We start from the raw sequence: 72,089 nt of genomic DNA, 5'->3' as shown, positions 1-72,089 counted from the left end.
TTGTGAGGGTTCGTGGTAAATGTGATTTATCGGTCTGGCAAACAGTAGCAATTGCTATTTTGGTGGGATGAAATTTGGCAGCTTCAGCTTCAGAGACCGCACAAGTGTCTTATCAGTCTTTCAAACACTCCACATAATGAACAGATCTAATGGTGACATCTCCAACTACGAGTACTTGATAGATAAGTTTTAATTTTTCATCAAAATAATATTTTTGGAAGATATTTCTTCAAATGTCATAATGTTTTCATATTTGTAGGCATTTTATTGGTATACTACTAAGCGAAAGTTCATGCAAAAACGAAGTTAGGGGCTCAATTCTATCTATACTATAATGTTTTTTTTGTCTAAATTTACGAGGCAATTTTCCTTTTGTTAGTCGTCTTTCTTATAAAGCGACTAATAATATATTATTGGTTTACATGTCTTTTATCGATAATAAGATGTTTCGATGGAATTACTCCATCCGTGTTTCTGCAATTCACCATTTCTTAGTGATTTAGTCATATTTTTTTTATAGAAAAATAATAGTTATCATCCATGCTCATCAGAAAACGTAAATTAGTAAAGATTACAGGGTTAATATCTTTTTGGACCCTGTGTTTTGACAAATTATTTTTTGGACCCTATGTTTTGTAAAATGGTTAAAATAGAACCCTAAACTCAATTTTGATGAAGAAAAAATTGAATATAACAACACAGTTTTTAAACAGAATGATTTTATTTTTGTTCTGAATTGTTAGTTTGGTAAATTATTTGTGATTTTAGTTGAGAAAACATTGACCAAAATCAGGTTTAGGGTTCTATTTTAACCATTTTACAAAACATAGGGTCCAAAAAGTAATTTGTCAAAACACAGGGTCCAAACAGGTATTGAGAAAAAACACAGGGTCCAAAAAGGTATAAACCCAATATTATATGTATATATATAATATCATAGTCACTACAAGGTAAGACATTTTTCCTGGCACATTTATGCGCCGGAAAATGTTATATTTTGCCAAGAAAAGTCTAAGCACATTTATCAGTGCGTTTTTGCATCGACAAAGACTGTCAGTAAAAGTTTGCCACTACTTGTTTTTTTCTCGGCGAAAAAATTATGAGCACCACGTGTTAACTTGCCAGGAAAAATGCACTCCGTCGGTATAAAATTCGACGCCTGATAATGTAAAAAGGACTTCTTTCTGTGCTTTTTGGTGTTAGTAATTCGTTATACTTTTCTCGAGGCATTTTTTTTTTGGGAAAGTTTCATTTTTTCCGGTGTATTTAGGCAGCAACAAAAGTGGACATTTTTCGGTGAAAAAACATGTCGGGAAAGGTCAGTTACATTTTTGTGGAAGTAACTTTTCTTAGTGCAAGAAAACGCGTCGGGAATGGTTGAGATATTTACCAGTGCTTTTTTTGCGCTTGGAAAATTCCATTTTAATGAAAACAAAGAATATTTTCCTAGCGAAAAATTGTTGGTATTAAATATGATAAATCAAGATACGTAGTGGAATGGATCTTTTAAAAATTTATTAATACCAGCCATGATCATACATAGATAGATATATTAAATCACACGTAAATAGATTATATATTACCTCTTGTAGCCTATCAAGAGTCCACAAATCTTTTTGTATAAATCAACGATCTTTCTATCCTTATTCTGAAAACTCACAGCTTGATCTTCCAGACCAATCCTCAAACACATAAAGACGTGTGTGGACACGTATGATTCAAAATGTTGATTTAGAACTCTCTAGATGTACTCAACACATGAGATCTAGAGAGGTTTGGGAAGAGAGAGACTATAGAAATTTCTAGAATTTCATGTTTAAGAAATTCTATTGTTTCTTTTCTTGAGAGAGTCTGATAGTAAAAAACAACTTAAAACTTCTTCTGAAAGTATAGCTTCTTTCAGGTTTATAAAGATAATTAAATAATTAAATTAATCTTTATTTTATTTAAATTAAAACAGATCAGTTACTACTTATTTAATTATTTAATTATTTAATTTAAATAGTATTTAAAAAGAATAATTAAATAAACAAATAAGTTTGAAATTCAAAATTCAAATCCCAGGGATATTTCTATCTTGAGTAGCGCCACTCACACTCAATGTACAGTGAATGTGTCGTGAACCACATTAGGGTTTTCCCTAAATTTCTCATTTGTTTGTTTAATTAATATTTAAGATAATATATTTATCCCAAAATAAATATAAGTTAATTGAAAATTAACTTTATCTTAAAATATCTGTAACGCCCTAGATAACCAAGACCGTTACACTATGTGTTTAGAATAGTGCAAGACTTATTGTAATGCCCCAAATTTCCTAATAAGGTTTATGACCTTGATTAGGAGGATGGGAGGGCCATAATTGATTTATTGTGTTATTAAATGATTATATGCATGTTTAGGTGTATTAAATATGCATGTGAATCCATTATTGAGTAATTGGGTGATTTTCATATTTTGGCAATTTTGGGCATATTTGGCACATATGTGATATGTGTGCGGTGCTTTATTATTATTTGGTTATGCTAAGGTTACTCAGCACAAGACGATCCTAGGAGGTAAGCTAGTGGAAAATTCACAACGGGATTTATTCTTGACTCGGAGTGAGTCAAGGGGTATTTAGAGCATTACTGGGTTATTGGGTAATATGAATGAATATTTGGCGATAAATTGGGAGTTAGTAAGATCAGGGAGAAATTCTGGAGGTTTTGACTATTTTGTCCCCGGGGGTGTTTTCGGGACCCCGAGTGTTAGGATTTAGTTGAGACTACTTAAGCTTGAAGTAACCTTTTAAAAGAATAAAAAGAACGTTCTGTACGTTCTCTCTCCCTCTAAGTTTCCTTTTCGTCTCCCGATCGTATTTTCGAAGGTAACTTGAGTTCTAGGACTCGGATTCAAGCAAGGATCGAGGCATAGCGATCTTAGGAAAGATTAGAAGCGTATTAGCCGGAGGATTTAGTTGGAAACAACTCAATTGGAGGTAATACAAGTTTTAAGTTCTTAAAAGTTTTTAAGCTTGAATTGGACTTTGTGTTTTGATGAGTTTTTGGGTGATTTGAGGCTTGGGTTTTGTTGGTTTTGGACCATGGGGATGTTTGGGAACTTTGATTTTTGATTTTTGAGTTTGGAGATGTTTGGTTATGTTTTTGGGAGGTTTTAAAAGGTTGAAAACGGGGAAAAATGGTTGGTTCGAGGTAGGGCCGCAGCCCTGTTCTTGGGCGCCGCGGCCCAGGCTTGAAGAAGCAGGTGGAGGTTCTGTTTTGCCTAAGGGCCGCGGTGCTTGCCGGGAGGGCCGCGACGCTTGGTGATGTTTATGGCCAAATTGATGTTTTGAGCATGGGAACTTAACTCTAAGGGCCTGGGATCGATCCTACTACCTAGTTGAGTGGGATTTGTTGTCCCGAAGGCTTGGGTTGGGTTTGGAAGTATTTATTTACCCATTTTGATGAGGTTTTATATCATGGTTGTGAATAGGTTATCACTAGGGGCTTGGAATCAGGGTCGTGCTTGTGGCTCATTTATTGGTAACCTGTGCTTGGACCAAAGGTAAGAAAACTGCACCCTGTGTATATGTGACATGCATGGTTATTATTGATGCATGTTGGATTATTAAAGGTGGCATGCATGATTATTGTTGAGGCATGTCAAGTGGTTAAATATGATGTATATGATGCACGAGAAACATGTGATTAGGACATGCTTTGTATACTGAGTATGCTATTGTTCAGAGCTTGAGCCTCTGTGTTTATGCATGATCCTAATTGTGCTAGTAATTATTGAGTAAGCATGCTGAATGCCCTTTATTTGGATATTTGACATATGATACATGTTGGTGGCATGGCTTACTTGTGTATGGAATTGACTTATTAGTCAGAATCGGCAATGGTGTTAGATCCATCTGTGAAGCTGTGATTTACTAGTCAAGTTCACAAAGGGTTGAACACTGGTCGTGTTTTACTGACCTAAGAGTCAGAAATGGCATAGCGTCATGAACGCCGAGCCAAATGAAGATTAGATCTAATCGATATCAGCGTTGAATGACTCATATGGGGTATTAATGCTGGACCGACCTGAAGGTCGATGAAAATTATAAGCGCCTGCCTAGTCTAAGACTAGTTACTAGAGCTAGGGCCTAAGGCCTAAGTGACTACTTGTCACATGGCTAGGAGGGTATGGGACCTCCGAGATGGACTTATTAGTCATCTAATCGAGATGGACTTATCAGTCATCTAATCGAGATAGACTTATCAGTCATCTAATCGAGATGGATTTATCAGTCATCTGACCGAGATGGACTTATCAGTCATCTGGCCGGGATAGACTTATCAATCATCTGACCGAGATGGACTTATCAGTCATTTATCTTTTATCCAGGGCTATCAGCCCAATATGGTTATAGGAACCACTAGTGTTAAATCACTTATCTGATTGAGACTGAATTGATAGTCGTCCATTCAGGAGGGCAGGATTATTTATCCTGGATACCCATTGCTACGTGGTTTTTCTTGCCTGCTTGGCTAGGGCTATATCTGCTAGGCGTGTGCCTTATGATTTGATGGCATGTTATTACTGTTCTTGAACATATTGAGTTTTCTTGCTGGGCTTCGGCTCACGGGTGCTATGTGGTGCAGGTAAAGGCAAAAGAAAGATGGACCATCCTTGAGTTGGAGAGCTTAGGTGGCGATGTGTACATATGCAGCTGCTCGACCACTATGGCCGAGGTTTGAAGGAGAACTAGGGTTTAACCCTGTTTTGCCGCTTAGATCGGCCTGTTGTAAATATTCTCTTGTAATAGACCTTTAAATTATATTTTTGGGATCCCAATGTATATAATATACGTTCTAATGAAACGTTATATCTTAACCAAAATTTTTAATCCCTAATCGCTAATCATACTTAGTTACACGATTTTGGCCAAATGACTCGATTAGCGAGTTTAGCACTGTTTACAAGGCACACCGTAACGGTCCCTGGAGTTAGGGCGTTACACTTACTAATCAAGTCGTTTAAATATAAATGTGTTTCTAAAGTCAAGTGACAGGTTATGGTTAAAATATTTTGATCGTAAAATGGTTGATTTTCATTAAAATAAGAGTTTGGTACATGGGATCCCAAAAATAAGATTTACATGGAACATACAACCCTCAAAAGTTAATACAACAGTAGCTAGTCTAAATGGCAAAATAGAAGTTTGAGCTCTAGTCCCTGTAATTCCCTTGGTCGTGGTGGTCGAGCAGCTGCCGATGTACACTCCGGCCCCAAAGCTCTCAAACTCGTGGTTGGTCCAGCTTCCCCTTGCCTTTACCTGCACCACGTAGCACCCGTGAGCCAGGGCTTAGCAAGAAAACTTTAATCAACAAGCATAGATAATAACAGAAAGTGCATAGTAAACTTTAGATCAACTAGTTCAACCAACAACATGGTACAAGCAGTAAGTCAGGCAACAGTAAGCATATACTAGCAAACATATAATTCAATATTTAATACAAATATTTAGGTGTCGGCGCCCTTAGGCCGAGCCCTCTGGTTATTTAGTTGGTCCCGACTCGCTTAGGCTGAGCTGCGTTCAGTACCCTTAACATCAGTCCCGGCTCCCTTAGGTCGTACTTTCACACATAACAGATATATAGGTTACATAACACATATGTTCATTTACAGGTAATCTCAGTCCCATTCAAAACTTGGGTGTAGTTTTCTTACCTTGAGTCTTAAGCGGAGGAAGTGAAGTGGTCCCGAGCATGATCCTCAATCCTGAGCCTTAACGGTAACCCTAGTCACAAGCGACAAGGTATAACTATCAAAATCTAATTCAATTAAATACTTTGGAAACAAATACTAGCCTCCGGGACCTCGAATTATACTAAATCGGGTAGTAGAATTCGTCCCGAGCGCTTAGGTTTTAATCCCTGAGCCCAACCTTGGCTATAGCTGCCAAGGCGGGCCGCGACCTGGCCCTAAGGGTCACGACGCGCCTCAAGTCAAAGGCACCAGCCTTTTGCTCCAGGGGGAGGTGGGCCGCGACTTGCCCTTTAGGGTCGCGGCACACCCACAAGTCAGCAAGCCCCCATGGCCTTCTGGGCATGCGGGTCGCGGTGCCCATGAACTGGGTCGCGCCGCGCCCCCGTGAACCCAAAAATCCCTGGGTTTTCTGCATATTTCCCCAAATCACAGCCCTAGAATTCGACCCCAAACATGTACTCAAGCCGAACTAGATACAGAACTTCCAATATTACCTCATAAACAATACACAAACAACCTATAACACTAGTTCAATCTCCCTTAAATCCCAACTTTAGAAACCAACCCAAGCACCCCTAAACAAATCCAAACCTAACCAGAATTTAGCAATTAGAATCTAAAGTTTTACCTCAGTTGATAGCTTAACTCCTCAACAATTCCTTGATTGTTCCTAGTTTAGTTTCCCCTAGATTTCCAGCTCAATTTCCAGATTTTCCCTTCATAAATCCCTTCAGCTTCAAGGCACAAGAGAGGGAGAGAGAGTGAATGTGTAAGAGAGTTGGGGAGTGTTCTGATGTGTTCTAGCCTAAGTCTGATTCTTCCTAACTATATCTCTTTAACTAAAATGACCAAAATGCCACTTATACTAACCCAGCATCATAATTGCCCTTAAGGGCAAAATGGTCATTAACCTCAATTCCTGCTAATTCCTCGAGTCATCCTAAAAATTCCCAATTAATCCCATCATGCCCAACTAACTACCAAATACTCACTCGTTACTTGATAAATCCCAAATATATGTTAAGTTTCCCAAAATACCCCTAGGCTCATCCTGAGCTGGGTATTAAACCCCGATGTGACTGTTTCACTAACCCACCCACTAAGATCGCCTCGATTTGAATACTGCAAATATATCCACATAATAATGTGGTCTCAACCATTTAACACATATAATCGCATTTATGCCCTCAACGAGCCAAAATTACAAATATGCCCTTATAAACAAGAGCGAGCCCACACACATTTATAATACTCATAAACATGCATATAAATATATTAATATTATCATGTAAACCATGCATGCCACATAGCCATACATTTAATAAATAAATCACACATATATTCAATTATGCCCTCCCGACAAGCTAATCAAGGCACTAAACCCTAATAACATTTTTGGGACGTTACAATATCAGTTTTAAATAAATAAATAAATATCTTATAATAAGATAATTATTAATCTCTCTATATATTAATCCAATCATGATTAATATTTATTTTAACATATAGTTTTTCAAAATAAAAACTATACAGTTAAATAATTAATTAATTCACAATTAATCAATTGCACATAATTATCATGTAATTATTTCCTTGCCCCAGAAAATTAATTCCTTTGCAATTTAGTCATTCTCTCTACAAATCTTCCTTATGACATCCTTGCCCTTGACAGTGTAGGACAAATGTGATCTGAGGACCATAGACCTATGATACGAAGCTATAATAAACTAGATTATTAATTAAACTCTTTAATATAATATTCTTATTTATTAATTCTATGATTACTCCACTATAACTATGGAATTTCACTCTAAGTATTTATAGAATTATATTTACACAGTTTTCTCTTGTAGTCCATTGATATAATCAATAAATGTAGTTCCATCCTCCATTTATTGGTTCATTAATTAGAACTGGTCAAAATTACCGTTTCACCCTTCTAATTACCTCTTGAGCCTTAAGTACCATTAATTCACTAGTGAATAATTAATATATAATCAAATTATAGATCTGAGCTCAATAACTATTAAGTTCCATAATTAACCCTTAAGGGAACCAATATTCGATTTGTTAAGAATGTATGGATTCCATTATTATAAATCATGGTCCCAACCATTCATGATATCGAATCTCCAAAACAAAATTCATTAGCCTCATTATACTAAGAAACATTAACGAGTGAATCAAAAGATCTAATAAACACAAATAGGAGTTCATGAATACTCAGGATTTAGATTGATCTACAAATGATTATCTATTATGATAAGATTTAAATCTTTATGTCAAACAGTAAGTTTATAAAGTTAATTAATTCTCATCGGTCCTATCATATATAATTTCTATTATATACAACACATTTACTAAGATGTCTTTCCACATCAGTAATCCGAATCTAAATCACTTGCATCTTGTATGCTTAGTAAATTACACTAGTAACCATTCATTAAAGATTCATTATTTTAATATGTTACTGACTATTTTATTCATTATGTATGATCTTAATTCTCTCGTACTAATACAAGATCATATTCTCATAAATGAATATGTAACTTTCTTGATATTATTATAATTCAAACAATAATTATAATATTCAAATATAAAAAATAAAACTTTTATTTAAATCAATAAAAATGTATTTACATGCTTTTAGGGTATTAATCCTAACAAAAATGCATCGACAAAAGTCTTTGCATTTTTTATTTTTTATATTTAAATTCTATAATAAATTATTTAATATTTAAAACTCAAATTAAAAGAAAATGTAAAATTAATAATAAAGCTAATTAATTATATAAGATATAAACATTACATTGTTTTAAATTTTCATTCAAATATAATTAGCTAATACAACTGTTGACTCGATTTTTAGACAACTCAATTAATTAGAAGTGAGAATTTTTGTGCATGAACCCAAAAAAAAAAACACTGAGTAATAAATGTAAAAAAACATAACTGTAACGCCCTACTACCCAGGGATCCGTTACACTGTGTGTTTTAAATAATGCTAAACTCGCTAAACGAGTCATTTGGCCATAATCGTGTAACTAAATGTGATTAACAATTTATGGTTAAAATTTTTGCTCAAAGATACAAACGCTTCACTAAAACGTTTATTGTATACATGGGATCCCAAAATACATTTAAAATGTTAATTACAATAAAATAGTTAAACCTACAGACCTAACCCTCGACCGTGGTGGTCGAGCAGCCTCATATGTACACATCGTCACCTAAGCTCTCCAAATCAAGGATGATCCAACTTTATTTTACCTTTACCTGCATCACATAGCACCCGTGATCCGAGGTTCAGCAAGAAAAATTAAACATGCTCATAAGCAGTAAATAACATGTCACTAAATCATAATAAGCATGCTGTAGAGTCCAAGAACTTTACATAGCTAGTTAGATAGTAGTAGTAATAGTAATAGCTAGTAGTAGTTGTAGTATGTTTATTACTGTGGATTTTGGTTTAAGCCGGGACTTAGTTGGAAACTCCTAGCAATAGTTATGGATTTTATAAGTTTAACCTATAGTTTAAGAATATTAATTATAACATAAGGTTTGATTAATATTGCTTGTTATTAATATGACAATTATTATAACCTAAGGTTTAGATAGAGCCAATAAGACTTGTCATGAGCATGGTTATTCCTAAGGTTTAGATAGAGCCAATAGGATTATGACATTTGTCATATGCATGATTTTTAAGGAATTATTATTTTAATGATAAAATAAGGGAAATATAAGACTTAGTCTTCACCAAAATCTGTTAGGAGCATGACATTTGTCACAATTTTATTTATTTGTGGATTAGGTTGTATTTAGATAATTAAATAGATTTTTCGTAACTTTAGGGTACTGTAACTTCCGAACTATTTTTGACCCAGTTATGTTATGAATTTCGAAAAATAGTATTTCTAGAAAGTTGTAGATAATTGAATTAGCTTTCTAACAGTATAAAGAGATTCTAAATCGGATCCTACCGCTCCAGATATGTTGATTTTACTGCAGATGAGTTTAGAGTTACGAGATTTAGGGAGTTAGAAGTTAGGATTCTATTTGTTTTTATTATTTTTGTTTTAAAAAAGTTTTGACTCCTTAAATCTCTCTCTGAACAATTTGACCAAGTCCTAAGCCTTTGGCTGAAGGATATTCAAATATTTTCAATTAAATTCATTATTTTTATTCAAAGCCAAAAAGAAGATTTTTATTCCTATAACTCTATAAATAGGACCTAGCACCAAGCCTTTTCATTCATTCTTCAAGCATTGATCAGAGCCTTCTAGGTGCTAGTGAGACTATAGAGTGATAAACACTTGGGTTGGGGTTATAAGATTTGTCATTCTAAGCTTATTAGACACTTGGGAAGTAAGGTTCATAGAGTGTATGTCAGTTTCGAGGTGTAGTTCGGTCATAGCAATTTCAAAGGTATTCCTATTCTTAGTTCCTTTTCTCAATTGTTTCATTAGTTCTTATAATTTTTCTCTACTCAAATCCTAACTCAATATTCTTTATTATTGATTAGGCATCTAAGTTCTTCGAACTTGAGAATTCTTGTTGGTAAGTATCTTCTCGATGGTTTAGTTCATTCCTCTTCATCTCTTTCTTTTAGAAAACTCACCTCTCTATTAATGGTTTTTAGGAGTGTTCCAAAATCCTGACCTTGTTCTCATTATCCTGGTATTTTGGTAAGGAAAATAGGATAGTTTTATATGCTTATATGTTATGATAAGTTATGCTATAGTATGTTATGTTATGCTTTCTTATGTTCCATGGTTATGATTGACCCTACCTTAGATATTAGACAGGGGACGTAGATGGGTTATCATAAACCTACCATGTGATCTAACCTACCTTAGATATTAGAAAGGGGACGTAGATGGTTTATCACATGTTTTAATGACCATTAATAGTATAGTCTTATATAATGTACGTCTTTATAGATATATGTTATATGTTTATAGCTTATAGTTATGTGTATGATTATGTTTCATGCTTGTAGTAGATTTTTCTTGCTAGGCATTAGGCTCATTCCTTTATGTTTATATGTGTAGGAAAATAGTTATGGCGGCGGAAAGATTCTTGGCAGCTTGGGGATGTGTATTGAGGCAGGATGAAATCGGTGGATTGTGCGTTCGATTTGAGGATGAAGTTTTTAAGACTTTTAGTTATGATTTCTATGAATTATTTTTCCGCACTTAATTTTGTAACCAATTTATTTAAGTTATGTTTTGTTTTCAAAACAATGAGATCCCATATCCTAAATGAATTTTTATGTATTTAACCTTTACTTTACAGTTTTAAAATAAAGTTATGGTTATTTCATATGTGAGTTTTCTTAAGATTAGTATAGTAGTCATTAATGGTCAAAAGTCTAGAATAGTTGGGTCGTTACACATGCCTAGCAGTATTAACCCTACCCATGCATGCAAACAAGTATAAATAAATGATTAGGGAATCACTCTGGCTCGACACCCTAGGACATGAGACTAATAAGTCACCCTGGGCCTTGTGCCCTGTCCTTTGTATAACCAGCTTTCTAGCTGATCTAGCGTACTCGGCGCTAGGTTGTCTTCGATCAATAGATCGGTCAAGCGTATGATGCGCTTCAGGTTAGGCTAGATCCTATGGACCAATACTTAGCGCGCTATTGCCCTGATTGACTAATAAGTCAATGCCTTACGACCAACATTCAGTGTGTTATTGCTGTCCTTGACTAATAAGTCAGTGCCTTTCGACCAACACTCACCATGCTAATGCCGTCCTTGACTAATAAGTCAATGTTAGGATATGTGACTATTAAGTCACCTCAGATCTCTTAGCCATATCCTCTGTATAAGCGTATTTGGCACTGACCAACGTTTCACGTGCTAAGGTCGTTCTTGACTAATAAGCCAATGCTAGGATATGTGACTATTAAGTCACCTCAGGTCTCTTAGCCATATCCTTTGTATAAGCGTACCTGGCGCTGACCAACACTCCACGTGATAAGGCTGTTCTTGACTAATAAGCCAATGCTAGGATATGTGACTATTAAGTCACCTCATGTCTTTTAGCCATATCCTTTGTATAAGCGTACATGACGCTTCTGGTTTGCCTAACCACAACGATCAGCGCTCAGTGCTATTGCCGCTCTTGACTAATAAGTCAATGTTTTTCGACCAGTGCTTAACACTATTGCCGATCTTGACTGATAAGTCAATGCTAGGATATGGGACTAATAAGTCACCCTAAGCCCCATTTCCCTATCCTCTGTATAACCATCTTTGGAGTTGTATAAGCGTGCCTGACACTGAGTTTTCCTCGACCAATGAGTCAGTCAAGCATATGATGTGATCATGGTTAAGCATTTTTATAACGACTAGCACTTAGTGCGCTATTTCCGTCTTTGACTAATAAGTCAAGCCTTTCTCGATATGATAATGCAAACAAGCATATAACATATGTCAAATATCCAGATACAAAGCATTTAGCATGCTTAATCAACGATCACAAGCATAATCATAATCATGCACATTTACAGAGACTCAAGCTCTGATCAATTCCATATTCCACATTCGGGCCATGCCATAATCACTTTCATCACATACTGGGTGTAGTTTTCTTACCTTTGGTCTAAGCACATGATACCAATAAACGCCCCTCGGGGATGATCCTGATTTTGAACTCCTAGTGATCACCTAGTAACAACCATAATATAAAATCCCATAAAAAAATGAGTAAATAAAGGCTTCCAGACTGAGTCTTAGCCTCTGGGACGTCGAATCCTACAAAACCGGGTAGTAGGATCGATCCCGAGCCCTTAGGTTAAAGTTCCAAGGAATAAAACACAACCTGGCCAAAAAAATGCACAGGCGGGCCGCGACTTGGCCTTGGGGGTCGCGGTTCACCTCCTAGACAGACAACCCTCTGCCTGGGCTTCAGGGCGCGGGCCGCGACTTGTCCCCCACACAGAACCCCTCCTGGTTCTGGGTTCACACAGGTCGCAACTTCCAAGAACAAGGTCGCGACCCAACCTCGAACCCAACCATTTTCTCCGTTTTATCCATTTAAAAACCTTCCAAAAACCTATCCAAACATATCCAAATCCCAAAATCAAAGTCCCCAAACATCTTAATTTCCCAAAACCATTAAAACCCAAGCCTCAAATAACTCAAAAACTCATCAAAGCATAAAATCCAATCAAAGCTTAAAAACTCAAAAACTCAAAACTTAAAACTTGGATTACCTCTTATTGAGTCGCTTCCTAGTTAAATCCTCCACCTAATAAGCTTCTAATCTTCCCTAGAATCGTTATAACTCTAACCTTGCTTGAATCTGAGTCCTAAAACTTGAGTTTCCTTCGAAAATGCTAATGAGTGTCAAAATGGATAACGAGAGAGAGAGATAACGTATTGAACGTTCTTTTTATGTTTATAACAGGTTACCTCAAGCTTAAGTAACCTCAAGTAAATCCCAATGTTCGAGGTCCCAAAAACACCTCAGGGTAAAATAGTCAAAATTCTCAGAATTCCTTCCTCATCTCACTAACTCTCAATATATAGGGATGTCAATTATACCCGCGAATTCGGGTACCGCGAGTACCCGCCCCTAAAGGGGCAGGTTCGGGGGGGTCTACTTCGGGGGCGGGTGTAATTTCTCATACCCGTATCGGGGTCAGGGCGGGAGAGAAGACCCCCACCCCGAATCCGCCCGAAATACCTCTTCAAATTTCACACATATTATATTATATATATACATATATAACATTCGAAAAAACGTAAACATCTTATAAATGCACAGCATCACATCACACTTTAACTTTTTATTAATCATGTAATAATGAGACTTTACAATTTTCTAGACACATGCATACACACATATTTAACTAACATCTTAAATTACATTTATATTGAGACTCCTCACTATCTCATCATCACACAATCCAATGATATCATATACTTCATGTCACTGGTGCAAAACAAGAAGAAAAGAAACACCTTCATGCTTTAGTTTAACTAGTTACTCTTCTCTTGAGTCTTTGTTCATACATCTAGAGCAGAGGAAGTAACAAGATAGTTAAGGTACATATATAATTATATATATTAAATCATATATATTTTGTTTTTAAATGGTATCAATATTAATATTAGTGTTAAATCTGTCATATAAAATGATTTATATATATTTATATTAGACGTTTGTTCATTAGTTAGTGTTAACTGTGTTTTCATTTTTTTTTTCAGAGCATTTACCAAGTTGCTGAAGCTAGCCAATCAATCAAAACCATCACTTATATTGATTTGAGGTATGTATATCAAATTGTTTTTTAATCTGTAATGATGTATATTTGAATCTGTTATATAAAATATTGATTTATATATATTAGATGTTAATTAATTATATAAGATTTATATATATATATATGTTGTCTAGTTATTATTTGTTGCGATTTTATATATTAATTAATTATATAAGATTTATATATATATATGTTGTCTAGTTATTATTAGTTACGTTTTATTTGATTTCTTTTTAATATTCAGTTTCTTTTTAATAAGAGATATTTTGTTTGTTTTTTTTTTAAATAAAATAAAATAAATATATAGTAATTGAAATTAGTTTATGAATTATGGTAATGTATATACTATATATATTGATAATTTATTCTATTATTATTTTAGTATTATATTAAAATATTAATATATGTGTATCGAATAGTTAATAATTACTGTATTTGTTTTGGTGTATACATGGTGCTATTTTGTATTATTGGTTTAGTGTTTTATTCAATTTCAATTCTATATATGTTATATAACGATTTTGGTGTAGTGTTATATTAGTATATTACTGATTTTGTGTTTTATTCAAATATGTATATATATTATATATTATATATTAAATTAAATAGACATTGTTTTGGTATAATTCTTAAAAAAAAACAGTGCTGAGATAGTTTTATTTGATAAATCTATTGTTTAAATATATATATATATTTTATAAAGTTTTTATTTATTGGAAACTTAATTCTTAAATCTATGTAATATATATATTCTTCTGTGTTGATTGATGTGTTATATATATAATATAATTTCAAAAAAAAAAAAAGAAGAATATGTAACAGTATTGTTTACATAAGATTATACTAATTATATAATATATATTTATTTGAAGTTTTGCATTAGTTAAATTGATAATGATGAATATATATTTATATATTTATTGATAATGATATTATTTAATTTGTAAATAACAAACTTCACATATAATAGCCAAACAATATTATTCTCAACAAACTATTTCCGAAGAAGTTCCATCTAATGAAGGACAAATTGACAGATCTACTCATCTTGCTAATTCCTCAGCTCCATCTTCAAATATCAATGAATCAACCCCACCAACAATTGATAATTAGAGTGAAAATAGAAGAGGAAAACTTACTTCTGTTGTTTGGCAGCATTTTAAAAAGCAAAAAATCAATGGAGAAGATAAGGCAATATGCAATTATTGTGAAAGAAAATTGGTGGGATCAAGCAAAATGAAAAGTCTTATGAAAAATTATCTTGAAAAAATGAGGAGTATTGGATGAAAACATTGTCAGCTTACTATCTCTAAAAGGGCCACCAAACATATTTGAACCTCCAAAGCTTTATATATATAAACTTATGTATATGTATATACACTTAATGAACCAGAGGCCAAATATACAGGCAAAAATCCAAGATGAAAGAAGAATAAATTCTCTTCTACAATAATTACAAAGAACCTTAAGCCAAGTAACTAAAAGCTAAGCTCGGGAAAAACTAAGAAAAATGTTGTCAATTTAAGTTAGCGCATAATTAAATAAAATATTGTGAATAACCAAGCTGAGTTTTTTCTCAGTTTAAGAAAGTTCTTTTAGAAATACTTAATAATTAGCAAAGGATGAATGCAAGAGTAACAAAAATTACTAATATAAGTTTCTAAAAATTTCATCTTTTCTAATAATAAACTTTTACCGGTGTTTTTTACACTTTTATGAGCGCTTGGTAAATATTTCTCAAGAATTTTCATAGACTTTTATTAGTGCTATGCATTAACCCCCTTCCACATGTAAATTAATATTTATCAGCACCAAAAGGAGTCGTTATATCGAAATTTTCCTGATCAACCATTTGCTGGCATTTTATGTGAAATGCGCTGGGAAAAACGACTTTTGTCGGTGTCGAAATTCCTCAGTAAGACTAGAGATTAGAGATTTAAGAAAGCCAATACTTACCCAACAAAAGTAAGACTTATCTAAAACAGAAAATAAAAACTACCTTAACTTAGAGCATTCATGAGAAAGAAAAAGAAATTTCCAAGAAGGGTAAAAAGGCAAGAGGAGGAGGTTAGCTTTTTTTTAATCTCTTTCTCTTACCTTTTCTTCTTCTTAGTTATTATTGTTGGATATTTTTGAATGAAAAAAACTATTGAGATTTTTTTGTCCTACATTGGTTGCAAATTGTTTCACTCCTTTTCAAGGGCTATATAATGAAGTATAGCTTTGTTGTTTAAAGTAGATCAAAATTCGTTCTTTAAGGTATATAATCATATTGAATTATATTTATATTATGATTTTATATTTATATTATGATTTTAGTTATATGTTTTATAGTGATAGAGTTCGGGTATATTTGGTTCGGCAAAGTAATTGAGTTATTTGTCGTTCACCGTTGTATCCTGGGAGATAGACGTCGAAACCTCGTCGAAACCTCGTAGAGGCGGCGAATCTGTTTTAAAGAAACTGTGTGTTACACAAGTCTCAACTTTTATTATATTGTTATATATATTATAAGTTATTTATATTATATTATTTATAATTATAATATTATATTGTTATATATATTATGTTGTTATATATATAAGTTATTTATATTATTTATAATTATAATATTATATTGTTATATATATTATGTTGTTATATATATAAGTTATTTATATTATATTATTTATAATTATAATATTGTTATATATATTATAAGTTATATATATTATATTATTTATAATTATAATATTATATTGTTATATATATTATGTTGTTATATATATAAGTTATTTATATTATATTATTTATAATTATAATATTATAGTGTTATATATATTATAAGTTATTTATAATTATAATATTGTTATATATATTATAAGTTATTTATATTTATAATATTTATGTATCTTTAATTTTAGTAGATATAGATATAATTATTGTATTTATTATATTGTGTTTATTCAAGTATTATATAAGATATGTTTTTCTTACAATCTTAAAACAGATTATTGTTTAAATATAATATTTGAATATATCTATTAGTGATATTTCTATATCTATATATTGAAAGATATTGTTATTGTGAAAAGTTCGTTTGAACTTAAATTTCACTAGAGAAGTTCTGTGAACTGAATTTTTCAAAGAAACTAGATTGCTGAGGCAGGGGCTAGACCCTTCTTCTAGTTTTCTTTGGAAATTATCTAGTAGAGATATTTGAGGCTGGATAAATACTCAAAGAAATATTCTACGAAAGGCTAGACTACGAATGGTTGGGTTTTTAACCCTTCTAGGCTAACCTAAGAATTTTCTTTAAGTTTAATCTAAGCAAACCCGTATAATTTTCCGTTGTCAGGAAAATAACATTGTTGGTTTTGTGATTTCAGAAAATGACAACTGAAACAAACCAAAATAGCGGGAATAATGAGGTGTCAGCTGAGACCCCAGTTCAGGCAATTCAAGCTCATACCCAAACGGTTCCGGCCTCGGTTAATACGAGCCATCCTTTGAGCTTTGAAGAAAGACCTGACAAATTCAATGGGCAGAATTTCAAAAGGTGGCAGCAAAAGATGTTGTTCTATCTGACCACCATGAATCTTGCGCGATTCGTTATTAATAGCGAACAAAAGCTTAAAGAAAATGAGGATGATATCCAAGTCATTAATTTTGTCAATGATTGGATCAAATCTGATTTTCTATGTCGTAACTATGTTATGAATGGTCTAGAAAATTCTTTGTATGAAGTTTATTCTACAAAGAAGACGGCTAAGGAACTATGGGAGTCTTTAGACCGAAAATATAGAACTGAGGATGCTGGCACAAAGAAATTTGTGGTTGGGCGATTCCTTGACTATAAAATGGTAGATTCCAAGACTGTGATTAGTCAAGCTCAGGAATTCCAATTAATCTTACATGACATTTCCTCTGAGGGAATGATCCTGAGTGAGACCTTCGAAGTTGCTGCTTTGATTGAAAAGCTTCCCCCTGCATGGAAGGAGTTCAAGAGCTACCTTAAGCATAAGCGAAAGCAGATGAACATTGAAGACTTAATTGTCAGACTTCGTATTGAAGAAGACAACAAGAATTCAGAAAAAATGAGTTCAAGACAAGATGTGGCTAAGGCCAATCTGATGGAGCAAGGTCAAAACTCTAGGGGAAAGAGGAACTTTAAACCCAATGATAAAGGGTTCAAGTTCGGACCAAAAGGAGGAATCTCTAAAAAGCCGTTCAAATTCTTTGGCAAGTGCTTTAACTGTAATAAGCTAGGTCACAAGTCATCGGACTGTAGACTGCCAAAGAAGAACCATGGTCAAGAGACAAATATGATGGATAATATCTCCAAAGATGTTGGTGATATAAATCTATCAGCGATGGTATCAGAAGTAAACCTGGTCAACTCCAACCCTAGAGAGTGGTTGATTGACACTAGTTCTACTCGACATATATGTTCAGACAAAAGTATGTTCAGATGTTTTGAACAAGTGACCAATGGAGATAAACTATTTATGGGAAACTCTGCCACGTCTGAGATTAAGGGTCAGGGAAAAGTGATCCTGAAAATGACTTCTGGAAAGGAGCTGACTCTGAACAATGTACTGTACGTACCAGATATCCGTAAAAACCTTGTGTCTGGTTCACTGCTGAACAAGCATGGATTTCGTATGGTTTTTGAGTCAGACAAAGTTGTTTTGTCTAAAAGTGGAATGTATGTGGGAAGGGGTTATGTAACTGATGGGTTGTTTAAACTCAGTGTAATGGTTGTTAAATCAATTATCAATAAAGTTAATAACTCTTCTACTTACTTTCTTGAGTCTTCCTATGTTTGGCATGGTAGACTAGGATATGTTAATTTATGACACTTTGTGTAGATTAATTAACTTGAATCACATACCAAAATTCCACATTGATTCAAAATCATAAGTGTGAAACCTGTGTTAAGGCAAAACTAACAAGGTCATCCTTCAAAACGATTGAAAGGAATAATGAACCCCTAAAATTAATACATAGCGATGTATGTGATTTTAAATTTGTTTAAACAAGGGGAGACAATAAGTATCTTATTACTTTTGTCGATAATTACACTAAATATTGCTATGTGTATTTGCTAAAAAGCAAAACCGAGGCTATAGAGAAATTTGTTCTCTATAAGACCGAAGTTGAGAATCAACTTAACGATAAGTATAAGGCATGACTTGTAATTAAAGGTTATAAGCAGCGTGAAGGCCTTGATTACTTTGACACTTATTCTCCTGTGACGAGAATAAATTCCATTAGGATGGTACTTGCTATTGCTGCGTTACGCAATCTTGAAGTACATCAAATGGATGTGAAAACTGCTTTTCTAAAAACGAGGATTTAAATGAAGAAATTTATATGGAATAACCCGATGGGTTTTCCTCCCCAAGTCAAGAAAGAAAAGTATGTAAATTGGTGAAATCTTTATATGGTTTAAAGCAAGTACCAAAACAATGGCATGAGAAATTTGACCAAACTATGTTGGCAAATGGCTTCAAAATCAATGAATGCGATAAATGTATTTATGTTAAAGAAACAGATAATGACTATGTCATTTTGTGTCTTTATGTAGATGACATGCTCATTGATTGGAAGCAGTGATAAGATGATCAAATCTATCAAGAGTATGTTGAACTAGAAATTTGACATGAAAGATTTAAAATTTATGAGTGGATATGTGTTCACACTCGGTGGTGCAGTTGTATCATGGAAATCTTCTAAACAAACGGTAATAGCTAGATCCATGATGGAATATGAGTTTATTGCCTTAGACAAGTGTGGCGAAGAAGCTGAATGGCTTCGTCGATTTTAGAAGATATTCCAAAATGGCCTATACCAGTGCCAGCTATTGGCTTACATTGCGATAGTCAATCTGCAATTGGTAGGGAACATAATAATATGTATAATGGTAAGTCTAGACATATACGTCGTAGACATAATACCATTAGACAACTACTCTCAACTGGAGTTATCTCTATTGACTGTGTGAAGTTAAAGGATAATATTGTGGATCCGCTAACCAAAGGGTTAAATAGAGAGTGGGTTGAAAAATCATCGAGGGGAATGGGTCTAAAGCCCATGAATGAATAAAGTCAATACAGTAGACACCCCTCCTAGTTGATTGGAGATCCCAAGATCTAGGTTCAAAGGGACAACTAAAATCGTAAAGACTATGTTGGATCACTGTGGGGGTTATCCTCATTGTCCATTCCTATGATGAAATAGTGATAACCGTAAGGAAAAGGTTAAGCTATGCTTTTAATGATTTCTTATGCGTCGAAATGTCGAGCAGAGTAATACGAGTTACTCTTAATTAAGAAAATCACCTATGTGAGAGAGAAGATGGGCCGCTTCTATAGGATTGAATAAGAGCTCAATTCCTAGAATATCTCTTGCAGAACTAGGGAAATGTTCAGGGCCAAAACGAACATAATCTTGAGAACCAATATATGTGAGGAAAGATTCCTGTGTGTGGTATATCATCGTTTACATGAACGACATAACAGTTCAAAGACATCGCGTTTACTGATCAGCCAGCAAAGTAAATATACTTACACAAGGGAAGGTTCAAAGGGTAACACCTACCTATCCTATGCATGTTTCTACCGTTGAACTCTATCACCTAGGTCTATTTCTTTTGTTGGTTTTTCTTGAGTCAGTTTTTTCATTCATGTGGGGGATTGTTGGATATTTTTGAATGAAAAAAAACTATTGAGATTTTTTGTCCCACATTGGTTGCAAATTGTTTTACTCCTTTTCAAGGGCTATATAATGAAGTATAGCCTTGTTATTTAAAGTACATCAAAATTCCTTCTTTAAGGTATATAATCATATTGAATTATATTTATATTATGATTTTAGTTATATGTTTTATAGTGATAGAGTTTGGGTGTATTTGGTTCGGCGAAGTAATTGAGTTACTTGTCGTTCACCGTTGTATCCTGGGAGATAGATGTCGAAACCTCGTAGAGGCGGCAAATCTGTTTTAAGGAAACTGTGTGTTACACAGGCCTCGACTTTTATTATATTGTTATATATATTATAAGTTATTTATATTATATTATTTATAATTATAATATTGTTATATATATTATAAGTTATTTATATTATATTATTTATAATTATAATATTATATTGTTATATATATTATGTTGTTATATATATAAGTTATTTATATTATATTATTTATAATTATAATATTGTTATATATATTATAAATTATTTATATTATATTATTTATAATTATAATATTATATTGTTATATATATATTATGTTGTTATATATATAAGTTATTTATATTATATTATTTATAATTATAATATTATAGTGTTATATATATTATAAGTTATTTATAATTATTATATTATTATATATATTATAAGTTATTTATATTTATAATATTTATGTATCTTTAATTTTAGTAGATATAGATATAATTATTGTATTTATCATATTGTGTTTATTCAAGTATTATATCACTTCATAAAAAACACAAAAAAATGCATCATAATTATTTAACAAATGCAATTATTTATTTATTAACTTTCAGTGGTATTTAATAAAGGGAAAATTATATCCTATACGGCAATTAAAAAAAATTAATTTATATGGTAATATAAACTAATTACCAAAATGCGGTGAATTTACACTACCTTGATATATCTCCTCTACTATCAATTATAAATTTGTTCTTCTACTTTTCTTATTTTATTGTCATAGAATCATACACAAAAATTCTAATTAAATATAGAGTTTTCGCTTTTTTTTGCTCTCCATTAATATTATTTTTTATAATTAATTTGTTTACAGTCGTATTTTTATTTAAATTGATATAAATGATCTTTCAATTTTATTATATATATATTCATAAATTTTTGTAACATATATTAATAGTAGTAGGAGAGATAGTGATAAAAAATATTATATTGTTTTGAAAATCATAGCTAGTCAAATCTTAATATAGTCAAAGTTTAAGCTTTGTTGCAAAAATATATTTTAAAGTTAAAAAATTAGTTTTGTAAATTTTTGTAACAATTATGTTAAATAAATTTATAAATATTTATGTAAATGTTAGTTACAAAAATAATCCATTTGATTGTGAAACTAGTTTTGCAAACTGTTGTTACAAAAATGTAAAACTTATTGTTTACAAAATTATTGTAACTCACTACTCTGTAACTACATTTTTTATATAAATATATATATATATAACAAAGTGTTTTATAAATAATGAATATCTTAAATTTATATTTTTAAGTTGTATAATATAAATTTGATGGTTCCTTTAATTTTTTGGTACAATATTGTAATATTTGGAAAAATATAATATTTTTATGTAAATTTTGGTTACGATTTCTTAACTATAAATTATTTTTGTAAATGTTAGTTACAAAAATATCTTTCCTAGTTATGAAACTAGATTTGTAAACTATTGTTACAAAAATAAAAAATTAGTTACGAATTTGTTCGTAGGTTTTATGTACAAAAAATGATTTTTGTAAATATTATTTACAAACATGTAACAAATATTTACAATTTTGTAACAGATATTTATAAGTTTGTAAGCGTTGATCACAAAAAATTATATTTACCACTTTTATTAATGATTTAAAAGCCACTCCGTATTTACACTTTTGCCACTTCATGATTTTATACAAAATATCAGTATTTTTATAATGTACCGTATTTTTCCTTTTTTTTTTTTTTTTTAACTTTGATAGAATTTTTGTAGATTTCTCTTCAATAAACATATTATATAGAAGATTGTTATAATAGTTCGTACCACGAGGATGCATCTGAGTGTAGCTCCTCACAAAGCATGCTTGAATTGTGGTCCTTGTTAATTGTTGTTATTAATCAATATAGCTGTTTAGCACAAAGATATCATTATTTTTTTCAACACCTCATTTTCGCCTATATTTGTCTTTTTTTTTCCCTCTCTCTTTCTTTTCTCTATAATGAATGTATGAACAACTTTTCTCTATAATGAATACACGTGGTGTACTATATAAATGATTAAAGTAATGATAATAAGTTTGTGGGGGGCACTATATATAAAAAGTTTCATTCGAAAGCATATCTCAATTCTCATCCTTATCCTCATCATGATTGATATTAAGGTGAAGGAAAGGACACTGGTGAGACCAGCGGAGATAACAACTCGGCGGTCACTGTGGCTATCGGACTTGGACCTCTTATACAACGTGGGAACAGCCACCTGCCTCTACTTTTACAAGAACTGCTCTAACGTAGTCGATGGAGCTGTTGATGGAGCTTATTCCAAGCCTTTCGACTCAACTCTTCTCAAGGAAGCTCTTGCTAAGGTTCTTGTTCCTTATTATCCCATAGCAGGCCGCCTTAGGCAGCGCCATGATGACGGTCGTCTCGAGATCGACTGCAACGACGAGGGGGTTCTATTCGTTACAGCGGAGACAAGTGCAGTCATCGATGACCTTGGAGACTTTTGCACCTTCCCTGGGCTCCTTAAGCTCTCTCCCCCTCCCTCAGACTACGCAGCTGGCATATCTTCATTCCCTTTGTTGGTGTTGCAGGTGCCTCTACTTACTTGAATAATCTCCAAATTATACCTCTCTCTCTCTCTCTCTCTCTCTCATGGTTTGTGAATTTTTGATAAAGAAAATAGTAATAATTTGTTGTAGTTTAGAATATTTGATGAGTAGTAGTAGTAGTAGGGGATAGAGTAATGATGGGTTATGATATTATAGTTGATGTTGTTGAGTGGACAAGTGAAGAAATTTGAGTTTGGAGGAGTAAGATTTATGTTTTAAAGAGTAAATGATAATAGAAAGTAGTAGAATTTTATTGATGGTTTGTAGTTTCTAGTTACATCATTTTGCTACCCATGATAGGGTATTTATAGTGGCTAGCCTACTTTATATTTGTTGCTAGAATTACTTGTTCTAGATCATTCTTTTACTATAAAGAATATTAACCACACAAGTTTACTTGTTTCTCAAGCATAACTAGAAAGTTCTAGACTTAAGTTTTTCAGAAATGCTTATAAGAAATTCTAGAGTAATCTTATTCTACAAATATTTAGAAAATTATAGAGTAAAATATTCTACAAATGTCTAACATATTCTAGAATATTCAAGAAATGTGTAGCAACTTCTAATACTCCCCATTGGTGCACATTTCAGCAACTCCAATCATGTCTCGTAGTAGCTCAAACTTTCCTCTTGGTAGTGCCTTTGTAGATATATCTTGTAATGCCCTGAATTTCCTAATAAGGTTTAGGACCTTGATTAGGAGGCCGGGAAGGCCATAATTGATTTATTATGTTATTAAATGATTATATGCATGTTTATGTGAGTTATATTATTATATGATGATAAATGCATGCATATGAGTTCACATTTTATTATAATTGCATTTTGGTAATTTGGCCCATTGAGGGCATAATTGTGTAACTTGGTGCATGTTTGTGATTAATTGATAAGGCCACATTACAATGTGGATTTGTTTGAGCCATTCGGCGTGAGACGATCTTGAGTGCAAAGTAGCGATTTAGTCATAACGGGATTAAGTTCGGGGCTCGGGGTGAGTCTCGGGGTGATTTTAATGATTAGAGTGTTGCCGGGAATTAAATGGTAACGGGATATGAATTATTGGTGTTTGAGAATTTTGAGAATAATGAGAATTGGAGGGCGTTAATTATAATTAACGAGATAGGCAGGAAGAGACGATTGTGCCCTTGGTGGCCTTAAGAATAGTTTTATTAAGCCTAGGGGCATTATGCTTAGGTGACGATGTGTACATATATGCGGCTGCTCGACTGCCACGACCGAGGGTTGAAAGAGGAACTAGGGTTAAACCCTGTTTTGCCGCTTAGATCGGCTGGTTGTAAATATTTTATTGTAATAGACCTTTAAATTATATTTTTGGGATCCTAATGTATACAGTAAACGTTCTAGTGAAACGTTATATCTTAACCAAAAATTTTAATCCTTAAACCGCTAATCATACTTAGTTACACGTTTATGGCCAAATGACTCGATTAGTGGGTTTAGCACTATTTAAAAAGAACACCGTAACAGTCTCTGGAGTTTAGGGTGTTACATATCTGCTAACTGTTCTTCAATCCTGCAGTGCTTGAGCTCTATTTCTTTGTTTGTTTCATCTTCTCTGATGAAATGATACTAGATGCTTATATCATATGCTTCATTCTGCTATGAAATACAGGATTTTTGGCCATTTCAATAGCTGATTTGCTATCGTAGTAGATCTTTGTAGCTTCGTCTTGTGATTCTCCCATGCCTTCAAGTATTCTTTTCAACCATATAGCTTGGCTTGTAGTCATTGTTGCGACAATATACTCTACTTCAGCTGATGATTGCACAATTGTCGCTTGTTTCTTTGATGCATAGGAAAATATCCCTGATCCAATTGTGTAGGCATATCCTATCGTGCTTTTCATATCCTCTAGTGATCCTGCCCAGTCACTGTTTGTGTAACCGATTAGTTTTGAGTCATGGGTGACTCCATACCATATTCCATAGTTCTTTGTTCCTTGAAAATATCTAAGAACTATCTTGGTTGCTACGTAGTGCATTAAGCCCAAATTAGTCATCTCGAAACTTTTCACCATGTCTTCTTTAAACTTCTTGACCATCTTCTCATTATTGCCTGTGGAGATGAGATCATCAACATATAAAGACAATAAGTGTGGCATTCGTTCCTTGTGTCTTGATGTAGAGTGTTGGCTCACTTTTGCTCCTCCTGAAGCCTTGTTCGGTGAAGTAGTTGTTGATCTTGTTGTACCAGGCTCTTGGAGCTTGCTTTAGGCCACCACATAAAGCCTTTTTTAACTTGCAAACTTTATATTCTTGTCCTTGCACCATGAACCCTTGAGGTTGCTCCACATATATTTCTTCTTCGAGATAGCCGTTGAGAAATGTTGACTTCACGTCTAATTGGAAAATCTTCCATTTCTTCTATGTAGCTAAAGCAATCAAAGCCCTGATTGTGTTGAGGCGTGCAACTAGAACAAATGTTTCATTGTAGTCAACTCCATGCTGTTGTGAGTATCCTTTGGCAACTAACCTTGCTTTATTCTTTTGAATTGAGCCATCTGAATTGAGATTTATCTTGTAAACTCACTTAACTCCTATAGGGTCTTTGTCTTGTGGACGATCTACAAGCTCCCAAGTCTCATTCTTCTCGATTATCTTTATCTCTTCTTCCATAGCTTTTCTCCATACTTCTTGCTTTTGAGCAGCTTCAAAGATTTCTTGCTCCATAAAGATTAAGTTACAAGTCTCGTAGATATCTTCTAAGGGCCTAATTCGCCTTGGTGGTGATTCTGTAGGAGATTTCGTGTCTTGTACTGATTTTTGCGTAGTAGGTTGAGCTAAAGACCTAATTTGATCATGGTCTTCATTAATTTCTTGTCTTGGCGATAGAGGAATGTTGATAGTCTTCCTTTCTATTTCTTCTATCTCCCAATTGTATGCAACATCTTCGTCGAATCTTATGTCCCGGCTGATTATGAGTTTCTTCATTCCTAAGCTATAGACTTGATATCCTTTTGATTGGGTGCTATAGCCTAAGAAAATTCCTCTTTTAGTGCTATAATCTTTTGATTGAGTGCTATAACCTTATGAAACTCGGGTACTAACCTAAAATGACAAAATCGACCAAAGATATCACTCTAGGCATAGGCATGATTTTAGTTAGAGAATTGCTAAAGGGTACCAGTCCCAACACCAGAAGGTGGTGGCATATTGCTATTGGTGCAATCCAATATCGGGTCCCACACATTTGAATTCAATTTGGATAAAACTGAAAATCCAAATAGGTTGTTAGCCTCACTGGTCGTGGCCAGAACAATCAATGGTCGCAGCCACTGGCCTCTGTCCCCCAGGCCGTGGCCAGGGAATTATCGTGGCCGCGGCCACAACCTCATTTCAGCAAAAAAATGTGATTTTTCCAAAACGTCCAAAATATTTTCCCACATGATTTTGTAACCTCCAAACACCAATTGGGAGTTAAAAACATGTCTCCAACATCCATATTTCATCATGGCTTTATGAAATCCAATCTCAAATGTGTAACATACAATCTACACATTATTGGGTAATATTTGGGAGTTGCAAATTTGTAACTGAATTTGTAACACCAGATATGTCACATTTGGGCACACACATGTGTCCAATTTTGTGACTCTCAATAATATGTTACAAGGTGTGTCAAATCACATTTGTGTGACAAATCACATTTTGTCACATTATTTAAGCTAACATTATATTATATGAAATAATGTAACAACAACCCTGAAATCACTAACAAACCAATCAAATGTAGAACCAAATTAAACCAAAAAATAAAGCATAGAGTACAAACATCAATAACAAGTTGAATAGTAACATCACAAAACAAGCCATGTAAAGTCAAAAAGCCTTCGGAAAAAATCCCATCAGTAGTCATTAAAGTGGGAGCTTTACCGATGTGGACCCTTGTGTAAACCATATAACAATGGACTAAGCTTAAATATATTACTTTTGGGAAGACGTTTGGTTTTTTTTTTCCTTTAAATATTATTTAAGTCTTTTATTATAAAATTTTATTTAAAAAATTAAATAGCATTTTTGTTATTATTATTTAAGGTTTCTGCATTAAATTGTCCCACAATGGGGTTTCTGGTTGAAGACCTAGGACGACCATCAGATTGTCGTCCTTGCTTACCCTTTTTTTTCCTTATCAACCTCTTCATTAAATCTTTTAATAAATTGCTTCAAAGATTTAGTCAGTCCTCACTTTAAGTTGTGAGGTTGTTCTCGTCCTTCAGGAGAGTTCAAACATCGCAAAATGTCTTTTTAAAGCATGTTGCTAACTTCGACCAGGTCATAACAGAGTTAGAGTTAGGTCGAAGCTTGGGATACTAGCTATTGCTTAGATACTCATGACATGGTCATGGGGAATTAAGCACTTGCAATGAGCTTCCAGGGACACAGGTGCATGTTCATCATAATATTGAAGTTACTGAGGTGATTGATGGGGTTGGTTGTCCAATCATGTTTCTGAAGCATGGGCATTTTGATATTTGGAGGTATGACTGTGTTTTAGATGCTTCTGGTCTAGGTTATGGCATTTTATCCTAGTCACCTTGACCTTTCTTGTTGTTCAAATGTTCGTGGAGATCCTGCCCCCCATTCCCTTTAGCACAACTACCCAGCCGATTAATTACACTTCCATTCTTGCCCATGTTAGGGGCTTGGCTAGTCTAGTCGCCCTCATTGTTGTCATTGAACTTGTTAAGTGAGTAATGTCTGCTCGTGACTAGTTTCTTACTTGGGCTTGGTCTTCTGATTTAGTCGGTTCTTCATCACGATGGTCCCGTAGCCCACCTCATTCACTTGAGTTCAAATGCACAAGATATATGGTTAAGTACTCATAAAGGTAGATGCTCGGAGCCAAGGGGAATCATCAAATCCATCACCTTTTCTTTTTCCTACGTAGATGCCAAAATTCCAAGCCTTAATCTTTTAAATGAAAGAGAAAATACATACAACATGCCTTTAAATATTAGAAAAAAAATGCAACTGAGAAAACCATAACCCCAAAACAATTGTTATGCTTTAGAGATTTAATCTCCTTGTGTAGAGTCACTTACAGCTCGACCAATTGTCCCCCTCTCCAATTTTCACATATTGGAAAGAAAAAAAATCTCAAAATAAGAAGAGCGCAATAAGAAAAAACATTCCTAGAAAGATAAAAGGTCAACATTTTATCATTTTCACATATTGGAATATCATTTTCCTATAAAGTAATTGCACATTTGAGAGAGAAGAGTGAAGAGTAAACATAAAAGTAAAAATAGAATTCTAGATCTAACGAAAAAGTGAAGAGAGTGCATACTAGAGACACAATAAGTTAAAATATACGAAGATTTTTACTTTATTTTTCAATCAACATGAAAACTTCATCTTCTCCCCCACGTCGGCCACAATATTATATAGTAGCCAAAATGGTAAAATGAAGTAAAAAAAAAAGTGAAGATTTGAAATAGGGGATTGCTAAATTTTTTTCATTAATTCATGGATTTTAGTATTGAAATCATGCAATTTATTACAATATTAATACATAGTTGATGAAATATTTTATCAATAAATATATATTATTTCTATTTCTAACTTTCACAAAATTCAATGGGGACATATAATTCCCTCATTATTATAATCCTACCAGCTTTTCTCTCCGTAGTCAACACCTAAAACATTGTGCATTTAATTACATAAAGATAGTTTTGTATGCATACATATATCTTTATTCATAACTCTTGTGGTGGTAGAGTAGTATTAGAGAATGGTGTACCACATGGAATAAGTCTAAAAATATTGAGGCATTAATAAGAACATGTGTAACTCCACTAATCACCAATTATTTTTTAGATAGAGTCTCGTGATTCTTGTTGAGTACTGGTAGAATTAACTTATTTTTTTGCATGCAGGTTACATATTTTCAATGCGGTGGAGTGTCTATCAGTGTTGGTGGAGAACATATTGTAATAGATGGAAATTCTGTTATTGATTTTATGAATGCATGGTCTGCAATAGCTCGAGGCCAACCAAACCTTAAAGTTAGGCCAAATTTAGATAGAACACTACTTCGTCCAAGAGATCCACCTCAAATTATGTTCAATCACATGAATGCCTACCAAATCATTACTGATAAATCCATCAAAACTACTCCCAATCCCAAGCAAACCACTAATAGTGTTGATCATAAGCTTAACTTCAAGCTCACTCTTGTCAAAATAACAAAGCACCAACTCAACATTCTGAAATCGAAGATTAAAGAAGAATTAGGCAGTATAATCAACTATAGCACATTTGCAATATTGGCTGGGCTTATATGGAAATGTCGCACAAGCATAGCATGTAGTGAACTTCTTGCCTATGAAGAATCTAAACTATTCATTTCTGTCAATGGAAGATCAAGATTTCAACCCTCACTTCCAACTCAATATTTTGGAAATGTAGTTTTCCATACTACAACAGTGGCAACCACAGGTGATCTTCGATCAAAACCATTATGGTATGCAGTAAATCGTATTCATGAAACTTTGAAGCGATTTGACAATGATTATTTAAGATCTGCCATTGATTTTTTAAGTGTTCACCCTAATACAAAGCATATTGGACTTGAAGAGTGTAGATTTCCAAATCTTGGAATTGTTAGTTTGGCTAAATTTGCAGCTCGTGATGCTGATTTTGGTTGGGGTCGACCTTTTCATATGGGAAATAGTGGACATATATATCACGAGGGGAGGTCTTGGATTCTTGATGATGGTGATGGTGGGAACTTAAGTGTTCTCCTATCTTTGCTACCAGAACATGTCCAAGTATTTAAGAATTTGTTCTATGAATCTATTGAAGAAAATTCTCACATCTCTGATATCAAACCGCGTCCAAGGATTTAAGAAGTTGTTCTATGATGAATCAATAAAGAAGCAAATTTTTCTAGTGATAAGTACGATGAGGATGAACTAATTTTTGATTGGGATCATTAATTCTGACTTTTTTTGTGCTTTTTGTATTATGGTTATAATTGTTGTTATTTTTCTTTCCAAGCATTGTATGTTTGATCAGTGTGAGACTTGTAATAAGATTGGATTTCTCTCAATTTGGGTATTTAATTATAATCAAGAAAACCTCTTTTCCAAAAAGAAAAAATTATAATTAATAAAATATATTATTTTAGTACTAGATTGCATATCCTAAAACAAACTTTTAGTATACCATATTATTTAAGTACCTTATTGTTTGTGTTAGTACCGACTTAGTATTATATTGATTTTTTTTAAGAATTAAACCATATATATCTATAAAACAAAAAAAATATTATAATATCTTTTATATAATATTTTTAGTTAAAATCTTATTTTTCCACTAATAAAAATATATTTTTTATTATGACAAAACAAACCAATTTATTCATTAGTGCTTAATTTTAGATTTAAAATATATTTATTTTTAATATATTCTTCTAATATAAAAAATTATGTAAATTACCTTTTATATTCATTTTATATTTGAGGAATACAATATTTATGTGATGATTGTGACACTCCCAATTATGAATCAAGATAGTATAAAATACTAACATATATATTATAAGGGAAATTTGAGTTTATATGCACAATGAAAGGCCTAATTAAAAAAAATACCCTATGTCGTACACATTACCATTTAATACTAATCTTTTCCTTTTTTTCAAAAATGACATTGCCATGCCATTGTTTGTCTTATCTCTCTCTCCTTCCTCTTCTCCTCCTTTTTCTTCATGGTCGACCAGCAACCACCATCACCACCCACCCCCATCCATTTTTTTCTTAGTTTTCCTTTCTCTCTTTCTATCTTTCCTCCCCCCTTCTCTGTTTTTCTTCTCTCTTAATTTATCTATGGAAACTACAAAAAAAAAAAAAAAAAACTTATAATAGTTTTTGGTTATTCATAACTTAAATCCACCAAAAGTTTCAATTAAGACACTTATTTATTCATTTTGAACAGATTTACGCATGATTTTTTGGGCATTTTTTCGTGTTTTTTTTTTCAGATCCAAAACATTAGAAGTTGTAAAAAACTCGATGGGGCCTTAAAATCATGATTTTCATGATAAAACTCGACCAAACTTGATGCACCTCAATGAATCTCGATTCAATTAATTGAACATGCATAATTTTTGACTTAGATATCCGTCTGAGGTGATTTTTTTTTTTAATTTGGTTATTTTATCGAGATCTACACATTTGAGATATATATATATATATATATACACATTTGGGGAGATAAAACTTAAAAACACCCCAAAGTTCAAAATAATTCCCCATTAATATTTATTAGAAATGTAAGGATTCAATTTTTTTTATTAATAAAGTAATATATTTGTTTAATAGGTGGGACCCACCTGAGTCAAATGAGTTAAAGACTCTTTTTCTTTTCCTCATTCTCTCTCCCCGACTCCATCATCTCCTTCTTCTTCTTTTTTTTTCTTTTTTTTTTCTTGTAACGCCCCAATTTCTTGAAACGTTAATTGATTAATACTGTAATTGATTTTGAGATAAAATTACTCCTTTATTTACAAAAAACCCATCGTAATACAAACCAAACGTTTAAAAGAATGAAACTATGGAGTTTCATAGTTATCATAAATAAAATAAAATAAAAAAATTTAAATTCAGTCAATAAAACTAAAACATTATTCTAAAAATACTTAATAAATTCCCAATGTAGGTTTGATCCCTTATGGTCGTTTAATCCTTGACATGTACGCCCTCCGCCAAAGCTCTCCAACTTATTGCATAGTAACCACATCTTTGCATTTACATGCAGCACAGAGTACCCATGAGCCAAAGCACAGCAAGAAGAGTTGTGTAGGACACAACCCCATAACCTTAACTAGGAGTTCAAATCAATAACAATAAAGATAAATATAACATGAATCATGAAATATCGTAGCCCAAGTTGAATTGGACAAGTGTCGTATAACGTAAGCATGCAATTTCAACATATCATAAGCATGCAGTTTCATAACGTAAACATGTATTTTAAAACGTAAGCATGTATCACGCAGTTAACACATATACACATAAACCAAAATTACATGCACGCTAATAAACATAATCATACACTAGCATATTTATACATTACCATAAACATATCACATAAAACAGTTGCTGCCATAAGTACGTCCAGCGTACACCCTGTGTGCAGGTGTCCTCTCTTACCTCGAAAGTAGCAGCGAGCCACATACCCTAACGCGTCCCTTCAAGTATCCTCAGTGAGCCTAATCATAACATATAACATCAAAGTTTTAAAAATCTCAACCAAACTAAACCATAACTAGACCCACTAATATTCTATTTAAGACTAATTCATTACAATACTATCCTTAAGAAAGTCTTAAAACCTCTCTGCATAAAGTTCCAAAAATTACTAACTTATATCTAAAAGGTACATAAAAAGATCACCAAAAGTCATGTTTCTCGCAACTGGCGCGGTCGCGCCAGTGCCTGGGTGCAGTCGTGCTCACAGAGCGCCAAGGCTATTCAGTCAGGTAGCGCGGTCGCGCTAAGCCTTTTTTTCTGGAAACCACAGATGCGATTTTTAAACCTAGGAATCGACCCCAGTCGCAAAATTTCGACCCCAAACCATCCAATCAGCTATCCTAACATGTTTCCAACCCTTGAAACCCAGATATAATCAATCGTAAACCTAAAGTAAACATTCATAATCCCATAAACAATTAAAATAGTCCCAAAACTTAAAAAAAAACTTAGATCTGACAAAACTTTAAATATAAATTTTGAGCACTTACAGATCAAGATACAACCGCAACAAACTTAAATATTTGTCGTCTATGAGATCTCCTAGCTCTTCAATAACCCAAATTGGTGATTTCTTCCAAAACCTCAAGCTTCAAGACAGATCAAGAACAAGAGATTGTTCTTGGTTTTTTTCCCTTTTCGTCTATCGCAAAACCAGTCTGAAAAATTGTACGACCTCTGAACCTATTCTTTTATTAATTAATCATTTAATCTGGTTTAAATCATGTAAAAACCAAATTACACTACTATCCCCAACCTCTACTTTTCCTTAATAATTACTTAAGCCCTTTTATTGAAATTTCTATCCAAAACTAATAGTTTTTAACTTCTCATAATTACACTTTCTATCACAAAACCCATAATTCTACTTTGACCCCCCATAATTCAATTTCTATCACACTTTGGCCCCTACTACTTGAAGAAACTAATGTGTGTGGATTGCTTGACGGAAAGCATAAAATAAACATATACCATAAATCATGCATACCATAGTTCGTATAATTATACATATAAGAACATACAATTTACCAAAATACCCTAACCCAAGCCAGATTACCATAATACCCTTACTAGTAGAAGTGAATATTACATTTCTCTTCCTCTCTTAGGAAAGCCATAACCACAACTAGACCCAACCACCACTGACCTTTGTTTTCGACATACGACGACCCTCTAGATTTTCCATGTTCTAGAGACCTCAACCACCAAACAGCGCCGCCTAACTCGTCATCAATTGCCCAGAATCACCAATCAAAGTTTTTGTCCGTCAACTTTGACTCCGATGTCCAATCAAAAAACTGTTTTTGCCATTGAACTCAGCTCATCAAGGAGAACAAAACCCAGCAAGCCTTTCCGATCAACTCGTCACTTTCTTCGGCAAGATTTTGAAATCGCCACCCTTTGAGAGCACTTTCCGGCGACACCGTAGGTTATTTGGGGGAATGGGTTATAATTCTGTGATGTACTCATCGGGATGATCATTTTGATATATAGAAAGTCAATCTCCATCATCGTTGACAGAACACCACCATGGGCCACCGCGAACCGCCACTGTGTGCGGCTGAGGTGAGATTTTTTACTGTTTTGAAATGGTATCATGCTATATGTAATTGGACTCAGTTTGAAGAGTACATTATGATGGTGGTAATTATTTGTTCAATTGAGAATTGTAGGACAAAGTGAACTTGGAACCTAGGAATATGGGGCTTAGGAGTGTCTCTTTGGACAGAGGATAATGATCATAAGGAGGTAGGGACTCAACTTGATTATTAGACTTATTTTACTGTATCGAATTGCATTAACATATTCCAATTTCGATATTTATAAAATGTTTGAATAATTGGAAACTAAGATTGTTCCCTTTTTCATTAAAAAAAATCAAAAGCTTGGTTAAATTCCCTTCCCACGGGGTCTATAACTACATGGGATCAACTATATAATAAATTCTTGCTGAAATTTTTTCCTATGTCTAAAACTGATAGTCTAAGGAGAGAAATCTCCGAGTTTTTTCAAAAAGATAATGAAGAGTTTTATGAATGTTGAGAAAGATTTAAATATTTATTATTAAAATTCCCTCATCATGGTTTTGAAAAATGGAGACTTGTAAAATATTTTTATGATGGTTTGACTCCCTCTAATCGTCAAATGATTCAATCTATGCATACTGGAATTTTTTTAAAATTTCAAGGACAAAAGGCTTGGGACGCCCTTGAAGATTTATCTGTCAATTCACAACAATGGAATTATTTTGATCCTAGGTCTAGGTCAACTAATTCACCAAAAAGAGGAGGAAGGTATGAAGTAAAAGATGAATTAGACTTAAGAACATCTTTAGACAAATTAGCGAGAAAAGTAGAAGCTTTAGCCATAAGCCAAATTATAAATTCTCCAATACAACCAAGAAAAGATGTTTGTTCTATATGTTCTAGTCCTTGCCATAATGCCCAATCATGTCCTTCCTACCAAGAAGAATTTTTTGAGGAGGTCAATACTCTTCATGCTTATGGGAAACCAAATGATAGCCCATTTTCATCCACTTATAATCCAAATTGGAGAAACCATCCAAACTTTTCATGGAGACAAAAACAACCTTCAATGAATCAAGGGCAACAATACAACACGCAAAACCAAACTCATGCCCCACAAAATCAACCATATCCTCAACAAATGAAACATTCCTTAGAAGATACTTTACAACAATTTATGCAATCCACTCAACAAATCCTACAAAATCAGTCTCAATCAATTACCAAATTTGAGACACAAGTAGGACAACTCGCTACTACTTTAGCTGATAAAGAAAAAGGAACATTCCCTAGTCAACCAATCCTTAATCCAAAAGGTCAATATGAGATAGGAAAGTCTATTCATAATGGCGAAGTCAAATCAATTTCAACTCTTAGGTCTGGAAAGAACATTGTCAAACCTGATTACATACCCGAGGTTGAAAAAGAAAAGAGTCAACCTACCAGTTCTAATGCCAACGACTCTTCAAACAAGGAAACTCTAATCCATCCTTGCAATCCAAAAGCCCCATTCCCACAAAGATTACTTCCAATTAAAAAAGGCGGCCAATATATTGACATCTTAGAAGTTTTTAAACAAGTTAGTATCAATATCCCTTTCTTAGATGCCATCAAACAAATTCCTGCCTACTCTAAATTTTTAAAGGATATTTGTACTGTTAAAAGAAACACTAATGTTCCTAAAAATGCGTTTTTAACTGAATAAGCTAGTTCCATTATTCAATATAAGAGTCTTGTTAAATATAAAAATCTTGTGTGTCCCACAATTTCATGCATTATTGGTGATCATTTTATTAACAAGGTTTTACTTGATTTGGGTGCTAGTGTGAATTTATTGCCTTATTCTATTTATAAGCAACTTGGTCTTGGTGAACTAAAACCTACTTCTATAACTCTTCAATTAGCTGATCATTCTGTAAAAATTCCTAGAGGCATTATAGAGGATGTTTTGATAAAAGTTGATAAATTTTAATTTCCTGTTGACTTCATTGTACTTGATACTCAACATGTAGAAAATGTGCATGCTCAAATTCCTATCATTTTAGGTAGACCACTCTTAGCTACATCTAATGCAATCATTAATTTTCATAATGATATTTTGAAATTATCTTTTGGAAATATAACTGTTGAATTGAATGTTTTTAATGTTGCTAAATCTTTTGAGTGTGAGGAAGTGCATGAAATTAACATGATAGATAGTATTTGTGAAGATGATGGAAATGACTTACTTGACTTTTGTGAAAAATACTTTGGTATGAACTTGCATGTTGATGATTCTAATGATGATGTGAATTATTTGCTAGAGTCTATACCCTTAAATGAAACAAAAGTTGAACCTTTTTCACCCTTAGATCATGTTCAATCAATTTCCAAGTCTCCAAAGTTAGACTTAAACCTTTGCCAGAAAATTTAAAATATGCTTTTCTAGGAGAGTTTGAAACCTTACATGTTATCATAGCATCCACCTTAGATAAAGAACAAGAAGATAAATTGTTAGATTTCCTTAGAAAACATAAATAAGCCATAGGTTGGACCATTGGAGACATTAAAGGAATTAGCCCATCCATATGAATGCATAGAATCCATCTAGAAGAAAATGCTAAAACCTCTCAGGAATGTCAAAGAAGGCTAAATCCAAATATGAAAGAAGTAGTTAGAGAAGAGGTCATAAAATTATTAGACGTAGGTATCATTTACCCTATTTCTGATAGTCAATGGGTTAGTCCAGTTCAAGTTGTGCCTAAGAAGTCTGGGATCACAGTTGTTGAAAACGAGAAAAATGCTATAGTACAAACGTGGTGGAGAGTGTGCATAGACTATATAAAGTTGAATAATGTTACTAGAAAAGACCATTTTCCATTACCCTTTATTGATAAAATGATTGAACGTTTAGTTGACCATGCATATTATTTCTTTCTTGATGGGTATTCGGGATATAACCAAATCCCCATTGCCACAGAAGATCAAGAAAATACTACATTTACATGCCCTTTCGAAACTTTTGCCTATCATCGCATGCCTTTTGGATTATGCAATCCACCTGTGACTTTTCAAAGGTGTATGATTTCAATTTTTTCTGACATAGTTGAAAGATTTCTTTGAAGTGTTCATGGATGATTTTTCTGTGTTTGGTTCTTCCTTTGATGAATGTTTGCACCATCTTTCACTTGTTTTAATTCGTTGCAAAGAGAAAAACCTTGTGCTTAACTGGGAAAATTTTCATTTTATGGTTAAAAAAGTAATTGTTTTAGGTCATGTACTCTCATCTGAGGGAATAGAAGTTGATAAAGCTAAAGTTGATCTTATTTCAAAACTTCCCCCACCTAAAAATGTGAAAGAAATTAGATCATTCCTAGGCCATGCTGGTTTCTATAGAAGATTTATAAAAGACTTTAGCAAAATTTCTCGGCCTTTATGCCATTTACTTGGAAAAGAAAATGATTTTGTCTTTAATAATGATTGCCATATTGCCTTTGAGAAATTGAAAAAATTGTTGACTATTGCACCCATTATTCAACCCACTGATTGGAAACTACCTTTTGAAATAATGTGTGATGCTTCTGATTATGCTATAGGTGTTGTCTTAGGAAAAAGACTTGAAAAAATACCTCATGTAATTTACTATGCTAGCAAAACTTTAATGATGCTCAATTAAATTATTCCACAACCGAGAAAGAATTGCTTGCTGTTTTTTTTGCATTGGAGAAATTTAGACCATATTTGTTAGGGTCTAAAATTATTGTCTATTATGATCATGCTGCATTAAAATATCTCTTGTCAAAAAAAGATACTAAGTCTCATTTGATCCGTTGGATCCTACTTTTACAAGAATTCGACTTAGAAATACGTGATAAAAAGGGATCTGAAAATGTTGTTGCTGATCATTTATCTAGACTTGTTGTTGAAACTATACATGACTCCACTCCTATCACTGAAACTTTTCCCAATGAACAATTGATGCAAGTTTCTTCCTTGCCTTGGTATGCTGATATTGTTAATTATATGGTCACTAAAGAAATACCATCTCATTGGTCTCAGCATGACAAATCTAAATTTTATTCCGAGGTGAAATTTTTTATTTGGGATGATCCTTACTTATTTAAATACTACCCTGATCAAATAATTAGAAGATGCATTCCAAATTGTGACCAATCTAAAATCATATCTTTTTTTCACGATCATGCATGTGGAGGACATTTTAGTGGTAAGAAAACAACTGCTAAAGTTTTACAATGTGGTTTTTATTAGCCTACTATCTTTCATGATACATATGTTTATTGTAAAACTTGTGAATGTTGCCAAAAGTTAGGAAGTTTAACTAAAAGAAACGTGATGCCTTTAAATCATATTCTTATTATTGACATATTTGATGTTTGGGGCATTGATTTTATGAGACCATTTCCTAACTCTTTTGGTCATCTGTATATTCTTGTTGGAGTTGATTATGTGTCTAAATGGGTTGAAGCTATTGCATGCCACACTAATGACCACAAAGTTGTGCTTCAGTTTTTGAAAGAAAATATATTTTCCCATTTTGGTTCACCACGTGCTATCATTAGTGATAACGGTATACACTTTTGTAATAACCCGTTTGAACATTTGATGAAACAATATGGCATTACGCATAAAGTCTCAACACCATATCACCCACAAACTAATGATCAAGTTGAAGTGTCTAATAGGGAAGTTAAGCACATTTTAGAAAAAATTGTGAATCCAACTAGGAAAGATTGGTCTTTAAGACTCACTGATGCATTATGGGCGTATCGTACCGCGTACAAAAATCCCATTGGCATGTCACCCTACAGACTTGTGTATGGGAAGGCGTGCCACTTACCTATTGAGTTAGAACATAGAGTATTTTGGGTTATTAAGTAGATAAATATTTCTCTAGACAAGACAGGTGAGAAAAAAAAACTTCAATTAAATGAGCTAGACGAAATTAGGAATGATACATATGACTATTCAAAAAAAATATAAGGATCGTATGAAATTTTACCGTGACAAAAATATTTTGAGAAAAGATTTTTCTCCAGGTCAAAAAGTCATTTTATACAACTCTCGTTTGCATTTATTCCCGGGAAAATTACGCTATAGGTGGATCGGTCCTTACATTGTTCGAGTTGTTTTTCCACATGGAGCTATCGAAATTTAAAATCCTAACAATGGTGATATTTTTAAAGTTAATGGACAAAAATTAAAACCATTTTTAGAATTAAAAACCGATGAAGTTGATGAAATCCTCCTTGAGGATCCTATTTACCAAGTTATTTGATTGCTTGCAATTACTCTTGGTAACTTGTGTTTATTTTTGTGTGCTTGTTTTCGTGTTTCCTTTTATGTGTTATACTTTTATTTAGTGTTTCTTGCTCTCTCGACATTCCACCACGATGAGGTACGACCATTCTAAACTCTAACCTTTTGTAAATTTTAATTTATATATATTTTGACACATTGAGGACAATGTTTAAATTAAGTTTGGGGGTATTAAGTTTATATGGTTATTATCATTAGGAGAGTATGATTTATTATGTTTATATTTTGTGTTGTTTTTATTGTTTATGTTTTCTCTTAATTTTTGTTTTATTGTGTTTTGTGTGGTTTGTTTGAAAAGAAAAAAAAATTACTAATTTTTGTGTTGTTTTGTAAAATATATATATTGTTGTCTTGTTAAAAAAAAATTAAAATTTTTCATTTTCATAAAAAGTCAAAAATGAAAAAAAAATATTTGGTGATGTTTTTCATTTTCAATGAAATTTTTTTGATCGAGTTTGAATTTAATTCTTTTAAAAATATGAATAACTTTTAAGCTTTATCTTTAATTATTGGGTCAATTTTGCTTGGAACAAAAATTATATTTTTCATAATAAGAACACTTTTATTTCTTATAAGTTTAAGTGAAAAATACTTTTAATGAAGACCTCTTTTTAAAAGCAAAATTGATAATTTAATTAATTACATAAGCTTAACTTGTAACGACCCTACTTTTCTTAACTAAACCCACCGAACATGACTATGACTATCCGGGGTCAACTGGACCCTTACGGTCAACTTTGGTAAAAATCGGACGTTAAAAACTAAATAAACTTTAGAGTAAACTTTAGAAAATTTTACATTGGAGTACCTTGAAATAAAATAGTATTTGGATGGGATCCCATAGTTTTAAAAACAAAATGTAGTTTAAACGTAACTTAAGAAATAGTCTGTGGCCATAGGGCCTTCTTTAAGTAGAACTAGTAAACATGAGATTGATAAAACTGTTACTAGACTTAAGGGAAAACTTAAGAGAACCCTGACAACCCTGCAGGTCGGTTGTTTCACAGTATGCATACTTCAGACAGAATCCCCTCCAGCTCATTGCACTGTTCCTTAAGCTTTGCCTTTACCTACACACACAGAGTAACTGATGAGCTATAACACTCAATAAGGAAGCTAGCTACAACTCATGATTCTACTATCTAAAACAAACTTTACATAACAGAAATGCATATCTAGAAACTGCAAACTGAGCAACACGTCTAGCATATTCACATAAGTCAAAGTGTTGCGTAACATATTGAAAACATATAACTGAGCCATCGATCGTGTTATCTGTGGGGTTTTAATCCCAGTGTGGCCTCCACGGCCCAGAGAATACTCACCTCCCGTACCAAAGGGGTACACTCCACTAAAACACGATGACTTTACTGACTTGGCGGATAACCTAACTGTACGGCTGCATGGGGAATCCGCCCTCACAAGGCCTTGTACTGAGCCATCAAGTTATTTGTGGGGTCATGATCCCCGGGTGGCCTCCGCGGCCTAGAGAATACTCACCTCCCATGCCAAAGGGGTATTCTCCGCTAAAACCCGATGACTTTACTGACTGGACGGCGAACCCCACTACACGGCTGCATGGGGTCCACCCTAACAAGGTTTCCCTTGACAGTCACAAACATTGCACATGCATTCATGACACACTAAGCACATTCAAACCTGATAGATGGGTACTATCATGCGCATCCAGCCATATAATCACACATATATATAGCAACTAGAATTTAACATACAAACAATTCACTAGAATCACAACAAGCTAAGTTACTCTTGGTGTATACTTCCTTACCTCTTGTCCTTAGCTTTCGTGAATTATGTCTTTGTGAGTATTTCCGATCGCGTTTAGACCCTATAATCATATTGGGACAATATGTCTTAGTTTATGCTTTACTAAGATTTTAAATATAAATAAGGGAATTTAAAATCAAAAACTGAAATTCCCGACCCTGGCTCAAACCCGAGCCCTTGGGGTAAAATGACCATAATACCCCTCTCAATATCTTGAACTCAACTTAGAAAAATTATTATTTCCGATAATAATTTTATCATAAACTATATCCAAAATTTCAAGTCAAAACCCCCATTATTTCTTAAAATTCCATTTTCTAATGCTCGAGTCCAATTCACGAGCCCAGAGCCCACTTCTTGATCTTGAGACTTAAAATTGGCAATATTGTACTTCCTCAAATATTTTCTTAAGTCCTTGAAAATATTTCATAAGTTCTAAGTCATCAAATCTAAACTTTGAAACTAATTCCCGAACCTAGAACTTTTCATGAAGCTTAAATAATAATTCCCGAACCTAGTTCGTAAATTATTAATCTTAGATATTACTTAGATAAATTTTCTAAACCTCGATCCTCAAATATTAGTTTGTAGACTTTGGGGTACCTAATCCCGAGCTTCACGACAAAATTCCAAAGTTTTGGGACCAACTACCATTTTTGGACCCTGTGGTTACTAATCAGTAACCATTAGTAACTAGTTGCTGAATGGATGAACATGCACGTGAACATCAAAAGACCATCACCCTCACGCACCAACTTCCAAGACCAACCCGAGCCTTGCTTGGACCCAAAATCCCCCACCATGGCAGCCAAGATATCACCCTCATCACCACCATGACCATCACTTCGGCCACAACCACCACCATCACCGGCCTCCACCATTAACACCGGCAACAATGGTGCTGTATTTTTCATGACAGCCACCTACCAAGCACTAACCACCACCAAATCATCCCAAAACTCAAGATCTATCATAATGAATCATTCCCAACACCTTAATAAGTGTTTCTAGACACAAAGTGCTGATTTAAACCATGTATATCAACTAAGAAATTAATCCCAACTTTTAAGGAAACGAAATCGAAAACGGTACCGTAACAACTTCGAAAGAAAACTACAGGCTTGTACCTCTTTCTGTGGCCGGTTCCTAGTGATTTATTCTGCCCTTTCCTATAGTACTCAACACTATGAACACATAAAAACCGTTCATCATGAGTTTTATGCAAGGAATTAAGAGAAAACCAAAGCCAAAGATGGCACTTACACTAGTTCGGATTTCCGACCAAAGTTTCCGAAACTTGGGTGAAACTCTCTCTCCTCTTTCTTTGCTTCCTTCTACAATCAATACAGAGATTCTAAGGAAATTTCTAAGATCTGTAACTCAAAGAAAACCAAAGAAATAACTCACCTTGCTCTTATCTCCTTGAACCCGAACGTACACACCACAAGTGCACCGTGCCCTTCGTCCTTTCCTTCTTCCCACTTGGTTCTTGCTTCAATATGAGGATGGCTGAAACCAAATGAGAGAAAGTGGCTTCAACTCCCTCTCAACCACCCTCAAATAACCTCCCAAGATTCATTCAAAATTTCCCACCAAGTTTGTGCGAAAAACTTACATGAGAAACATAAGAATATATATTTATATTTATACATGTGCTGAAAAGTCACATGTGAGGGTACCTCATCCCCATCCTTTAGGTACCCAAACCTTACTAGACTATACTCTATACCCATCTGAAACATTCTTTGCATCTTACCCAAAATAATGCATTAAAACCATATAGCTTAAAATAATCAAAATCAACTATGGTCTAAGCACTAACTAATGCAACTTTGGTATAAACTTATGTCTATGATTTTATGTGAGTCCTTTCAACATAAAATCATAATTTTAATCTCATAAAACTCATATTGAATTATTCATAGACTCTTAGTGAATAAATCACAAAATCATAGTCTAAAATGATTCTATGATTTTATGTGGATTCCAAATACATAAAATCATATACTAAAACTCTTTGAACAAGATGTCCATCTTAGATTTATTTCACATATAAGTCCCCACACTATGGTCTAAAGCGATCAACTCACATTTCTTTAATTAAAATAATATTCATCAAATATTATTTTAATTATTATTCATACTCTTAAATTAAATCAGAGAAAAAAAAATTCCGGGTTATTACATAACTTTTATCCATAATAATTTTTTAGAATTATTTTCATTGTGCAATTTTTGAGAAAATCCTTTTTATATCACCAATAAAAAAAATGTGTGTTTTAAAATTTTCTTTTGCTTGAGGACTAGCAAAACTTTAAGTTTGGGGGTGTGATAACTCTACAAAATAGAGTTATTTTACCACATTTTTATTCTAGTTGTTGCTTAGTCTTTGAGTTTTTAAGCAACTTATTAAGCTTTTAAGTTATTTTGAATTTATTAATCTTATTGTAATTTTTTAGATTTTTATATGTTTTTATAGATATTTTTTTTTATAATATGTTGTAGTTTAATTATTTGAAATTAGTATTGTTAAGATTAGAAGTAAAAAGATGAACTTTTGAGCTTAAATGTTAGGTAAATTAAGTTTTAATTAATATTTTCATGGAACTTATGTTGTATATTTTATTATTGAAAATATTTAATTTTAATTTAATTCATGTTTATTTTATAGGGAATTTGTTGTAGTTTATTTGCTCTTCAAAAGCAAGAACAATAATGAAAAAAATGGCATTTTTGTGAGAAAAGCAAAGGAAAATGGCATGATGCTCCTAGCTAGCTCCCACGGGCCTGTAGTGTAACGCCCCACGTTATTATGGCTGCTTTCTGGAATCACGACTGGCCCTACAAACCAACATGAGTCTTTCCAAAAAGCAGCCATAGTGACGTGGGGCGTTACAAATGTTATCAGAGCCTTGACCCAGCCGGAAGTGTGACCGACGGAGACGTCAGACCCCTAAGAGGGGGTGATTGTGACAGTCAGAATCTCGTGATTTGCAGGGGGAAAGAGTGGGTAAGGAACTGTGCAATCCCACACCGCCTTGGGAAGGTCAAGTATGATGATTATGAGATTGTGTAGGTATGGGACTACACAGTTGAAGAGGGCTTAAATTGATTGATGGGTACTAACTATGCCAACAAGATGCATCTTCTTTTCGGTAGCTCATCACTTGAGAACTTCAAAGTTAAGTATGCTTGACCTGGAGTAGTCTCATGATGGGTGACCTCCTGGGAAGTTTTCCCAGGAAGCGTGCGAGTGAGGACAAAGCACGCTGGAAAGACTCGTGTTGGTTTGTAGGGCTAGTCGTCATTCCAGGAAGCAGCCATAGTGATGTGAGGCATTACAAATGGTATCACAATCTGATCGAACAAGTCATCAATCATTGGTAGGGGATACTTATTCTTAATAGTTAACTTGTTTAACTCTCAGTAGTCGATACACATTCTCAAAGTCCCGTCCTTCTTCTTCACAAACAACACTGGAGCATCCCATGGTGAGTAGCTAGGCCTGATGAACCCCAAATCTAGAAGTTCCTGCAACTGTATATATTTAATTCTTTCAGTTCCGCCGGTGCCATTCTATATGGTGCCCTCGACACTGGCTCTGTCCCTGGTGCCAACTCAATGACAAATTGAATCTCTCTATGTGGCGGCAACCCAGGAAAATCCTCAGGAAACACATCCAAGAACTCGCAAACCAATCTGGTCTCCTCCGGCCCAACTGATGAGACTCTGGTGGTATCCATCACACTAGCCAGAAAGCCTATGCAACCACCCTGTAACAAGTCTCTAGCCCTCAATGCAGATATCCTGGGTACGCGGGGTCCATGCACCGTTCCCACAAAAACAAAGGGATCCTCGCCCTCTGGCTCAAAAGTCACCATCTTCTTCCTGCAATCAATGGTAGCTCCATATCCAACCAGCCAATCCATACCTAGAATCATATCAAAATCCTCCATACTCAATTCAATCAAGTCTACTGATAACTCCCTACCATCAACTATCACTGGCAGTGCTCTAATCCACCTCCTAGATATTACCAGTTCTCCTGTAGGCAAAATAGTCCCAAACCCTGAAGTACTATACTCACTAGGCCTACACAGTTTATCAATCACCTTATCAGATACAAACGAATGTGTAGCACCAGAATCAATCAACACAGTAAAAGGAATGCCAGCACTAGAAAGCTGACCTATCACTACCGAGGGACTAGCCTCGGCCTCCGCCTGCGTCAGGGTGAACACTCGAGCTGGAGTCAAGCTGTCCACCTTCCCTGTCTCCCCCGTCTTCACTGTCGGGCAATCTTTCCTAAGGTGTCCCACCGCCCCGCACACATAACAGGCTTTAGCCCGACACTCGCCCAGATGGCGTCTCTTGCATCTAGTGCACTCTGGATAAGTCCTCCATGAATCACCACCTCCCTGACGGCCACCCTGAGTACCCCGACCTCTCCTATCAGAACCAGGAGCGATCGGAGCATCAGGGGTTTTTCTCTTTAAATCACTGGGGTCTCCGCCCCTACCTGAACCAGAATATGGAGGCACCGCCCTGCGGCCCTCCCTCCTCACTGCACTCTCTCTCCATATCTTATTCTCTGCTTCCTCAGCGGTAAGAGCCTTCTCCACAGCCTGGGCATAAGTTGTTCCTCCAGGAACTGTGGCAATTCTCACATCTTGAGCTATCATAGCATTTAGCCCTCTAATAAACCTGTCCTGCCTAGCTGCATCAGTAGGCACAAGATCTGGTGCGAGCTTCGCGAGTCTATTGAACTTCAGGGCATATTCTGTAACTGTCATACTGCCCTGAACCAGCCCCACGAACTCATTCACTTTCGCTGCCCTGATGGCAACATTTTAGTACTTCTGACTGAACAAGTCTTTAAACCCTTCCCAAGTCAATGCAGAAACATCATATGTGGCACATATATGTGATGCAACCTCCCACCAGATTTGGGCATCCTCGCTCAGCATATATGTGGCACAGACCACTCTATCATGTCCTTCCACCCTCATAAAATCAAGAATGGTAGTGATCATAGGCATCCACTGCTCAGCCTTCAGTGGATCTGGTCCTCCCTCAAAGATCGGGGGCTGTTGCTTCCTAAACCACTCATACAACGGTTCCCATTTGTTCCCAACCTCATCTGGCTGCACTACCGGTACCACTGCAGGTGGCACAACAGGGGCAACACTACCAGATGGAGCCTGCTGCCGCAAGATTCGAATATATTCATCTTGGCTCTGAAGCCGAGCCTGCATGTCAGCCATTAACTGCTGCCAGTTCTCAGGGACTGGCGGAAGGGTCTGGCCCTGATCATCATCTCTAGCCCCAGACCTGCCGGCTAGTCGCGTGGATTTTCTTGGACGCATAACTATCCAAGTCAATCTGCACACAACAACTCGACAATTAGGCTATGATGACAGGGTAATAATCCTTTCATGATCCATCACTAGAACTCAAATCACTCACAAGCAATCAGTTTATAAAAATCTATCCAGATATTCATTCACATGCATAGTAGTGCTAATAAGCACGCCTCAATAGCATCATGCAATAGTCAAGGGCTAGGCCCTATCAGTATCTCATGCTCCCTATTCATCAAACAAATATCAACAATCATATCTCACTCAGATCATTTAAACACATAATCAAGTATACACAATTACCAAACCCTGAGTTGAGCTTGTCTCTCGTGGCGAATGTACATATCCAGCCAGTCTTCAGGACCCATAAACCTAGGATGCTCTGATACCAAGTTGTAACGCCCTGGATAGCCAAGACCGCTACACTGTGTGTTTATAAAGTGCTAGACTTGCTAATCAAGTCATTTAATCAAAAGCGTGTTACTGAAACTATAGAAGAACTAGGGTTAAAATGTGTTGGTCTCAAAAGTCGCCTTTTCATTAAGAAACACTATCTGTTTACACGGGATCCAAAAAATAATAAGTTTAAAGACCGTTTACAAAAGTCATAAGGTTTAGATACAATAACAAGCCATATTAAGGCAAAACAAACAGTTAGGCAATCCCTGTCCTGATCCACTCCTCGACCATGGTGATCGAATAGCTGGCTATGTACATTCAACCCCACAGCTCTCCATCTCAGGGTTGCTCCAACTTGCCTTTGCCTTTACCTGCACCATGTAGCACGCGTGAGCCAAGGCCCATCAAGAAAACACAACAACAGAGCATAAGCAATCAACAGACAAATCAATATCACATATCGCATCACATGTTCTCAACCATATAATCATTCAGTATAATCAAGTATTCAACATGCTAAACATATCAAATCATATCATATATCAGATCACAAATGATAACTAGGGCTAGCGCTCTCAGGCTGCTCCCTCCGTTATCCCACTGACTCTGGCCCGCTTAAACCGAGCTCAGTGAATATTAAGCTGTCCTTGGCTACCAGTGGCCAAGCCGCACCCTGTCCGCAAATATTATGTACGGCACCCTCTTAGGACGCTTTCACATGTCCCATGTCATAATATTATCATTGACACGATACAAATATCGGGAGCACTTAGTCCCATCACAAACATATAACCGGGTGCAGTTTTCTTACCTTTCGATTCGGTAGCTTTGATCCCTCGACTCCTTGAGCACGATCCCCCTTGAGCCCTAGCGCTCACCTAAATACAACCATAGGCCAAAGTCATCATCAATCCTCAAGTCCAAAACCTAGCCTCGGGGCCAATCCCGAGCCCCCGGGAAGTCCTAGTTCCACCCAACAAGGTGGTGGAATCAAACCCTAAACCCTTGGTCAAAAACCCTTGCAAACAACCCTAAAACCCCTTTATGAATACAGGGCAGCACTACAGTTCTCTTAGGAGGGCGCTACAGCCCTACAAACAGAAGAAAAATCCCCTCAGCATGCATGGCATAGCGCTACAGCGCCCAAAGGCTAGCGCTGTAGCGCTAGTCACAAACAGGCCAACTCCAAATTTCTCTTCCTGCGATTTCCTCGAACCAAACTCAACCAAAACTTCCCCAAACCTTTGCCAACCTAAAAAAAAACCTTATAAACATACTCCACTCATCCCAAGCACACTAAAAACTCAAAACCCAATCACATGCATCTCTAATCCCAAAATTCACCATAGCTGTCCCTAAGCTCAGAAACTCAGCAAAACCAGTCAAAACATCAGAGTTAGAGGCTTAGAATTCATACCTTTAATGGAGCTTCAACCTCAAGTTGTCTCTAGTCCTCCTTGGCTTGTTTTTTCCTCAACCCTTGGCTCCAACTTCCCTAGAATTCCCCATCAACACAACTTAGATATCTTTGCTAAACACCAAAACCAGAACTGAAGGAACTTACAGAGTTTTACCTCAAGTGTTGGTGAGTTCTTGCTAAACCCTTGCCAATTCCTAAAACCTAGCTTAGGATCCTTGATGCTCAGTCTAACCCAGCTCTCCTCTGAACTTTTCTCCAAAAATCCTCAAGAAACTGATGATGGAGGCATAAACCGACCTTAGAAAACTCTCTCTGTTTTCTCCCTTTCTTTTTCTTCCTTTTCCTTCTTTTCTCCCTTTCCTCAGACTTCTTTATCTTTCTAAAATTTCTACTAACATAAAGCCTTAGTAACACTTAACTCCTGCAAGCCAATTGACTATTATGCCCTCCCTATTAAGTCTAAACCCTTTAATCCACTTAGGAGTATTTTAGTCATTTTACCCAATTCCCGCTAACTCCTCGAGTGTCTCTAATATTCTCTGCTTAATTCTCGATACCTAACTAATCATCGATAATATTCCTCAATATCAAAATGGACTCCAATATACTCACTAAATTCCCATTTATACCCCTAGGCTCACCCCGAGCCGGGTATAAATCCCCGCCATGATTTTTTCGCCACTTTGCTCACTAGGATCGTCTCGAGTCACAGATCACAAATATATCCACATAATAATGTGGTCTTGACATCTATCACATATATAAATACAGTTATGCCCATACTGGCCAAAATTACAATTATGCCCTTATAACCTAATCAGGGCCTACATGCATACTAATACGCATAGTCATGCGTCTCAAATATTCAAATAGTCATATAACATGCTTTAAATCATAATCATGAATTTTACTTATTAAAGTCACACATAATTCCCATTATGCCCTCCAGGCATACTAATCAAGGCCTTTAAGCCTTATTAGCGAATTTGGGTCATTAAAGTGTAGGTATGTGACTATATAGTTGAAGAGGGCTTAAATGGATTTGATGGGCACTACCTATATCAACAAAATGCATCTTCTTTTTGATAGCCCATCACTTGAGAACTCCAAAGTTAAGCGTGCTTGACCTGGAGTAATCTCAAGATGGGTGACCTCCTAGGAAGTTTTTCCATGAAGCGTGCGAGTGAGGACAAAGCACGCTGGAAAGACTCATGTTGGTTTGTAGGGCTAGTCGTCATTCCAGAAAGCAGCCATAGTGATGTGGGCGTTACAAAGCAACCATAGTGACATGGGGCGTTACAAATTAGTATCAGAGCCTTGACCCAGCTGGAAGTGTGGCCGACAAGGACGTCGGACCCCTAAGAGGGGGTGATTGTGACAGTCAGAATCCCGTGGTTCGTAGGGGGAAAGAGTGGGTAAGGAACTGTACAATCCCACACCGCCTTGGGAAGCTCAAGTGTGATGATTCTGAGATTGTGTAGGTATGGGACTACACAGTTGAAGATGGCTTAAATGGATTGATGGGTACTACCTATGCCAACAAGATGCATCTTCTTTTTGGTAGCCCATCACTTGAGAACTCCAAAGTTAAGTGTGCTTGACCATGAGTAGTCTCATGATGGGTGACCTCCTGGGAAGTTTTCCCAAGAAGCGTTCGAGTGAGGACAAAGCACACTGGAAAGACTTGTGTTGGTTTGTAGGGCTAGTCGTCATTCCAGGAATCAACCATAGTGACGTGGGGTGTTGCATGCAGCCCCTTTGGCCCACTCGGCCCAGCCGCATGCCTCTAGCCCTCAGCTCACCAGCCAGGCACCTGCCTCCCTACTGCACCCCTGGGCCCGAAGCCTCCCAGCCACTTAGGCTCATCCGCCTACAGCTTCGGCCCACCACTCCAGGCCAAACCTTCCAGCCACACGGGCCCATGCCCCTGTTGTAACGCCCTACTACCTTAGAGTCGTTACTATGTGAGTTTAAAATGTGCTTTAAACTTGTTAATCAGTAATTTAGGTCAAAAGTGTAACTAAACTGTAATAAAATCACATAATTTGAAAATGTAGTCACTCATTGAAAATCATAAAGCATTTAACATTCGGGATCCCGAAATACTGTTTATAAATATTTACAACTCAAAATATGATTAAAGTCTACTACACGACAAAATAAGATTTAGTACAAAACATCTCCCAAAAATACCCCTGGTCGTGGCAGCCAGGCAGGCCAAACATGTACGCGTCACATCATACTTTCCGTACTCATGGTTGGTCGACTTTCCCCTTGCCCTTACCTGCACCGCAGAGCACCCATGAGCCGAAGCCCAGCAAGAAAACTCCACACAAATAAATAAAATATGCATATCAATCATTCAGCTTGTAACGAATCCGCCAACAGGCTAAACACATACAGCCATGCCGTCCCAGGCGCTTTACCAGGGCCTGGATTTGTGGTCTACACCGTAAGGATATCCCAAGTATCCTTTAGGGTCTCACGCTGGCAACTCGCACTCTGCGTGCTAAACGCTGCTCCTGGCCCCTTGTCGTTCTCGGCCTTCACCGTTCCTGACTATTTGCCATTCATTCACATATATGCACACATAGCACAATTAAACAAATATTTAAACACGTATAAACATATTCAATGGGGCTACGCCCTGCAACACAATCATGTAGGGTTGTGCCCTGCAATACAACTATAGGGCTTTGCCCTGCTCTATGGGTACAACAGTTTTCTTACCTGTGTCCCGAGCTTCTTGAGCACCGATGTCCCGACCACAGTCCCTCAATCCAAGCCTCGCTGAAAACCTAGTCACAATGCACAAGTAACACTCCCGTTACTAAACAATTCACAATTGTACCCTGGAATCAATCCTGTTCGTCACAACATGGAAGAAAAGGGTCGCGACGCTCATACGCGAACCCAGAAAACTGGGTTTTTCCCAACATTTCTCCCAAGCCAAAAATCACCCAAACCATCACCAAAGTACACCCAATCCCCAATTTGGCCTAAAACCCCAAATAAACAGTATAGTAACCTATAAACACTAGAAACATACTCAAACACACAATCAAACCCAAGAATCACCTAGTGGTTTAAAACTCCACAAACTTAAATGTAATGACCCACTACTCTAGACTTTTGGACCATTAACGAAACTATACATACAAATCCTTAATAAAACTTACATTTGCGAAAATACCACAACTTTATTAGAAAAACTTGTAGAAATAAGAGTTACTTACATAAAATAACAAGAAGGATATGGGATCCCATTGTCTTAAAAACAAAACATAATTTAAAATAAAAGGAGTTACATAATAAGTGCGGAAAAATACATGTAAAACCATAAAACAAGACTACATCCTCGAAAATCGAACTCTCGACTCCTTGACTCCATTCACCACCGATACACATTCCCCAAGCATTCACGAATCTTACCGCCACTATAGCTATTTTCCTGCACATATAAACAAAAAGGAATGAGCCTAATGCCCAGCAAGGAAAAATCTAACACATAGTTCATATACATAAATTTCATAAGAAACATAAAAACATAACATAACACTTATATCATACACATACTATAATGGCCATTATTACTTGGGGTCCCATAGAACAAACAAGTCATATGCCCATTAGATTAGTGGGGTCCTACTAGCTAAGTAGGTCATATGCCCATAATCTATTTGGGGTCTTGTTAGTCATATGGTTCATATGCCCAAGCCTACATACATACATATCATAACACATTATCATAACATAAGAAACATAAGATAACATATAAAACATATAACATATGAATTTCTATCCTATTTCCTTACCAAAGTTACCAGAATATGAGGACAGAGTTGGGACTTTTGGAACACTCCTAAAACCATATATAAAGGGTGAGTAGATTTGAAGAAAAAGAAATGAAAGGAATGGAAGGACTAAACCTTGAGAAAAATACTTACCAAAACCTTTTTGCTCAAGAACTTAGATTTCCTAACCAAAATAAAAATTAAGGTTAGAGGCTGAGTAGAAGACTATGAGAACTTGAAAGAAAAGTACAGAATTGAACTACAGTTTTGGGTTACCTTGAAGACTTGTAAGACCAATCTACACCTCAAACCGAAATACTATAAAACCTTACTTCCCAAAGTGTTTGATAAGCTTATGATCCCCCAACCCAGGTGTTTACACTCTCACACTCACTTAGCACTTGCAGCATATGAACTTTAGAGCAAAAGATGAATAATGGCTGGGTACTAGGTCCTATTTATAGATTTTAGGAATGAAAGGATCTTAATTTCACTTGAATAAAAATAATGGCTTTTTAGGTGAAAATAATTTGAATAATCGTTTAGCAGAGGCTGAAGAGTCGTTCAAAAAGGTGCTGGACTTATCAAGAGGTTGAATGGCTGAATGGAAAAAGAATTCAAAAAATTTCAAAAACATACTGAAGGAGGCGATATATCGCCCCTTGTAGGCGATATATCGCCTGGGCCAGTATGCCCGAGGCGACCGTGCATCGTTTCGTGTTTTCCGTATCTAAGTGCTGCGATATATCACCCCTATAGCTGCGATATATCGGCACACTCTGATTATTTAAACACGAAATTACACATTTTTAGCTAAGTTTGAATGGAGTAAACAACCTTGACTAAGCCCTGAAACGTATTCAAAGCTGCTGACTGACCTTAGAGCATTCAAACTTTTCCCTTATTAAATTTAATCCTCAAAATACTTAATCCTTAATCACCCATTCATAACATGTGCTTAAAATCCTATTGGTTGATATCTAAACCTTATAGTATAATAAATATTATCCTTAATATCAGTCATATTAATCAAACCTTAGGTTAAAATTAATATTCTTAAACTATAGGTTAAACTTAGAAAATCTACAAGTACTACTATGAGTGTCCAAATAATTCCTGGTCTGAACCAAAAATCCACAGTCATTAAGATAATACTATAAATACTATAATACTACTATCTAACTAGCTAAGTAAAGTTCTTGGACTCTACATTAAACCACACTTTACAAAACTTAAATCACAAACCAGAAAACTTAAACCATATCAGAATATAAACCTCAGAAATGCATGGAACTCTTACCTCAAGTAGAGGTTCGACCCTAAGCTGCTTTCCCAATCCAATTCCAAACTCAAATCCACTAATCCCAAGCTAAACCTTGCCAAGTTTTCATTCCAATGATCCACAAGATAAAACACAATTCAACTTTCAAATCATAACATTTATGGGCTGAATTCCACAAGATAACCACTTAAAATCCTTACCTCAAATATGTAGAAAAACCTCTAGCTTCCTTGGTTTGATTCCCCACTTGATCCCACAAAAATCAGAGGTCCTTCCTTTTTGGTTTCTGGTTCTTTCTAGAGCTCCCAAAAATAACCCATGTATAAGCCAAAATGAGAGAAACGTACTAAACCTTTCCTCAGCCAAAACCTATCTACTACCTAAGCCAAATGACCCAATTGCCCTCCCTTCTAACTAATCCTCAAGGGCAGCCTAGACTTTTCCTTAACCTATTGCAAGAATGCCACATTCCCACTTATAACAACTATCCTCAAGAGTTGCCTATAGTTACCTAATTTACGAGAGTGCCACTAACCACTAATTATTCCCACCGGTGGCTATCTGGCTAAACCGTTCCCTAGGACTGTCTCAGATCATGCAACACAATTATATCACCACTCACACGTGGTATCAATCACAATATATACAAATATTGCATTTATGCCCTCAGCGGGCTAAAATTACAAATACGCCCCTAGCAACCAAATGGGGCCCACATGCATATTTAATTTACCTAAACATGCATTTATAATCACATACTTATCAAATTCACATATTAACAACATAAATCAATTATTGCCCTCCAAGCACGCTAATCAATGCCCTAAGCCTTATTAGTAAATTTGGGACGCTACACCTATCCACCTGGCCCAGCCGCCTGCCACACCCACCAAGCCACCAACACCTCTCCTCTTGAGCCCACCTTGTCCCCTTATCCTTATGCCCAAAAATGCCACATTTTTACCCAATTTTTCCAATATTTCACCACAAAAATCATCATTACACCCTATAATTTACCTCTATATGTCATATTTACTTTATTTAATTAATCTAATCAATTTAATTAATTTAAGTTGATTATTTTAATACTCTCATTTTGGCTATAAATATGCAATTTCAAGACCATTTTAGGGTGCTTAATTTTTGGGTAACCATCATCTTTTCTACCATTCTCTCTTCCATTTTAGTGTTTTTCAAGAGCATTTTCAAGTATGTATTCTATTTATTTTGTAATTTCTATTCTAGTTATGTGCTTTCAATCTTTTTCATAAGATTATTAAGATCATGATGAAGCAGCTTGTAACTAGATAATATTTATGTTGTATGTTGATTTCCCTTGTATGTTGATTTCCCTTGTAATCCACTATATACATGTACATTTTATCCTAGTATTTTCATTAGTTCCAAAAATACCTGTGTCATTTGTTTCCCGCTTTCTCTCTCTACTCTCCCAGACGCTCTCTATTCTCTCCCTCACTTTCTTGGTCCCGAAATCAAAATCCCCAAAAACCCTCAGTCTTCTTTCACATTCACTGTCGAATCTGTGGGCATTGTCTTCCACGATCGCACATCAGTGGCAAGAAATCTAGACCGGAGTAGGCGGGTAGGCGAGAAAACCCAAGAGATCAACGAAACAACCCTGAAATAGAAAAATGTGAGGGATTTACTTATTTATTATGCAATAAATTGTCTGGGTTTGCTTTATTTGTTAATTTTTTGTTCATAGGATAGATCGGGGTTGGGGAATGAAGAAATCTGGGTTTTTTTCGAGATTTTTTATGCACCTCGATAGAAATCGATAGGACTCAATAGTATATGTTAGGGTCTGGATTTGATTGTGCCTCGATAGGCCTCGATGGGACTCGATAGGACTCGATGATATTTTAGGCATACAAAAATGTTTTAGCATATACCTCGAAAGGACTCGATGATATTAGACTTATGGCTCATTTTAACATCTGCCTCGATAGAACTCGATGATATTTGACATATGGCTAATTTAGCCTCTGCCTCCTTAGGAGTCGATGATGTTAGGCATATGGCTGATTTTATCACATCTCAATATGCCTCGATAGGACTCGATGGGACTCGATGATATTAGGCATATGGCTAATTTTAGCACATGTCTCGATAGGACTCGATAGTTACCATATTGTATTACATTTTTAACTTTTTTTTTTGTTTTTTTTCCAGATGTCTGAATTGATTGTGCCATTGGAGAAGCACTTTCCTGGTCGTGTCACCTATAGGGATAGTGCTTACTTGGAAACCTTTATAGAGCAATTTAAGAGGCATGGGCTAATTGAACGGGCATAGGCATGTGCGTTGGGACAGTTCTTCAAGGCTAAGTCGTTTAGTTTTTATGGGGTTCTTCTGCATCAACTTATGTTGCGGAAGGTGGAAAGCAAGAAGGCTGAAGATGGCCACTTCTACTTGGGCAACATTCTTTGCAAATTTGGGATTGCAGAGTTTTCCCTAGTCACCGGGCTGAATTTTGGGAACACCCCATCCTCAGACGAGTTGAGAAAGCATCTTTGAAGTGATCAATACTTTAGTGTTGATTCGAAGGTTAGTTTCAGCCAGTTGGAAGATACTTTGAGGGCTTCGAAAAACCCAGAAGATGCATTTAAGTTGGGTTTGTGCTATTTGATAGAGGGGGTACTGAATGCCCCAGAGAAGACAATGACGATATGGGGTGATTCCCTGAAGATGGTTGAGGATCTTGACTACTTTTTCAAATATCTGTGGGGGAAGATGTCCTTCAAGAAGGTTATTAGAGAAGTTCACAAGGACATGCAAAAGCAATTGAAGCATTACGAGGTGAAGAAGAAAAAGGGTTCGAGCAAAAAATAGAAGGAGGCGAAGTATAGTTTCAATGGCTATGCACCTGCACTTCTTTACTGAGCTTTTGAGGCCAGCCAGCTCTCGGGAGTAAGTTCGGAGAGAACAGTGGGAACTAGATTTCGAGGATGCTTAGCTGGGCTACGAAGACCGATATCACTATTTCAACAGCTCAGTTGGTTCTTATATTCGCCAACCGTCGAGTAAGTTCCATTTTATCTTGTTATATGTCACAAATTAATTGATTAACAATTTATTTTATTAAATTTTTTCTGACACATGTTATTCAACCATGAAGTTAGTGGTATTTTCCATGCTGAAGCCACGTCCCGATGAGGTAGTCTACTGCAATAGCCTCCCAGAAGTTGATTCTAGGTTATTCCCTGAGTTGGAGTCAACTGTGGGGGAGGCTGGGACTGCAATGGAGGAAGTAGTGCCTGAGAAGCTGGCAGAAGTTGGAAAGGAAGCCTCCATTTTTTATGAGGATGTCCTGAGGGTTGAGGAGAGCACTTCACAGGCCTGTGCACCTTCCTCTAGTCAAGTTTCCCAGCCTGATTATGAGCAATTGATGGAGAGGCTCAAGAGGGTTAAGGAGGGTCAGGCAACCTTACTTCAGAATCATACTATGATCATGGTGCAGTTGGCGCAGCTGCTTTTAGTGGTCTCAGATCGATCCACCCATGTAAAATCAGATATATAGTCTGATATCTTGCGTGAGGACTACGAGCCCGATGATCCACCCTACACTCCACAGGCCCAAACATCTGTAGTTGCTAGTGATGTCGACAGTCCCAGTGTACGAGTAGTACAGCTGGCCTTGAAGTTGTCAGGAAGAAACGCAGGCCCAAGCATTTTGATGACTTCACTGACCCAACGAAGAGGATGAAAGTAGATAAATAGGGGCTAGTTGCTGAACCTTTGTGTAATGACCCACTACTCTAGACTTTTGGACCATTAATGAAACTATACATACAAAACCTTAATAGAACTTACATTTGCGAAAATACCATAATTTTATTAAGTAATTTGTAAAAATAAGAGTTACTTACAAAATATCAAGAAGGATATGGGATCCCATTGTCTTAAAAACAAAACATAATTTAAAATAAAGAGTTATATAGAAAGTGCGGAAAAATTACATATAAACCCATAAAGAAAGGACTACATCCTCGAAATCGAACACCCGACCCCTTGAATCCATTCACCATCGATACACATTCTCTAAGCGTCCACGAATCTTACCGCCTCTAAAGCTATTTTCCTGCACATAAAACAAAAAGGAATGAGCCTAATGCCCAGCAAGGAAAATCTAACACATAGTCATAAATATGAATTTCACAATAATCATAAAGACATATCATAACACTTATTACATACACTTATTATAATGGCCATTATTACTTGGGGTCCCATAGACTAGACAAGTCATATGCCCATGAGATTAGTGGGGTCCTACTAGCTAAGTAGGTCATATGCCCATAATCTATTGGGGTCTTGTTAGCCATATGGGTCATATGCCCAACCCTACAATATACATATCATAACATATATCATAACATAAGAAACATAAGATAACATATAAGACATATAACATATGCATTTCTATCCTATTTTCCTTACCAAAGTTACCGGGATATGTGGACAGTGCTGGGACTTTGGAACACTCCTAATAATCATTATGAAAAAGAGTGAGTCTAATGAAGAAAAAGAGATGAAAAGAAATGGGAAGACTAAACCATTGAGACACATACTTACCAAAACTTATGTGCTCAAGAACTTAGATTTCCTAACCAAAATGAAGATTATGGTTAGAGGCTGAGTAGAAGATTATGAGAACTTAAATGAACAAAACATAATTGAACTAGATTTTTGGGTTACCTTGGAGACTTGTGAGACCAATCTACATCTCAAACCGAAATACTCTAAAACCTTACTTCCCAAAGTGTTTGATAAGCTTATGATGTTCAAGCTTATGATTCCCAAACCCAGGTGTTTATACTCTCACACTCACTTAGCACTTGCAGCCTCTGAACTTAGAGCAAAAGATGAATAATGGCTGGGTACTAGGTCCTATTTATAGAGTTTAGGAATGAAAGGATCTTGATTTTACTTGAATAAAAATAATAGCTTTTTAGGTGAAAATAATTTGAATAATCGTTCAGCAGAGGCTGAAGACTCGTTCAAAAAGATGCTGGACTTATCAAGAGGTTGAATGGCTGAATGGAAAAGAATTCAAAAAATTTCAAAAACATACTGAAGGAGGCGATATATCGCCCCTTGTAGGCGATATATCTCCTGGGCCAGTATGCCCGAGGCGACCGTGCATCGTTTCGTGATTTCCGTATCTACGTGCTGCGATATATCGCCCCCTATAGCTACGATATATCGGCACATGCTGAATATTTAAACACAAAATTACATATTTTTAGCTAAGTTTGAATGGAGTAAACAGTCTTGACTAAGCCCTCAATGTATTCAAAGCTGCTGACTGACCTTAAAGCATTCAAACTTTACTCCTTATTAAATTTAATCCTCTAAATACTTAATCCTTAATCACCCATTCATAACATGTGCTTAAAATCCTATTGGTTGATATCTAAACCTTATAGTATAATAAATATTATTCTTAATATCAGCTATATAATCAAACCTTAGGTTAAAATTAATATTCTTAAACTATAGGTTAAACTTAGAAAGTCTATAAGTACTACTATGAGTGTCCAAATAATTCCCGGTCTGAACCAAAAATCCACAGTTACAAAGATAATATTATACATACTATAATACTACTAAAATAATTAGCTAAGTAAAGTTCTTGGACTCTACAATTCTCCCCTACTAAAAAGAATTTCGTCCTCGAAATTTACTTACCAAATAATTCCGGATACCGGCCTTGAATGTCCTCCTCCAACTCCTACGTTGCCTCTCATTCAGAACTATTACTCCATAGGACTTTGACTATAGGAAAGCTCTTGGACCGTAAATGCTTCATCCCTTTATCTAGGATGCTAACTGGTCGTTCCTCGTAACTCAAGTCTTTCTGGAGCGCTATCGTATCGTACTTAAGGACGTGAGATGGGTCTGACACATACTTGCGTAGCATCGAGATGTGGAACGCATTGTGACTATCGGCTAGTGCAGGCGGTAGGGCTAGTCTATACGCAACTCGTCCCACTTTGTCCAATATCTCAAAAGGACCTATGAATCGGGGACTAAGCTTGCCTTTCTTCCCGAACCGCTTGACACCTTTCATAGGAGATATCTTCAGAAAGACTTGATCTCCAACTAGGAACTCCACATCGCGTCGCTTGGCATCTGCATAGCTTTTCTGATGGCTTTGAGCAGCAAGCATACGCTGTCTAAGCAGCGCAACTGCTTCTTGAGCTTGTCTAACAGCTTCGGGCACTAGAAGCTGCCTTTCTCCTACCTCTTCCCAGTGCAACAGTGATCGACACCTTCTTCCATATAGCAACTCATAAGGTGCCATCCCGATTGTTGACTGGTAGCTGTTGTTGTACGAGAACTTGATCAGCGGCAAGTACTTGTTCCATGATCCTCCGAAATCGAGTACACACGCGCGTAGCATATCCTCTCAAATCTGAATCGTACGCTCGGACTGCCCATCTGTTTGAGGATGGAAAGTTTCACTAAGACTTAACTTAGTACCCATGGCTTTTTGTAAGCTTCTCCAAAATCTTGACGTAAACACCGATCCTCTATCTGACACTATCGTCTTGGGGATTCCATGCAATCGTACTATCTCTTGGATGTAGATGTCTGCATATTGGTCTGCCGTGTAAGAAGTCTTAATAGGCAGGAAATTAGCCGACTTGGTTAGTCTATCTATTACTATCCAAGCAGAATCATGCTGCTTATTCGTCTTTGGCAGACTCGTCACGAAATCCATGGCTATATCGTCCCACTTCCATTCTGGTATGTCCTTCTTCATTCTTGGCCACCAATAGATTGCCTTGATGTTGTGAGTCATCTTGGTAGACCCTGGATGAACTGAGTACGGGGTGCTGTGCGCTTCTTCTAGGATCGTCTTCTTAATACTTTGATCATTCGGCACGCATACCCGATCCTTGTATCTCAATAAGCCTTGGCTAGATATTGAGAAATCTGTAGTCTTGCCTTCTCTAATTGCATTCATGTGTGTTGCTAGTGTGTCGTCATGTCCCTGACCAATTCGTATATCCTCTAACAAATTCGATTGGATAGACAAATTAGCCAGCTTGCCTACAACCACTTCTATTCCGGCACTGATAAGCTCATGCTGTAGCGGCTTTTCTATTCCGGATAAGGCTGCTAAATGCCCATAGCTTTTCCTACTAAGTGCATCGGCAACTACGTTCGCCTTTCCTGGGTGGTATAGGATTTCGCAGTCGTAATCCTTGACTAACCCCAACCACCTGCGCTGCCTCATGTTAAGCTCCTTCTGAGTAAAGAAGTACTTTAAACTTTTGTGGTCCGTATAAATCTCGCACCGTTCTCCGTAAAGATAGTGCCGCTAGATTTTTAACGCAAAGACCACCGCTGCCATGCCGTGCTAGCCAATCCATGCCTAATATTACGTCAAAGTCCTTGATCACTAGCTCTATCAGGTCTCCTTCTAGTTCTATATCCTCAATCTTGATCGGTACGCCTCGTACTATCCGTGATGATAGAACTACTTTGCCAGAAGGTAACTCGGTTACAAACCTAGTTCTAAATCTTTCACTAGGTTTGTCTAGTTTTTCTATCATTCCTAACGAGATATACGAATGAGTGGCTCCCGAATCAAATAATACATGACATAAGTTATTAAGGATAGAAACCTGACCTGTGACCACCTTGTTGCTAGCCTCGGCCTCTCCTTGGGTTAAAGCAAAAACCCTAGCAGGAACCATCTTTTCATCCTTCTTCCCTTTTGGCTTTTGCTGAGGACAGTCTCTTTTACGATGCCCTTCTTGACCACAGTTGAAACACTCCTTAGTGTTGGCGCGGCATTCTCCAGGATGCTTCTTCTGACATTTGGCACATGGCGGGTATTCCACGTAGCCTGGCCTATTTCCTCCATTATTCGTTCGTGCCCTTTTATTGCTGTCAGATTGCTTGTTGTTAGGATGCCTTCTCTTCTGACCGTTACCGTTGTTGTTAGACTGATTGTTGCCGCTATTGCTAGATTGATTGTTGCCGTTATGGTTGTTGCTCCGACTAGCCTGAGGTTGGCTCTGCTGTCTAGGTTCAGGCTTGTTGGCTTCTTCTTTGCTTACATTGGCCTGCAACCTTTCTACTTCGATTGTCATCTCAAGTACATCAGCATATGTAGTGTTTCTCGGGTTTGCTAGTTTAACCCCCATCTCGATCTTCGGGCGAAGTCCTCTAACAAACTTGTTCACCCATAGATAATCGGTTGGAACCATCTCAGAGGCGAACTTGGCTAATCGGTCAAACTGACGAGCATACTCTGCCACCGATAAAGTACCCTGCTTCAAGTTGGCGAACTCCTCAACTCTCGTAGCGAGTACAGCCAAGTTATAGTACTTTTTGTGGAACAGCTCCACAAATCGGGTCCACGTCATGGTGGCAGCATCATGGGATTGATGGACCAAGTCCCACCATATCCTGGCATCTTTCTTGAGCAAAGATGAGACGCAGGATATGCGTTCTGCATTACTGAGATTCATGTGGGCCAGAATCGGCTCCACATTCCTTAGCCATTCTTCTGCTTCAAAGGGGTCTGTAGTCCCTTCGAAGTTTGGAGCGTGCTTCTTGCGGAACCTTTCATACACTGGCTCCAGGTGCTGTACTGGATACGGCGCGTAATTCGTCATTGGCCATCCCCCATATGGACCAACTTGTTGGGGTGCTGGGGCCATTTGCTGTGGCTGCGGATGTGGCTGTGGCTGAGGCTGAGATTGAGCCTGTTGGCGTTGTTGCTGCAGAAGTTCCTCGACTTGCTGTCGCAGTCTGGAAATCTCCGCAGTGTTGTTAGCTGGCGGTTCCGGCGCGTTGCGGCGAGCAGTAGCATGCACTCCCCTTCGGCGAACTGGAGGGACTTCATTGGTCGTGGTTATAAATTAAATTTGTAGAAATAAAATATATTAATTGATAAGTATTGTTGTTTTTTAAAAAAGTTATTTAGACAATAAATGCACATTGAGAGTCAATTTTGCTCCGTTTAAAATAACTTAAATTGGGAAATTTGAGTTTTATGCTTAATGTGGGGTATTAATTAAATAAATACTAGGTATTCTAATCATTTCAAAATAATGCCAATTCATTTGAGAATACCCAAAATACCCCTGCCATTACTTTTTCCCACAAATTTTGAGTATCACTTTCTCTCTCGGTTAAAGTTCTCCCCACCGGACCCCTTCCCTCTAGCCGGTTTCCTCTCCCCTCCGCCAATCATTTTTTCCTCTCCCCTCGGTCGGCCTTCTCCCTATCACTTTCTCTCTCATTTTCTGGTATTTCCATCTCCTCGCGAGTATCCCCATCTTGGCTCCGCCTTCGACACTGACGATCCCTCTCCTTCCTTGATTTCTTTGAGTAAAGGTTAGGCTCCACACTACCAGCTTAAATGTTTATTGGGTTTGTTTTTATTGAATGTTCTTGCATTGTTTGTTGTTGATTGTGTGGATTTAATGTGTGTGTGGGTAGATGGGGTTTTGAAGTTTTTTTTTATCATTTTTAAGGTAAATGTTGTTGATTGAGTATATTATTGTAATTTGTTTGTTGTTTTGTTCTGGGTATGTTGATTTCAGAGTGGGTTGTTGTCTGGGTTCTTTTAATGCTGCTCGATGGTTCGATGTGTGGTTCGATGAGTGCTCAATGGGTTTGATGCATTCTTGATTATTGCTTGATGATGATAGGGTCGTATTGCTCGATGGGGGTTATGTGACAAAGGGTTCCAGGGTATTGTTTAATTGAGCTTGATGCATGCTCTATGATGGATTCGATGGGTTAGGTCATATAAGGTTGAGGTGTATGCTCGATGGGTTAGGTAAGATTTTATTCGAAATAGAATGAAGTTCTGGTTTGATGCTGGTTCGATAGTGGTTCAATGGATTAGGTCATATAAGGTCTGACGTATATGCTCCATGGGCTTCGATGCTGGTTCAATGGGGTTCGATGGTGTAGGTCAGTTGTCGGAAAATAAACATCTTTATGGTCCGATGGTTCTTCGATGGAAACTCGATGGTCGTTCGAAGCATGCATGTATTTTGTTTATTGATGGATTTTTACATGTGATTCCAATTAAATGATTTTTCTTCCAGATGTCGAAATTCCTATTAACCTTGACATATCACTTTCCTGACCGAGTCACCTATATGGGTAATGGTTACTTTAAAAAAATTAAGGATAAGTTTAAGGAGCTTGGTTTGATAGAAAGGGTGAGGAGTTGACTGAGGAGTTGTAGTTCTCTGCATCTGTATTGCATCAGTTAATGTTGTGGAAGATCCAGTGTAACAAAGAGGATGAGTTGTATTTCCATTTGGGATCTAGACCATGTAGATTTGGTAGAGATGAGTTTACTCTGGTTATAGGGTTGAACTTCAGTGCTAGGCCATCAGAGACTGATTTGAAGAACCACCTCACTAGTGACCACTTAATAAAGGAATACTTTAATGATGAATAAACCTTCAAGACAATGCATTTGGAGACTGCTTTAAAAAAATGCACTGAAGTTGAAGATGCCTACAAGTTTGCCTTATGTTTCTTTGTTGAAGGAGTTTTACTTACATGAGACAGCAAGCTAAATGTATGGATAGATATGTAGAAGTTTGTTGAAGACATAGAGTATTTATTTACTTACCCATGGGGGAAGCTCTCTTTTAATAGCTTATGGATGTATGTAAAAACAAACTTGCATCATCAAAAGAGGAACTATAAGAAGAAGAAGGAAGTTAAGGGGAAACAGAAAGAAGTGAAATACAGTTTATATGGCTATGTACCTACTATGCAGTATTGGGAGTATGAGGCCATCTAGCAGTTTGCACGAGAGTATGTCATTAACCATGGAACCTGGTTTCCGAGGATGCTCAGTTGGTCAAGCAATAAGGAACATCCTATTTTGAAGTCCGACCTTGCATTGATGTTGAAGAAGACGAGTGTAAGTTCTTTTTTATTATCTCAAAATACAATATTTTTTGGGGGTTTCAAACTAACTTAATGCTTTGTATTGGATTCAGTTGGTTGTGGTACTCATGTTGAAGCCCCGACCTTCGGAGATGAACTCTTATAGCAGTCTGACTGAGGGTCATGCGTCACTGTATCCTGGGTTGGGTCATGATGAAGAGTATGAAATGACCACTGATTTTGAGAAGGTGGTCAAGATAGTTGTTGAGTTTGCCAAGGCAACCAACATTTTTGTTGATACTGGCCCTGTTGATGATAATACCCCAGTCCCAACTGGACCCACACCATCAGCCCATGCCCCATCCAAAGCCTTGGCCCCAGCTTCTGCCCAGCCCAATTGTTAGCATTAATGCCCTAAAAGCATGTAAACACATTTGATTGAATTAAATAAAAAGAACAATTATATTATATTTGAATATTACAATTATTGTCTGAATTAATTATATGATAATATCAAGAACATTCCTTATTCATTCATGAGAATATGATCTTATGTTAGTACGAGAGAATAAAGATCATATATAATGAATAAAATAGTCAGTAACATATTAAAGTGATGAATCTTTAATGAATGGTTACTAATGCAGTTTACTAAGCATACGGGATGCAAATGACCTATATTCGGATTCTTGATGTGGATAGACATCTTAGTAAAGGTGTTGTATATAATAGAGATTATATATGACATGAACGATAATAATTAATTATCTTTGTAAACTTGTCGTTTGATATAAAGAATTGATTCTTATCATCAAAGATGATGATTTGTAGATCAGTCTAAATCCTGAATATTTGTGAACTCCTGTTTGTGTTTATTGGATCTTTTGATGTTAAGGTTTCTTAGTATAATGAGGCTAATGGCTTTTGTTTTGGAGATTCAATATCATGAATGGTTAGGAACATGATTTACCATAATGGAATTCATACTTTCCTAACGGATCGAATATTGGTTCCCTTGAGGGTTAATTCTTGAACATAATAGTTATTGAGCTCAAATCTATAATTTGATTATAGATAAATTATTCACTAGTGAATTAATTGTACTTAAGGATCAAGAGGTAATTAGAAGGGTCAAAACAGTAATCTTGACCAACTCTAATTAATGAACTAATAAATGGAGGACATAACTACATTTATTGATTATATCAATGGACTACAAGAGAAAACTCTGTAAATATACTTCTATAAAAACTTGGAGTGCAATTCCATATTTATAGTGGAGTAATCATGGAATTAATATAAAGAGTTTAACTAATAATCTGGTTGATTGGAGCTTCGTATTATAGGTCCATGGTCCCCATATCACCTCTGTCCTACACAGTCAATGGTATGGATGTCAAAAGAAAGATTTGTATAGAGAATGACTTAATAGTAAAGGAATTAATTTTCTAGGGCAATGAAATAATAATGTGATACTTATAGGCAATTAATTAATTATGAATTAATTAATCATTTAACTATATAGTTTTTTTTTGTTGAAAAACTATAGGTTGAAATAAATATTAATCTTGTTTGGATTAATATATAAAGAGAGATTAATAATTATCTTATTTAGAATAAGATATTTATTTATTTATTTATTCAAAATTGATATTTTAAGATAAAGTTAATTTTGAATTAACTGGTATTTATTTTGGGATAAATATATTCTCTTAAATATTAATTAAACAAACAAATGAGAAAATTATGGATAACCCTAATGGTGTGGTAGACACACTCACTCTACAGTGAGTGTGGCGCCACACACAGGGATTTCCTATCCCTGGGATTTGAATTTCAAATAATTTGTTTTATTTAATTATTTCTTTTTAAAAATGATTTAAATTAAATAATTAAATAAGGTTATAGCTGATCAGTTTTATTTTAATAAAATAAAGATTAATTAAATTAGTTTATTATCTTTATAAACCTAAAAAAAGTGAAACTTTTCAAGTTATTGTTTTTCATAGACTCTCACACTCTCTCTCTGAAACAGAAGCAGTAGTTTTCCTAAATCTGACAACTATTCAATTCCTCTTCTCTCTATCCCTTTTTAGATCTCATGTGTTGAATACATCTAGAGAGTCATAAATCAACATTTTGAAACCTACGTGCCCACACACGTCCTTATGTGTTTGAGGATTGGTTTGGAAGATCAAGGTGTGAACTTTCAAAAATTGGATAGGAAGATCGTTGATTTTATACAAAAAGATTCGAGGACACTTGATAGGCTACAAAAGGTAATCTCTAATCTGATTGTATTTGATTTAATATATAAATATATATGTTCATGATCTTGGCTGGTATTAATAATTATTATAAAGGGCCCATTCCGCGTTGCGTATCTTTGATTTTCTCTTTTAATACCAACAATTGGTACCAGAGCAGTCTACATATATATATATATATATATATTAAATGATGTGTGGGTTTCTTGCATTTGTTATATGTATGTGTGATATGTATATTGAATGGATGGATATGTTTTTTGAATGCGTGGTTGAATGATGGATCATTAATTATATGGTGCTATTGGGTTAGAAATTTGAATTTCTAGATCTTGTATAAGGGCATAGGATTTTTGTAAAATTTTATTTTTGAAATATGTATTTTAAAAATTTGTAGACAAAGAAGAAAGAAGGACCCAAGAATATGGTCCGAGCCCTATCCGCACGCACCAGCCCGAGCCGCAGCTCCCTGTGCACCACACGAACGCCGAGCCTCCCCACACCCATGCCCTTGCGTACCCAAGCCCCTACGCCTGCGAGCTCGCGCCCTTGCGCATGTGCACCTGCATGCCCGCACCCCTGTGCCTGCTGTCCACGCCCTTGCACCTACTGCGTGCACCATTGCAGCCCGTGCACAGCCCAAGGGTCGTGCTCACTGCTTGCGGCAGCCACCAACCCGAGCCCTTGAGGCTCCATTGTGACGCCGACCCTAATGGTCTAGTGCACCAATCTTGGTGCCCAAAGCTAGATCCTATTTTATGCAATTAATTATCTTATTTTATTTTTATTAGAAAAATAAAAAAATATTTTTGTTGGTTAAGATTTTATCTTAAGTTTAAATAGTTATTTGAATTTGATTCTTTAATTATTTAAATTCAACTAAATTAAAAAGATGACAATAATGGTTATTTAATTAAAAGTTAATTTTAATTAAAAAAAACTAATTGGAAAGTTAGTTTCTAATTAATTAGTTGGGCCTAACAAATTCCTAAAGACTAGCAAGAAAGCCTAAAAGAGAGGAGAAGCATTCTTGGAGTCTTGAAAACAAGTTAAAGGCTATTTTGGAATTTTATTTCTATTTTTTCAAATGTTGTAAATTTGGAAATACCCAATAGTACTCGGTTCATCATTTATTGTTGATTTATTTATTTATTTAAATAAATTTTAATTAATGTTTAATTGATAACATGATCGTGCATTTGTCAATTACACGTCATTCATGAAACCCCAGACAATTTTCATTAATCATGCATTTTTTAGAAACATGATTATTTAGGATTGTCCTAATTGTTTTTTTAATTGGTTTGGACAAATCAATTTCATGTAAACTACTAAGTATTAAATTATTTAAAACTTTGTAACTCACACCATATTAAGGCAATAGTTATTTTAGGCCATTAAGATAACCAACTTTATTTAAAAAGTGTTTTTAGTAAAGTTAGATGAATGTTATGGGTAATTATCTAGATCACATTAATTGTAGAAACAGACTCCTTTATAATTAAATATATTTTGCAATCAATTACATTCATAGGTTATTAATAAACTAGTAATTAATTTGGAATTAATTGCTTAGTTTAATAAAACACAGTATTTTGAAAATAGTAAGTGGGAGACGATGAACATCTCAATATGACATATGGTCTATATTATTAGTACATCACCATGAGATATGAATAGGTCTCGAGGTGGCTTTGCTTCCATCTCAATAAGGAAGGTTTCTAGACATATTAATACCAAGGTTGGCTTCTTACGAAGAAAGGAAGGAGTGATGTATTTTAGGCTTTACTGACCCTTAGGCGGCACTCTCTAAGTTAAGTCATGAATTCTGAAATAATGGGTTACACTTACAAAGATGAAATTATGCTTTTGCAGTGGATAATTGGATCTTGACCAAACCAGCAGTACTTTATTTTTAAAAGAGAAAATAAAGAGTTATTTTAAGTTTTAAATAATAAAGATAAGATTGTCTTATAAGCTATCTAAATTTAACTTGATCGACCCCAAGGTGACACTTTAGCTTTGGGTATTTTTATCGTGGAATAGTAAAAGTTTATGTGTTTTTATTGTTGCATTCATGCAACATATTTACTTTTCAAAGAATTGATATATTTTTTTTTCATATAGTAATATTATTGTATTTTATTTATTTTCAGTCATAAAATGTTGCCACCCAATTATTTTCCTATTATGTGCCCGGTGATGCATAAAATGATTGATTATCATATAAGTAAAGTGAAACCAAGTGAAGAAGATGGAGGATGGATAAATTTAACTTTGTTTGTTTTTCTGGCTAAAAAGCTTAAACATATCTATAATGAAAAACAACCTCCTCTTGTACCATCATGGGATGCAAGGAAAGAAGAACATGAAAAATATGCTAAATGGATGAGATCAAATCATATATAGCGTGATTTTACATTCTTAGTACCATGGAAGAAAAGCTAAGGAAAAAGTTCAAACGCATTGAATATGCTCGTGATATGTGGGATGTTGTCTATGAAGATATACAAACAAGACCCCAATCGCGAAAAAGGTAGATATGATTTACCTTTACCTTAGACTTAATAGTGGATTATAACATATAACATTCTGAATCTTTGATTTGGAAACCACTCAACATAATTTTATTTTTATTTACAGACACTTGAGCAATCAAGCATAACTTGCTGATGGAGATGAAAAGGGAAAAAGGAAGAGAGAGAAATTGTCTAGTTCAAGAATGCGTTGAAGAAAGTCCTTTTAATTTTAAAATTCTTTAGTTATTAAAAGAAAACTTTATTGTTGTTTGAACAATGTCTTAGTTTGTTTCTTTTAGTATTTCAAATTTTATTGTCCGTATTGACTTTAAAATACTTTATTTATATTTTAATTATTCTTAATTTTTCTTTAGACATATAATTGAATATTCAAAAACGTTGCTCAACCCATAGTTAATAGAAAATGCCACTTTAAGGAACACTTAGTGGGGCCTTGGTAAAACATGCATATTGGGCCTAATAGTTGAAAAAACAAAGTGTTTTTATGCAATATAAAAAAAACAAAAGATTAAGTCCCACTAACATATTCAAAAATAAAATTCATAACATAGTGTTCTTTTATTCTTAGTGCTCATATTGATCGTTGTACGTTCATAGGACACCCCACGCCATACATAGTCAGATGTCGAAACTCCCTACATCACAGCGTGTGCGATGGAGAAACCCTATTGTTTACTTGAAAGGAGGAAAGTAAGGGTGTGAGCTAAAAGTCCAATAAAGAAGTACAACAATACAACAATATCAAAGAAAATCACAAGAAGAACATGTATCATAAATCAAGGCAATACATAACATCATCATACACATATTTTATAAACATACATCACATTCACATTCATACATCATAAACATACTCTTTGTGATCATGGCACCTTTGTTGTCCATGTCACATCTTGAGGTAACCAGTATAACATAGGCTGGTAAAACCTCCTCTATGAGGTAAACAGGATCTCAGGTCCTTGTATAACCTCAGCACTTCCGCCCTTTGAGTTGCGTCATATCTTTAGTAACTCCTTTGTTGCATTGCGTTCAGCATGCTAGCAACCTCTTCTTTTCATTCATCAGACAAGCACATGTAATATAGTTCACATCAAAACATAGAAATTACATGTTTCATGACACTTGTCTTACCGTGGCATATCAAACATAGAACTTACACCTTCCATAACACTTGACTCATCATGACATATCGAAACATAGAACTTACACTTTCCATAACACCTAGCTCATCATGACATATCGAAACATAGAACTTACACTTCCATAACACTTCATTTCTTGCAATATAACAAGTCACACATTTCATAGCATAATACGTAGAAAGTTTTATTTAACTTCCTTACCTTAGGACCAAGCAAAGTAAAATGTGAAACGTCACAATGAGTCTTTAATCATAATCAAACGTTCGTCTTGAAAATCATGTAAGAATACTCATGTCCAACATACATACCCTACGTGTGCATGGGTCATGCACACGTGGCACAAGTTGCACTACAATTTCAAGTAAGCGATAATTTCACATAAAATCATAAAATAATAATGCTAACTTTACCAATCAATCTTTCATGGTTACAACATAAAAATAACATGTTTGGATAATAGACGTATTTTTTAACGTAAAAGTACATTTGCATGTAACATGCATACGTGGGAGTATTCTTAAAATTTAACGTTTTAAGTCGACAATTTCTACTTGCTTATCTCATTGCCTTTTCTTTAAAAAATTCAGCAACCAAAATTCTTTACCACTTAATTATTTCTTTAACCACACATTTGTCATTCAAAACTTCATTACAAAATATTTACTTTTATAAGATAATTCCTTTAGCCTTTTAATTTCTTATGAAATAATAATTCCATCTATTATTTAAATATCATTTAAAAGATTGGGACAAAATTTGTAGTTACTTATAATGACTAAATGAATTTCTTGTTTTTCTTTTAGAAAAATAATTTTACTTACAAAATAAAAAACTGCATATTTACAAATGTGAAAAATACATAAATGAAGTGTGGAAAAATTATATTTTCATATATAAAATCTAAGACTTAATTTATTGGAGTGTATGACTTACTTATCTTAATTTAAAAGACATTTTCTCATAATAAAGCAAAATTCCAGCAAGCTAATTAAGTCACAAAATTGATTTTAAACCATATTCTTTTCACAATTTTTTTTTTAAAAAAAACTGCATATATTTATTAAGTATGAAGATACATATTTAAATTGTGAAAATATCACATTTTTCATATACATAGCTTAAGATTTAATTTATTTGATGCACTTGTTTTACTTATCTCATTTAAAGACATTTTCTTCCTATTATCCAAAATTCTCTAGCAACTATTTTATTTAATTAAAATCACACACTTGAATCATCAACCATATTTCTTTTATAAAATCCAAAAAAAAAACTGCATGTTTTTAATTAGTTTAAAAGTCCCATTAAAATGATAGAAATTTATCTTTTCATCACATTGGTTATAAAATTTAATTTAGGCAATACTTGTCTATTTTAAATTCCTAATTCAATTACCACAACATGAAAATAAAATAAAAACAACAAATAATACTCATGTAAAAAATCATCTTAATCAGGTTTGCACCATTCACTAGAATGTTTCTA

At 35.3% G+C, this 72,089-nt stretch overlaps 1 protein-coding gene and 1 non-coding gene across 2 annotated transcripts; one reads left to right on the top strand and one right to left on the bottom strand.

Moving 5' to 3' along the window:
- The first annotated feature begins 23,064 nt into the window (after positions 1-23,064).
- LOC133778530 (shikimate O-hydroxycinnamoyltransferase-like) lies at positions 23,065-30,662 on the top strand. Its single transcript, XM_062218488.1, has 2 exons — positions 23,065-23,569; positions 29,488-30,662. Exons 1-2 carry the CDS (start codon positions 23,123-23,125, stop codon positions 30,457-30,459), a joined length of 1,419 nt encoding a protein of 472 aa, XP_062074472.1. The 5' UTR covers positions 23,065-23,122; the 3' UTR covers positions 30,460-30,662.
- Positions 30,663-34,845: 4,183 nt separating this feature from the next.
- Positions 34,846-34,952, bottom strand: LOC133781077 (small nucleolar RNA R71). The gene has a single exon (XR_009869873.1). It is a non-coding gene; the product is annotated as a small nucleolar RNA R71 (small nucleolar RNA).
- Between the last annotated feature and the right edge of the window lie 37,137 nt (positions 34,953-72,089).

Source organism: Humulus lupulus, chromosome 5, assembly GCF_963169125.1.
Source record: "Humulus lupulus chromosome 5, drHumLupu1.1, whole genome shotgun sequence".
Taxonomy (NCBI): Eukaryota; Viridiplantae; Streptophyta; class Magnoliopsida; order Rosales; family Cannabaceae; genus Humulus; species Humulus lupulus.
Note: the sequence above shows the minus strand (reverse complement) of the source record. Positions and strands in the feature narration are given on the sequence as shown.

Coding starts and splice junctions, on each gene's coding strand:
- LOC133778530 (XM_062218488.1), top strand. CDS start 23,123: ATGATTGATATTAAGGTGAAGGAAAGGACACTGGTGAGACCAGCGGAG. Junction 23,570..29,487: donor TCCCTTTGTTGGTGTTGCAG/GTGCCTCTACTT, acceptor TTTTGCATGCAG/GTTACATATTTTCAATGCGG.